At 41.5% G+C, this 50,492-nt stretch overlaps 2 protein-coding genes across 2 annotated transcripts; one reads left to right on the forward strand and one right to left on the reverse strand.

Annotated features, from left to right (window-relative positions):
- The first annotated feature begins 4,144 nt into the window (after positions 1-4,144).
- MIXL1 (Mix paired-like homeobox) lies at positions 4,145-5,020 on the forward strand. Its single transcript, XM_066314376.1, has 2 exons — positions 4,145-4,476; positions 4,551-5,020. Exons 1-2 carry the CDS (start codon positions 4,189-4,191, stop codon positions 4,959-4,961), a joined length of 699 nt encoding a protein of 232 aa, XP_066170473.1. The 5' UTR covers positions 4,145-4,188; the 3' UTR covers positions 4,962-5,020.
- Positions 5,021-7,477: 2,457 nt separating this feature from the next.
- Positions 7,478-45,044, reverse strand: LIN9 (lin-9 DREAM MuvB core complex component). Its single transcript, XM_066316297.1, has 15 exons — positions 44,966-45,044; positions 35,207-35,239; positions 34,107-34,201; positions 31,508-31,612; positions 29,514-29,647; positions 25,403-25,528; positions 21,603-21,760; positions 20,357-20,490; positions 19,299-19,418; positions 19,031-19,132; positions 14,245-14,325; positions 10,843-10,968; positions 10,335-10,517; positions 10,130-10,227; positions 7,478-8,842 (listed from the first exon to the last, which is right to left on the reverse strand). The coding sequence occupies exons 1-15, from the start codon at positions 45,042-45,044 to the stop codon at positions 8,737-8,739; spliced, it is 1,680 nt and encodes a 559-aa protein (XP_066172394.1). The 3' UTR covers positions 7,478-8,736.
- Between the last annotated feature and the right edge of the window lie 5,448 nt (positions 45,045-50,492).

Raw genomic sequence — 50,492 nt, forward strand, 5'->3', positions numbered from 1 at the left:
TTTAGTCAGGTTGACAAGAGACTGCTAAATCTCCACTACTAAAATACTCAGTCTTGGGTTTAGTGACAAGAGAATTCATGTTGAAGACAGCCACAAAAAAGAAAAGAACAATAAACCTTGCTGGAATGACAAAAGACTGTGCACAAACTGTCCCTGTAGAGTCCTAGAAGAATCAGGGTGATGTGACACCCGACAAGCCAGAGGAGTTTGAACACAGCCAAGGCTGGACAGCTGGTTACAAATCACTGCATGGCAAAACCCCTGGTGTCCCATTCCCTCCAGGAGTGAGCAGCAGAACTGCTCACGTTAGTTACTTAAAGGGGTGTGTTTGTCTTGTCAGCAAAGCCATGACTGTGTGTCACACTGCTGCCTACTCTTGCCATGCGTTCTGAAGTGCTTCCCAAGCTCCAGCTCCTCAAGTCACATAAGGCAGGATCTTAAAAGATGACTCTGTATCACCAAGAGCCTAAGAGAAACTCCCCAGCTGGGCATGCAAAAGGCTGAAGAGCCAGCTAGCTGAAGTCACCACAGGGCCTATCTCCCCCTGCTTCTCCTCTTGATGTTTCACAGCCTGCCTTACCCTTGCTGGATGCCCAGAGCTGGCAGCAGTGATGTGAGAGCATGTTCTCCAGCTGAAGCTTAAAACCATTTTATTGCAGATACAGGCACATTTTGTATTGTGAGCCCTCTTGGCACAGATTCCTCAGTGCTGAGGCACTCCCAGCACAGACAAAAGCACAAGAAGTTTCTCTCCTGACAAACAGAGTGAAGATCAATGTAAACAGCTTCTGAAGCAGCATGTAACTTTTGGTATCAACACAAGGCAGTCTGCTTTTCCCGTAGAAATAGCTCTCTTAGTTTTAGCCATCTTACTTTTGAAAAGCAAGCCACTTCTGGACTTCTGTCACAGCTTCTGCTTCTTGAGGGAAGATATAAAATCCCCCTTTGTGCCTTGGTGGGACAAAAATAAAAGCAAGTCTGCAAAACAAGAAGGGACAAACTTGAATGTCTTCTGAATGCTTCCAGCCCTTACCTGGGTATGACTCCATGCAGATGCTGGCACTTACAAGGCATCAGAAACTTCCTTCTTGGACTACAAGGGGCACAGCAGGATGGAAAACTACTTATCAGGGAAAGCAGTCACTGAATCCAGACACAGCACTGTTTTCCTGCTGCAGGAGGCACACTGCACTACCCCACAGGCACAGCTTTTAGGACATCAGTGGGATGATACTCTGTGGAGAAGTATGCCAGCATTGGGAGGGGAGAGAACTGCCAGAAGGAAGCAAAGAGCTGTCTTTCATGCCATCCTGCTTGCCTGGGAGGAGGCAGAAGCCTCCTACTCTGATGTCCACCTAACAGCACACTCCTTTACAATCAGTACTGTTGCCCTTGCTTTTATTCAACCTTAGATCTGTTTCATACCAAGCCAGTACAGAAGAGCAGCCATGAGGATCCCACAGACAAAATTATTGTGTGATGCCCTGAGCAATAGGAAAGGGAAAATATGATTCCTGGGCTCTTGTCTCGCTCCAGAATTGCTTTGCTTTTGCAAAAGCACATACCACTGGTAAGCAGAAAAGAACTCATCACCAAGATATATGAACATGCTGGTAATAGCCCAGACAGGTAAACTGAGGCAGACTAGAAGTAAACAGAAGTCAGCACCTGCAGACAGGCAGCACAGCCTGACCTGCTCACAGCGGTCTCATCCACTCACAGGGACGTCTGCTAGAGAATACAATTGTCTGCAGCCAGGTAATGAAGAGACTGAGTGTGAACCCCACACCCTGGGGCCTGTGTGTGTAATCCTGGGCTGCACCAAGGGCACTGACTGTTTTGCCCACAGTTCAGTGACACAGGGTTTCCTATTCCACATGGCAGAGCCACCAGTCACACTACATCCATGGACAACACCGAATGCCACAAAATGTAGTGTGTGGGAGTTATTTTACTTCCATTGTAACAATGTAGACTTTTAAATAGTCTATAAATGTTACATCTGTGTCTCCCAATGAAAGTTTTCAGGCCTGGAAAGCCTCAGGGTTCTTTTCCTCACCACGGGAAGCGTGTCAGCTGCTATCACAAGACAGATATTGGAACACCTCTGGAACCATAAAGGGCAAGGGAACTGAGGAGGCTTTTGACCTGAAGGATGTCACAGCAGTCAGAGATCAAAGAGTCAGCCCATTTCCAGATTTATGAGTTGGGAACAGGTCTATTAGCTCCCAGTACTCACTCTTTCCTAAGCATCTGTTCAATATACATTGATAGTTGTCTTAATAGGAAGTCTGACACTGAAACCACCGTGCTCCTGGGCACTCTGTCTCAGTTTTGTTCTCTGCTAGCTCAGAATCAGATCCAGGTCGGGCAGTCCTATAAGCACCCCAGATGTGATCCCCTCATTTCCCTTCTGCTCCATCTGGCAGTGTCCTCTCCCTTGTACAGCCACCCTGGGGGGATTGGTAACCCACAGGTAGGAATCCCAGATCTGGATTGAAAAAACCCAAACAACAAACCCCAGCTGTTGTTACTGTACAGTTAATTTAACCTGGGTTAATTCCCTGATTGTGCTGTGTGGACTGACACATGCTCAGCTAAAGGGAAGGCATCAGGACAGGGGTGAACAGTGGGGGGCCTGTGATGCCAGCAGCTCCTTAAGCCTGGGCTGCTGCTGCTGAAAGAAAAACACATGTATGTGTGTGAAAAAACACACTTCCTCAAAAACCTGCTCTCTCTGTCGGGCAGACTTAATCAAATTTAACCATATCCTAGAAACTATATTCTTATTATGGCACAATTCCGTTATTCCAATTATTCCAGAATTCCAAGCAGGATTGAATCCTTCAGAAAAGAAGCCTCTGCTACGTTTTTCAGGACTATTATTTGATGTAAAATACAATAAAACATTCATCATGTAAATATAATCTGGAATAATTCTCTTTTGCTGCCACCTGTGGCATCTTTTAAATCTGCACGGAATCTGCAGAGTGATTCAACCCTCCATGAGTTTTTCACTAAAAACCTTAAATAATGCTGTCTGTGCTTTCTGGATCCCCACTCACCTGTGTCCTTTCTCACCACCGTGCCCTCTCATTACACTGCTAATTGAGAACATTGTACAAGTCCCATGTCTCTGACTGCTGTCTGCAGGCTGCAGCCCATGATTTTGGCAACAACCTGAAAACTTCAGCCATGAAAGCACCTAGACTGCTGCATATGTAAAAGCACAAAGGTACAAATGTTTTAGGAACAAAACTTCCAAAAACAGCTTTTAACATTTTTCACATCATTTTCCATACAAAGTAACTTTCCTTGGGAGACAATTGTAAAAAGTGAAATGAGGACAAATCATTTTAAGAGCTTTGATGTTGCTGGGGTGCGCAGGCAGTGTTCCAGCACGAGACCTCTCCGTCTGGGAATCAGTTATGGCAGAAGCACACGGGATGTGCGAGTGTGATATGTAAAGGTATTAGCAAGTGGTGGAAAAGGTGATGACAACAATGTCTGCCTCTGCCCTGTCTGAGCCGCTGTGGCTCTCCAGGTGCATTTAACTTGCATCTTAACATGAAAGAGATGTTTTTGCAGCAGCAGGCACAGCAGGAATCTGTACACCACCCGCTCAGCCGGCAGCGAAGCACTGCAAGTGGAGCAGTTGCAGCCACGGGAAGAGATAACTTCTGTTTGCTTTATGTCTCACACCATGCACGATTCATTACTTGCCAAAGCAGTCAGGTGCTTGAGAGCATATACCTCCACGCCAACAGCTGGAGGGAGTGACCTCCATAACCCTATCAGCCCAGATGTTGTATCAAATAACCCAGCCGCTACTCTGAGTCCTCTCCGGGGTGCCAAGCTCCCAACACTCAGTTGTTTTGCGGGCGGATGCAAAGCCCGCTCCCTCTCCCTCCTGCTGTCCATGTTTCGGGCGGGGAGTCGAGGGCTGCTAGCCATCACCCACCCCTGTCAGTCACGCTTGGGGCATCACCGAGTGCTCCGGGCTGTGCAAGGCAGGGCCCGGCGCAGTCGGGCACCCCACCGGCAGCCTGGGGCGCGGGGCCCGGCGGGGTGCCCGGAGCTCACCTTCCCCGCGGGGCCGTGCCGCCCCCTCGAACCCCCGCCCCTGCCGAGCTCCCTGCCCGGCTATAAAGCGCGGCGGGCCGCCCGGGCCCCCTCCTCGCCGCTGCCATGGCCACGCTGCGATTCGGGGAGCCCCCGGCGGAGCCGCCCGCCTTCCCCGCGGGCAGGTGGGCGGGGGGCAGCGGGCCCGGCCCGGCCTCGGCCGCCCTCGGGCCGCTTCCCCCGGCGGAGCCGTCGGAGGGGGCGCCGGCGGCCTCGCAGCGTCGGAAGCGGACCAGCTTCACGGCGGCGCAGCTGGAGACGCTGGAGCTGGTTTTCCAGGACACCATGTACCCCGACATCTACCTGCGGGAGAAACTGGCCGACGCCACGCAAATCCCCGAGTCCCGCATCCAGGTGAGGGGCGCCGGCCGTGCCGCGCCCGCCGCGCTCACCGCCCCGCCGCGCTCACCGCCGCCCTCTCTCCCCAGGTCTGGTTCCAGAACCGCCGCGCCAAGTCCCGCCGCCAGCGGGGCCCGCTCCGCCCCGGCCCCGCCGCGCCGCCGCCGGGCTGTCCGCGCCCGCCCCGCTTCGCCGGGCTGCGCGCCCCGGAGCGGCCCCGCTGCGCCCTCTCCGCGCCGGCCCGGACCGAGGATGCCTCGGCCCGCTACGCGTGGCCGCCGGCCGCCGGTTTCCCCCCCGGCTTCGAGGGCTTCCCGCCCGGCCGGCCCGGCGGCGCCGAGCCCGCCCCGTTCGCGGGGAGCGCCGCCGGCCCCTTCCCGCCGGCCCGCGCCTTCTGCGGTCAGTACTCGCCCGTGTCGGACGCCGAAGACACCAGCGGCTACTCGGAGTCGGGCTCCGAGTGGGAGGAGAACGCGCTCGGCGCCTTCCGCGCCCTCTGAGCGCCGCCGCGGCGGGACGCGGCCCGGGCGGGGACAGGTTACGAGCGCAGCCCCGGCCGCGCTGCGGAGCCCTGCCGCCGGAGCCCGTCCCGCGGTGCGCTGCTCGGGCCGGGAGCAGTCACACACCGCGCTACCTCACCACTGCTGCTCTGCCACTGTTGCACTTTATCCCGTAGTAAATGATTGTACCTATTTATTTAAGAAAGATACGGGTTGGCTCCATCAGCTGAGGGCGTATTTTTACACTGTATTTAAAGCTTTCTTTTATCATGTTTAGTATATCTATTTAACCTTCTTTAGCCAAAAAGCTAAGCCAAATCCACTGTGTTTTGGGGCTGGGGGTTGGTCTTAGAAAAGAGTGATGGTCTGTCGGGGTTTTTTGACCGAGGAAAATAAAATAAAGGTTTACATTTTTGATCTGCTTGTGTGTGTACCTGGTGCAGGGACAAGGTTTCTTACCTTGGCTGACGGTGGGGTAGAGAAGTGGTTCCCAGCTGCAGGTTGTCTTCCCAGGTCCTGGAGAGGTGTGGCTGCAGTTTAGATGTCGATAAGAGACCAAGGGGCCTGAGGAACAGGTTACAGAAACTGCCTTAAACCTTCTCAGTCAGTATTTGTCTTAAATCTGCCCTAAACAAACACCCCTATCCCTAAATGAAAATGGAAATGTCTGGCCTAAGTAATACAAACCCTCACATCTCAAGTGCTCAGACAAAAGCCTCCAGCCTGCCACTTAAGCCAAGGTTAATGTTAAACTAAGAGAAATGGGAGTATTTTGTGGACACTGCAAGGGTGCTTTAGCTGTAGGCAGCGATTACACAGAAGCTGTTCACATGATCTGTAGTGGGCTGAATGGCTCTGCACAGAGAACGGCAAAATCAGTAACAGAAGTCTCTCCTCTAATTCAATTTATTGAAGAAGGATACATTACTCTGTACATATTTTGAGGATAAGGCAAATTTTTCCTGCTTACAAAACAGTACCTCAAAGCCTAGCAAAGCAAGTTGCACCTGAATGCAAGAAGCACAGGAAAAATCCCTGTTCTGGTGGCAGAAATACCTTGTATCAGGAATCATGCCCCATAGAATAAGGTCAGCAATGCATAAAATCTCTCAGTGCCACCCCATAACATACCTGTGCTTGTGAGATCTGGCACAGCTGAACGCTGGTTGGACTGCAGGCTTGCAAGGTGAAGTGGCATGGCAGGGCTGCTGATTAGTATTCTCCATCAAAAAAAACCCCCCTGGGCTTATCCTTGAAAAAAACATGAACCAAAAACCAACCAAGCTACCTCAGACACCATCTGTCCCAAGTGGACTTGGGTGCTATGCTGGGGATCAGGAAAACCGCAGAAGAGAAGCACTTGCAGGAAGAGACAGAAAATGAGACCATGGTTTCTTGGGAGCTCAGGGTAAATTCAAGTTTACTGATTATAATAAATCAAAGTAACTTGTTCTGCTTCTGCAAACTTCAGATACAGTAGCTGCAGTGAGCTCTTGAGACTCTTGCTGTGCTTGGGGCACACTCAGCAAAAGCAGTTGTATTTGTTACTGTCACCGAAATCCAACCTTACCTCTGATCCAACACATCAGTACCCAAGGAGAAATGCAGCTTTCAAAACAAAGAAAAGATGTGTATATTCACATTGCTACGTGAGTGGGACAAATGACACATGAAAGTACATGGCATATCACAAATGACAGATCACTCTATTAGCCTGCAATGATCAAAAAACCTACATTGACAGAAAACATGCTGGAGAGCAAATTTAGGTATCTACATGTAAACACCATCGTACCTAAGGAATCACTGAGATTGGAGTGTGGTGGTTATTGCAGTGTATTCTGAGTCCAACAGGGATAAAAAGTTGTCATGAAAAGCAGGTTCCCAGATCCTCTGGTATCTACTAGTGTCTACTCAGTTTGGGATGTTTGCTATCAACAGGGCCAAATTACTCTCCCGGTGTTTTGTACTGGGAAGTCCTGCTCCTCAAAAGCATTCAGTGCACACGCTGAGCTTGAGTCCCAACAGAGCAGGACAGGATCAGCGCAGAGGTGTGCAGAGAGAGCAGCAGCCATGTGAGTACAGGGGTGCAAGGGGATGGTTCCTGAGTTAGCTGTGGAGCAGATTACTTCCTGTCTCACTAAACTTTTGTACCTGAAATTAGGCTTTGGCACCTTTCTCTGTTTACATGAAAAGGGTGGTGGCAGAGGACTCCTTTCTGTCTTCTTTATCAGACAGAAGGTAAAACCACAAAATAATGAGTGACATAATTACAAAAGCAATTGCAGGAACCATTATGATGTTCTATTGCATGATAAGAGGTAAGTTTTCCTGGGTAACTCAGCTAAATTACTGAGTTTATCATTATTTTATAGTACCCCTTGTAAAAATTTTAAATATCTTTTAAAACAGCTACTTACCTCGTCCTCATAACATTTCATTTTCAGTAATTAGCTTCTCTTAAAAAAAATGACCTGAGACCATCTGCAAAAAATTTTGCATTTTTGTGAAATATATCAACTCTCATAGGTCAATTTATTCAGTTACAAATTTCATTGAGAATAAAAGATTTATGCATTTCTCTTAATTAACAGAACAAATTTAGCTAAATATAAACTCTGCACTAAAGTTTTGCAGTGGCACAATACCAACACAGAATACAGAAGCATCTTTAAACTATACAAAATTTTAAAATTGAAAATAATCCTGTTTACATATTCTTTATACATTAACATATAAAAGACCTTATTTAATGAGGCATCTAAAAGAATCAAAAACATCTCTACAGCTATCTCTGAAAATCCATATCTGGAAACAATTAATTACACAGAAGCTTTACAAGACTATTTAAACAAACCAATACACACTTTTTACAAGATTAACATTCCAAAAGGTATAGGCAGGTTATCACTTCTTATTTTTGCAGTTTACCTCACTGGTTATCTTTAATTATAAAAATCTTCATATTTATATATGGTGGGTATTGTTGAATAACCAGTAATCTAATTTAAAACTTGTGCAAAACAAACAAGAATTTGGAAAAACAATACATTTAACCAGTCACTTATATAAAATACCACCTAAAGCACTTCTTTTGCCCTGTGTGAAGGGAAAAAGCCATAACCAATCTCTTTCTGGAAAGTTAACAGTTACATTTTTATATTCCTTCATAAGACTCCTTCTATAAGTTATGATAAATTAAGAGTTCCAACAAGACATTGACTGATGGACAGACCTGCCCAACATCCTCCAGTTTACAGCTTATGTTTGCTGGCTGTGTCCTGCTGCTGCCTCCTTAGATCAGGAACACTTGGGCTTCCCAAGGGCTGACCTGGCAGCTCTGAAGAGCTACACAGAGGTGTAGCTTTACACAACAAAGACCTGCCATGTGGCTTCTAACTTGAGCCATTTCCTCTTCGGCACTTCTAACATACCAGGAGATCCAACAGCAAGAGGTGTGCAGAATTAATCTGAACTTTTAAAAACTAAGTTCAAATTATATGAAAGTATGCTTTCAAGTTTACTATAATCAATGCAATTACTAAGAGATTACCAGTTAGCAAAACTACTGCATGTGAATAACAAATGGAGAAGTCTAACATAATGCTGGCCAGTAATGCTGGTTTCCTTAAGAAGCGGGTATAATATATTTAAAAGGGTCCTTTCTGAGAGATTTTCTCTTCCCTTATCTTCTGGCAGTTAGGGTATTTGGTGAAGCCTATAGAAAGGAAGAATATTTTCCAGAACTACTTGCTGTACACTTGAAAGGAAGTTTTCAGTCTCTGTTGGTGTTATTAGCTGCAAAAGCATGTAAGTTTCCCATCTGGCTCAGACCACTCTGAATATGTGCAACATGGATCTCAACGTTATTCTGAAAACAACTGTGGGAAGAAAAAAAAGAAGGAAAGAAAGAAATGTTAAACCCCATATGTAAGAGTTATGTCTGAATATCTCTACAGTGAAAAATCAAATGTGACCCTAGCCAGTACGAAAGCTCAAATGAATTGGAGAGCAGTACATACAAATGCAACTTGACAGAGAAATATGGGAAAACACAACTTGCACAAATAGCTGCAAGAAATCAAGAGTCACTGACTTGGGCACTTAAAGTAAGGTTTTAACATGACCAGAGTTACTGAAATTAAAATACTATGAAGAGATGCTAAAATGGCCATAATAAGTACATGACATAGAAACATCATTACTTTCTTTGCTGGGTTCATCAACCTCTACTTGAATCCATTCCAATATGCAATTTGCAGGGTCCATTATAAAGAAGTTTCACTAATGTTTGAGGTTTGGTTTTGTTTTTCCTAATGAAAAATGCTATAAAACAGCATTTCTCAATAATTATATTGATATCAAAAGGCCATCCTACTATCTTTGGAAAAAAAAAATTAAAATTTAAAAATTCATGTGAACAGACTTCCATTATTTTGTATGTAGCAATACAAATAATAAGGATATTAAAGAATACTTAGCATTTAGGTTTATTTTCTAAATGACCTAATTTAGCAGCATAAAATGCTGGTCACAAATTGCTGGAGGCTGCAGGGTACTCCAGACCAGTATCACTATGCTCTTGCTACCACATTCTTGCTATTTTTATGATGCTTCCTCAGGTAGCTACTTGAGACAGCTGTTGAAAAATGGCCCATCTAGACTAGACTGGCCTTTGATCTGGCACAATATGGCTGCTTCTCTGTTTCTTGGCTTAAAATCTTGCCAATGGAAGCTGCTCAGAACTTCTAATTGTCTCATGCCACCTTTTGATATTTACAGACAAGAGGCTGAGTATGCTAAAAGAATACTGAAATTGTATTGTTCTCTGGTTTAAAAAACCTGTATTACTAGTGGGATTTCAAAATCTGACAATGTTCTAAAATAAGTTTTTAGTTGTGATAAATGACTAAAGAATAAGAAAGTCTAGCGGTTGCTCCATCAATTTAGCACTTTTAACATTTTTTTCTTTTAAATGTTACTTCACTGATAGGTTCAAACAGAAAACTGCTCATTTCACATTCCCTTTGAGAAGCCCCTCTTTAGATGGGACCCTTCCCATAAGTACAAGTTACCAGATTAAACCCCTTAATTATAATCAATGTTCACCTCTAAAATACAGTACGAACTATCACCATGTGTGTAATTAAGAATTCAAAAAGTAATACCTGATATTTGAGGAGTCTATTGAATTTTTAATGTCATTTAATGAATCTGTTAGTGATTTAAATTCAAAGGAATTCAGATCACCTCCTTCAGCTAGACACTGTAAAAGAAGAAAACAAAAAATGTTCTCACAGTTCAGCACAAAAACTGACAGAGCTTTAATACTACACATTGTATGGGAGAAGCTATTTGGTGCAAACTTTTTACCTTAATTTGCAATAATATTGCTGTAAGTCTAGAGATAAGATCAGTTAAATTTTCACTCTCCACACAGAGCTGTCCTGTTGACAAGGTATTTGCTTGTCTGACCACCTCCTGAGCCTCCTCTTCACATCTGCGCCTCAGATCCGTGGGTTGGTCAGCAGGCTGGAGGCCCTGGTCAGGAGCAAGCTGCAGAGAAATGAAGGGGAGAAATTAAGAACAAAGATGTGCTTTGCATGTGGTGGATGTGTGAAATGAGATGATTTCAAAGACAGTTCATATGTGTATAGTACACAGTGTTTTTTCTTTATGTATGTCTGCTTAAGAACAGGCCACTAGTATCAGGAGAAATGTTGCTCCAAGGCAGCTCAAATTCCAGAGAAGGAATCCAACACAGCTACCAACAGTTTCATTTCTGAGTGACCTCCACTTATGCCCCATTCCCAGGAAATTCTGTTTCGTTCTTAGGCTGAGCAAAACCACCAAGGACACAGAGATTCCAGCAAAATCTTACCTCATAGCAATACTGTTGAACTTTATGCAAAACTTTATTTAAGTCTTTGTTCAGTTGTTCTAGATCTAGAACAATAGTTGCGTATCTCCTCTGAAACTCAATGCCGATTGGCATGGAATAGGATTTCTGTGGAAAACACAAAGCATATTAAAGTTAATGCAATACTGTACAGCTACAGATTTTGAACTCATCAAAAGGAGTTTTTACTTGAAAATAATACTGAGGTATTTGAAATCCTGGTATCAAATAGAAAAAACGTTAACATACAAAATATTAAAATGCAGTGTTACTATTTATAACTCCAAGTGGAACTGTGTAGGTAACAACTATGCTTTTATTCCCTTCTTGAAGAGCTACAAAAATCCATGGTGGTAAACACTACAGAAGATGACTGTGGTCTGACCTGCTTATTCCTCCAGTAGCTGGGCATGGCTTCTCACTACTGGTTGAGCAGAAAACTATCCTGCCAGCAGAGGAACAGTACAGGACAATATGGCATCGACCACCTCTGCTGCAGGATGGGAGGCACATTTGGCTAGTAAGTTATTGGTCCCTTGAAGGTGACTCAGTGCTACACACCTTCTGTTACAGCTAACAGTTCTGGCAAAAAAGAAAGTTACTAGAGCTTATATTTGGTAACAGTATTTTGTAAGCATGATTTTCCAGGAAAAGAATAAATACCAAAATACAGCACCTTTTTTCTTATACTTCTTTCAGAACACAGCTTGACATTGTTTGGGTGATATTTATGAAATTGAAATGAAACATACAACACATTATAAAATTTCCTCTCCAAATTGCGTCTTGAAAGAGAAGCTAGAGATAGTTCCAGCCAAAGGACTGAAGATACAGGAACCTCCTACAATCAAAACTTGTAGCTATAGATTTCACACACAAGATACAGCAAATTGCAAAGTCAAGAGCCTCCATCAGGATAACCCTGGTCAAAAACTCAAAAGGTGTAAGTTACGAGTTCAGTTCAAAGTTCCCCATTAAACCTAATCGCTGAGATGATCTCCAGGGATTTACAAATATTAATACCAACTTAACAGAGCTTTAAACTAACACCATAATTTCAGGATTCACTGGAAAGCAGCATAAATTTGGCATACTTTCTGCAGCTCTGGAACATAAAAAAAATCAAATCTTTCAGACCTCCTCCAGTGACCAGTTCCCTTAGAGCAAACTGAACGGCTCCAGCTTAGCTGTGAAAGCTGCAGACAATTATGAATTCTATGCTAGCGATGGCAAAAGAAATATTTCTCAGCACCAGCACTATTTCTGACCTGGGCACAACCCAAGACCTGGGAACACTGATGAACAGCTAAACTGACAAAAGATGGATGGCTTTCAGTAGATGAAAGCAGGTAACATCTCTGTCACCAGGGATCTAGATGCTTCCCTGAGACAACCAGCATCACCTCTACCTTATTTTTATTGCAGGTCCTTTCAATTTATACTTGTTTATCCAAACGTTTACTGCTTTATGTACACAGTAATTTGTTTATAGCCTGCAACCCAGACTACTACAATGATGTCAAGAAAAATGAGACAAAAAAATGTACAGTTGTATACAAGAACAGCTCATTTGAAGGCTGATTCATGTAAATTTATTATTGTCAGATAATAATGGCCTACATTCAGTACCATTCCCGATTTTGGTCAGTTCCATTTATTTCTATATTGAATCAGTCATTAAACAGAAGTCTTCATAAAAGGATTACTTTAAACCAAACAGCAGTGGTACTCTAACAATTATCAAATGACAAATGTATGAATTATGACCAAAGTCTGACAATTAAAGTACACCTGAATGAACTCAAAGGATTCAGTTTTATTCATGTTCAGGTATGTTATTGATGTTGAAGTGAACTGGTGTCAGAAAAAAATTCTTGTTCAAAGAATACATATTTTAAAGGAGAAGCAACACATACTCAGTGGCACAAACATAGATGGGATTTCCAAGGGACAAAGAGGATTAGAAGATGAGCTAAGAATATGGCCCAATAGGAAGGTATCACAGCCTCTATTTTTATCAGGACAGCCTTCAGTAGTAATGGGGGTTGCTTTATCATTGCTGGTTTTCAAAGGAAATAGAGGAGGGAAGAATTTCCAAGTATCTCAAAGTCCTTAGCCAGATTACAATTGAGCGAAAATGTATCAAACTTAGCATCTATTTCTAGATTTCATTCCCAGCTGCTTTTTCACTCTTTCAATTTCCTGGAATAAGGAGACCAAGAAGAGTAACAGCACAGGTAATTTATGACTTAATGGCTGAGCTAACATTCATGTTCTCGCTGGAGGAAGATACTGGCATTCCTATGGATCTCCTTATCTATGCAAATGTATGAATATCTCAGAAAAAAAAAGTTAATTTAAGAAGAGTTGGTAATTTTTCATTATCAGAGCTGCAGGTTGCAATGACATGTCTTAATCTTACTTCTCTTTGCATCTAGTTTAGTTACTAACACACAAAATTAAAAGACAAAGCATTTGATGTACAGGAAAAATAATGCAGTAACTGAAATGATAACAGGGTTTTGAAGAACAACACCATGACACAGAAGAAGAAAATTATAGAGACACAGGGATGGGGCAGTAGGAAGCAGAGAAACAAAATGCACACATGCACATGATCACTGAAGGCACAAAGAGAAATCTCACTACAATAAATCACATCTTTCAACATTCAAATATTTTACCTGGAAAAAAAAATCAACTGTTTTGTTTCAAGAAATAAAAGGGACCCTTCTTCTTCTCCACAAACCTTTAGCCTTCTGTACACTGCAGGGACAACAGCCTGGATGGATGCTGGCAGAAGGCTGAGACTGAGAGCTTTCTCAAGTTAATTTATAGCCATGGGTGATAGAAGAGCCACTCTTTTAATTTTGATTTACTGACTGTTGATTAGATAAAGCTAGCAAGAAAAACTATTCTGCTGCGGCTAATTATGCTGTAGCTGCTGTGGTACTGTAACTTTAAATGCCAGTCAAGGGCACTCATAGCTTTACACAAAAATCTCTGAAATGAGTAAATGCTTTAACCAGAAAGCTGAGATAATAAGTATTTACCATCTGCAAAACAGTTTTAGGATAAATGTCTAACCATATAAATCTGTACGCCGAATTCTCAAGGTACATAGTATTTCCTTACTTTATGTGTTAACTGATGTGCTATGCTGATGTTAACATTAATCAGTTTCCAAAGCACAGTGCTTTCAAAGGAGAATCATATTCAAAAAAACTGACCTCTCAGACTTGTATTTAAAAATAATAAAAACATTTCATGTAATAGAAAGCAATAAAAGACAGGTTTTATTTAGACTATACTCCTAATTAAATTTATTTGCATTAGCTGCTAAAGCATATCCTGTTTTAATAACTGAAAAGAAAACATTCTCACCAGCTTTTCTGCTTCCGTATTCATCTCTCTCAATTGTTTGATGTGTTCCTTCTTGATCATAAGGATTTTCGATAACCTGGTCTGAAACAAAGGAACTATTTTTAGAAAGAATAGGTCCTGAAGCAGTTTTGAAACACCATAGAAATTAAAGATAAAAAACCATACCTGTTTCTTTCATAATTTAAAATGCATTTCTTAGTTGCTGATCGAGTTCAGAAGCAGAAATAAAATTTAATTAAAATTAAATGATGGATTTTCCACAGATTTTAAAAGTGATTCCAAGTGCTTTAAATTGATGAGTGCTAAAATCCATCAGCTGAAATTCCCTATAGGAAGACTAACATGATTTATGGCCACCTACAGGCTGAAGAACCTTTTTTTTTTTTTTTTTTTTAATAGGCTGAAGGAGAGGGAAGGGTGTTTTGCCCATGATACTACAATTAGTATCGCTCACCTTACTACACCTTTTTTCCCCCACAGTTCTTAGCACTAGCCTTTTGTGTAAACTCCTGCAGTAATCTCTGATATTGAGATTGGATCTATTTTATACAGAACAACTCTGGACTTTCCATTTCCCTCTTTTGTAACAGGAATATCCTGTGTCTCCTGCCCTGGGGATCTAGCAGGCTGAAGTGGAAATCACTGGGAGCACTTTCAACACACTCATCACTCCTAAAACTATTCCATACTCTAGGGCCCTGAGAGAAATCCTAGCTTCACTACAGCCAGCAACACTTTTATTACTGGAATAAGCAGGGTAAAAAAAATCAGGTTTTATAAATTCCAGAGGAGTTAACTGCATTGTAGCAGTGAAACACTTGACTGGGAGAAATAGAAACTGCTAGTTCAACACACATCTGATTTATATATAATCCCTTCTGTGATTTTAAAGTTCAGCCTTAATGCAGCCAGGCTGCTTGCCCTCAAAAATTGTAATTAGAAAATTGTTCCAGGATCTCTTTCAGCTAATGAGGAATATTCTGGGAATTTCCATGTTAAATGCATTCTTTTTCACTTGATAGCAAGTTTTTTGAAATTGCCAAACAGACAAAGCTGGTTTTCAGCTAAATGTAGTGTTCCCTCCTTGCTTTATCCCTGTTTATTTAGAGACAATAAAGGCATCTCTTCTCCACTGTTCTTCCACCAGACTAATCACAACCCAAGCCTTTTCAGACTCCACTCCCTCAAAGGGCTCTTCATCTTTTAAACTTCTGTGGCCCTTTCTGTATCTTTTTCCATTCACTGCTATTTTTCCTGTGTGTGAGCATAAGAAGCCTGTAACAGTATTCTGAACGACACACCTGGAAACTAAACCTGTAAAATGGAATCAATACTTCATTCCTCCTACTCCAAATATTTTGCCAGATGCATCTTACAAATGGATGGTGAGCCATGGTCAGAGGCAGCACTGCATGGGTTATCAGCCTCCCAATTCCAGCTGCTCATTTCTGTCCTTGTGCTTTCCCCCAGTGCCAGCACTTGCATTTTTGCTCTTTGCATTTTGCATGAAGATCCCAATCAGAGAAGAGATAATGACAAAAAAACACATTCAGAAGGGGCAAGAAAGAAAAGTAAAATTGTTACTTGTGAGCTGGATTGTCTCTCTGATCTAGTTTCTAACACACCACACAAGTGTTTGTGTTGCCAGTAAAACACCTGGGAGGAAGAAAAATCACTGTACACCATCTGCCGCTGCTGCCAAAAAGTTACTTGTCAAGTTCTGCTGTCATCACCATCCAGCAACTGCCTGACACATTCTTCTCCTTCATGAAGTTGGTGAGTCCTCAAATTAATACAGAATATATAATTTGTTCCCTGAATCTGCAAGGCATTTGATTCTTCACTTCTGCTTTGACGTGCAGATATATGTGAGGATGCACAGTGCTAGTTCTCCATTTGATGAGCTTGGATTTTCTATTATATTCATGCTATTCCAAGATATATTCCAGTGATCAGGATAATCTAAGGATTTTCACTGTATCTATCATGTCCACCAACTTTCTTTCAGGGGTACATTTTATTACATAGACCTCCATTTTTATTTGCCAGTGAATGCTATAATTCAGTCTAGCCCTCCTTTGTTTTGAGAAATTTTCACCCTTACTCATCCTGTTTACCGTATAATTTATAGTTCTCAATAAACTGGAAACAAGTTTTTAGTACAGTGCTTTTCCACATTAAAAGAAATGAAGGAACAACCCAAGCAGAATGTTTAGATTTTCACTTCTGATTTCATTTGTAAGTCATAGAACATAAGCTTTTCAAAATGCAGTTTGTGCTAACTTACTACGCAGTATTTTCAAAATTTTTCATCAGAAGAAACCAGCCAAAAACGGAATACCCGTTTTCAGATTGTTCCTCCTGCATCTGAGTCGGGAAGATCCCTCCTTTCCCCAGAGGCAGACGCCAGGTGACCGCTGTGCCCGTGCCGCATCACCGCGCTCCCTCTACCGGGCATGCAGCGACCCTGCCAACATCTGCTTTGTCCTACAGCGCGGCCTCCCACTCCAGGGTTTCACCCCAAAACAGAAAAGGAAGCAGGCAGGAAGGAAAATAAAAAAAAGCTGTAGCTGAATACTTGGAGAAACGTTCTCCAAATTTAAATACTGTCTGGAATGCAATCTATCGATTTTGACCTGCCATATAGCATATGAAATATTTAAGGATACATTACATAATGTAGTAAGCTTGAAAGACCTTAAAAAAATTATTACTCATTTATTGGTGACTTTATTCTTAATATCATGCTAATTTTTGAGCCAGTTTTCTGATACATTAGTCGACAGTCTCAGATGTCAAAATGTAACATGTAGTAATAAATATAAAGATTTAGAAAAACTAAGACAGTGTAGAACAATGATTAAAATAGTTGTTACAAGTTCCCATGCTTGCTTACAACTTCAAGTTATAGGTAAAGAGAATATCACTAACATTTACTTGTAATTGTATGCATGTAATTTTGGATTCACTTCCTCTTCTTCCTAATTAATTTCAGGTAAGGGAAATAAAGGGCTGGATTGAAATCTCATTTGAGGTGTACTCTGTATTTTTTGTTTTGTCCAAAATTCTTCCTATAAAATTGTTTCTTTGTGGTCTTATAAATAACTGCCTGGCAATAGTTTTCCAGAAAGTTATCTCAGAATCAAATGGGTTTTGACCATTTACTTCCTGAATCAACATTAAATCAGAAAAAGGGATTTAACTTTTCTAAGTATCAGTCTATCAGAAAGGCTAAAATACCCTGAGCAGCAACCCTTAACATAAAAATACATCTGGACTGATGAATACAGCACAATTAATAAGCAGCATTCACCAGTCTCATGTATTTCACAACACCAAATTTTAGTACCTCCTCAAACTTCTAATTAAAAATATTGATTCTTAAAAATAATGCTGCAAGTCCTTCCATAAAGGTTTAAGCCCTGTGATTCTTTGCTGTTGCTCAAATATACAAATGCCAAAAATCTGTGGATTGATTTTGTTTGAAGTGTTTTGAAAATCTTCAAGCAAAAATACATATTAATGTGATATCTTTGCAAAATTCCACCATTTGCAATACAAGCAAGAGGCCTATACTTGTAGAACTCAGATTTCCTTATACTGAGTAGCAATACACAGCCAGACGTGACTGTCAAATCCCACATTTTCATATTTAAAATGCAGAAACAATATCATAAACAGATGCAATTAATGCACTAAGCAGATGTAAAGCTCAATACACCTTAGTTACCTAGTCTCACTGATCATACTCCATGACTCAAACAGGACACCTGCAGATACAGTTTAGGTGCATAAAGACTGTATCTTTTGTGTATGTCAATTTTACCATAATTAATCTTATAGCAACCACATCTATTTTAAATTTTCTTAGCTAAGCTAGATGTCATGCCACCTTTTTCAAAATCAGCTTCATAAAAGTTTCCTCTAAAAAAGCTGAATAGATGATTCTGTCAAATAAAATTCATTAGGTTGAATGGCCCAAATGTTACTGTGTCATGTGAGCTACTGACACAAATTTATTCTTTTGACCAATTACACAGACTTTAAAACCTGAGAGGCATTTTATTTCTCAGTTCTTAATATTTTAAACATGAGTCATTTCAATCTCCTTTGTTCAAAACTGCTTTCCTTGTTAAAGACTTCAATCACTGATTTTAAGTGAAGCCAACATGAGCAATTACATTCTTCCATCATCCTGGAAAATGCTTCAGTGTGTTTTAATATTCAGTGAACCTCACCTTCCTAACATTACTCGTCTGTGCTCTTCTGAACTGGTGCACAAAAACCACTCTGAAGAATTATTTCGTAAAGGTGAAGACAAGAAAGTATTTTCTGTGTAGTGTTACCTATAAAATGAATGTTTGCTTGCATGGGAATGAGTGCTGCTTTTCTTCTCCAAGAGGGTAAAACATTATAAAACAAAACATATATGGTACTCCACACAGGCAAATGCTCTTTGCACAATCCAAGTATATTTTAAATAGTCTTAAAGAGTACACATAGAAATAATGTTTTTTAAAAGATAAAATGGTAGAGCTGGGAAAATAAAACACTTTTGAAGACCTGTGTGAAGGCCTGAAAAGCAACATATTTCAAAGGTTATAAACAAGTGAGAAAATTAAGAAGGGGAGAATAAAACCAAATAGGAACATCTCTTCAAAAGTTAATTTGGCTATTACCATATCTGTCATAAATTAACAGAAGGTCATTGAACTGCAGAAGAATTGGCAGAATAAACACAAAATTACAATAAACAACAAAATTAAGAACTGCAGTTAATACTTACCACTTGAATGAGGAATTCTACTGGAAAGCCTCCTAGTGTTTCACTATCTGTGCCCGAAATTTTGTTTTTCCATGAAGATTGTCCTAATAAAGGATCACTGTCCTATAAAGGATAAAACATCTAAATGAATAGCTTCTTTTTAGAGGGTGCTGCTAAAATTTCGCTCTTGCTAAATAACGTCAGAAAATTAAAAACTCTTTAAGATAACAGCTTCAACATGTACCAAAACTCCTTCAGTGATTACCAGCCCTTGAAAAAAGTAGCTTACAGTGATTGGAGACTGGAGTGAGGGTGTGTATGGCAGTCGGGGAGGAGTCATGAAGAAGCGCGACGGCCGTTGTTTCTGTCCAAAGGCCGCGATCGGCATGGTCTCATGAGGCTCATTGCTCTGCCACACAGGGAAAGGGAAAGGGATACACTTCAGTGTCTGATTATTCTTTGCCCTTTTGGAACACATCATTTATTTCTGGGATCTGGACTAGCTGTGCCTATCCACACCCCAACCCAATAGCATGAAAATATTGAAGTTTTGCTTTTGGTCTAGGCAGGAGCTTCAAAATCCTAATGTATTGCAGCAGTTTCCAAAGTGTTCTGGCATCACATCTAATAAAACCTGCACAAATGTTTCCAAAAATGCTATTGGCAGAAAAATCACAACAGGAGTCAGCAGAGGCTCCAAACACGGACTAGGATAGAGACTAGAAGAATTATGTAGATCCAACACTACACAAGATACAAAAGAAAGTGAGGCCCCTCCAGAAATCTCGCAGTCTAGGCTGGAACAAAGCCTAGGAGCTGGGAGATAATCTCCAATTGTTTGACCCAAACAACATCCTCCCACGTAGCTTCATTAGTACAAGAAATTTCAAAATCATGTTTGGTCAGTTCATAATACCTGTTTGCAACTTCCACAGGCCTTCCCTGACTTTGGCAAATCACAAAGGGCCAGATTTTCTTGACCATTTTCTGCAAATCCTGGCAGGATCCCATTGCAGAATACTCTCTGTGATCTTATACTACTCATTGGATTTCTTCATATTGAACTCAGGCTACTGGTACAGCCTACAATCATTGGTCTAGTAAATTATTCCACCCTGAGCCATTATGCTTTAATCATCGAGGGTTATCCTGTTCTGTAAAACCATAAACAGTAAAAGTTCATCATCCTGGAATTCCCCACGTGTCTGCTACATTTGTTTCTACTTTATGACAATACCGCCTGAGTGTAATATTTTTTATTTTCTTATTTTTTAAGTACATCACTGTGATTTTTTAAATTTCATTTTCTTGTTACAGCTACTTTTAGAATGTGTCACTAATACTTACAAGAACTTCATAATCTGGGACTGTGTGTGTTCCAAGACCTGCCCTGTCAAAAGTCACTCTGTAGGTAGCATTAAGAGTGTCTACAGCATCTATTTGTCCAGTGAACAGACCATCATGGACACCTCGCAAACGGGCTGAAAAAAACAGCAGGAGAACCAAGAAAACAAACATCTCAATGCTATGATACAAATAACAAAACCAGATTCATCACATCTTTTGCAAGTAATTCCTTATATGTATACTTAAAGTCCAAAGATTAAATGGGAAAAAAGGGTAAACCTGAAAAAAAAAGTGTGTAATATAAATAGTACCAAATTTTTACAGATTTTAAGTTTGAAGGTCAAGTATTTCCTGAATTTAATCCTTAGCACTACACTTGCATCTAAGAAACTCCCACTATTTCATACCCAATACCTTCTGACAGACAGATCTTGCAGGCAAAAGTCAATTTCCAGATGATTTTGCACAGTATTTCCCTCTGAACACCTCCTCTGATGATGGCACATTTAGCAAAAAACAGTGTGGAAGGCAGCTCAAGGATACAGTCTAGGAGAGTGAGGAGAGGCAGTTTGGTGCATGCCTGCTCTTCAGCAAGAACTAAGGGCAGTGGTATTCAACACAAAAAATGCAATGAACAGTAGAGGCATGAATAGGAGATGCTGAAGTGAAAATGAACAGCGCCTGGACCAAAATCAGACAGGAGGGAGGAATTCAAATTTTCATAAAATTAGGCAAAACCTGTGGAATGTTCTAAACAATATGCCTTCCTCAGTCATGTGCCAGGTTTTTTAGTAAGGCAATGTCATGTTTAGCATCCATGTCCAACTACACTGCAGTATAATTATGTGTCTCAAAACAGGCAGTTTTTTTATATTTATGAAAATATAAAGTTCAAGTTTTGTATTAGGTCAGATTTTAAAACCAGACAACACTCAATATTTTGAAATTAAACATCTCCCTCTCACCAAACTTTGTGAGATATGCAAAAGAACTAGACATGTAAAAAACCCTACAATTTGAACAGCAGAAATAATAAGCCATACTAAGTTTGCACCTCAAAACCTTATCACTGTTTTAAAAATACTACCTAATCTTCACAAGTACCTTCTCAACGAACTAACAAAAACCAGTAAAATTTTTGATGTTTTACATTTATTATAATTATGTGCACTAAATGTATTACGACTTACTAGGATACTTGTAAAATACACTTGACTGCTTATTTTGTTTGTTTTTAAGAAATTACCTGTAACTTTTGTTCCTATTACAAGCGGTAATGGAATTTCTTCTGGAAGATCTTTGAACTGTGAAAGATCTGCAACTTTCCGCTGCTGCAAAAGTCTGATTTTCTGTCGTTTCTGTTTTAATGCTGACCTCTCTTCCTCAAAAAATGCAGAGGAACACCTGTAGTATCATTAGATAAAATTATACTTAAATTCATCACTGAAAACATATGTATGTGAAGGCACATCAAATAAATATGCAGTTAAAAAAAAATCAGTGAGAGAAAATGAACAAGCTTAGGGTGATGTGTTCAAGAGAAAAAAATCTCATTTAATGCATTTAGACAATCTTACTCCTCAGAATTCTCACCCTTAAAATAAGAGTCTATTTTAAAATAACACTCAGGGATACTAGCTGTTGCACTATCATATCTAAAGAGTAAAACTTTTTAGGATTTTTCCTGCTTATAAGGATCCATCTAGGGTCACAACAAAGCTAAATCTGGCCCCATTCCACTCTGGATGCCAGTTCAATGCATGTGAGGAGGATGTCCTGTGAGTGCCCCAGCTGCCAGCACTGACTGATACACAGGAGATCCCTTTCACTTGTGCTTATTAGCTCAATTAAACTAACTGAGTATGAAAGGGCACCAGACTCAGCACATAAAAGGCCACCTCTCGGTCTATCTCCTTGCACCTGTGAAGAGCATAGCTCAGCCCCAAAAACTGTTATGTGGATGAATTGTTCTGAGATTGATCATAGCAAAAATTTATTTGATCTGGGGCTACTGTGTCAAATCAGATCATCTATAGTAGTCTCCCATTTTAGAAGGTAGGGTTCTTCTTAAAATGCAATCTGAAACATGGAAAGCTTACTCCCAAAGTGCTTACTTTTTATTAATTTTCATTTCTAACCTACTGAATAGGCAAGATCCACGAGGGAGATAAGTACAAAGCACAAAGACATTAAGGACTCAATCCTATCTTTCATTGCGTACTAAAAAAAGTTTCTTTATTCTTGTGTCAATGAAAGAAGTAATTTTAAAAAGGTGCAAAATGCTATTTTAAGTCTTCCTGATTGCAGAAAGTTATTTATCAAATAATTCACCACCTTTGTTAATTGCTTTACTGCAGTCAAATGCAGATTAAGCATTTTCTGTGGAACTCATACAGTGATATATTGATTACTGATTAATAAGAAGTTCTATTTTATGAAGTTATTTTAGAAGACATTGTAAACTCTGCTGCTGGTTCCCTCTACTACACTAAATTATTTTCCGATTTAAATCCCTTCAAGATGTTCCTCAGTCATCTCCAACCGAGTACTAAGAAGTCAGCTCCTTTTTCCAAATCTGCTTCTACTACTCTCGTATTACATGCTGAAACAAACATTCTTAGGTTTTCTTCTGTGTACTCCTCACTGGGAGAGTTCCACAAAGCCCTTTCACTTTTCTCTACAATTTCTCTTCCTGTCATTGTGTACAAGACTGTAAGCACTAAGCTGCCAGGATGCTGAGACCATTTTGTTTCACACTGACCAGCAGTTTCACACTCTATATGCACACATCAGTTGCCTTTTATCTTATACATGTTTTCTAGGTTATATGGGGCATAGGCCACCTGTTTTCTCCCAGTGTTAACACTGATGAGATCCTAGTCCTAAGCAAGACATGGGAAAAAAAAACATAAGCAAGAATGAAATGAAGCTGTGAGGTACTTTTGCCAGGTAATGCAGAGATGCACTGCACTGAAGGCTCCCATATGAGGCTTTCCAACCACTATCAGCACAAAAATCACCACTAGTCTTTGTACAGCCTAGAAATTCTGTTGCAGATTGAGGCTGTAGGTGTGTGTCTCACTCACCAGTTTACCACCAAAGAGCAGAATGTGTTTACTTGGAATTATGGACTATTCCAGTAGTCCTATTAGGAATTTAAAATATCTGGAAAGGGATGTGGCAGACGTAGAGAGGGATGGTGGTTGGGAAACTTCTGAAGAGCTTACTGCTTACTTGGATGTTCTCATTTATTGATGCTACTGACTTCATATTTACTACTGGGGAGGTGTGAAATAATGCTTGCAGTGGGCTGTGAATATCAAGTTCCAAAATGCAGGTTGGATCTTTTCAACACCACTGAGGAGAAGAATGGCTAACCACAGCAAGACAATAAAATAGGCAAATTTAAAAAAAAAAAAAAAAAAAAAAAAAAAAAAAAAAAAAAAAAAAAAAAAAGAAGAAGAAGAAGAAGAAAAGCAATATAGACTTCATATTAATCCTTCTAATCGTGTCCAGGGTCTTGCATCAGGAACAGCAAATATCACCTCATATTTTTTGACTTGTGCTCTTAGAAATACAAATTCAAATGCTAATATACTAATCACTGGCCTTGGAAAGTCCCTACAACAGCAACTAGTGTTTTACTGATAGCTCAGATGGTCTTAAAAAATCCCTGTCCCAAGTGCTGTTAACTATGGATGTAAAAAGCACTTGCAATATATTTCTGGCTTCTGTTAAAGGAAATCTCCACCCTAACATTCCCCAAATGGATTTAATAAAGGTTATCCCATCTTCATGCCAACCTATGAAATAATGAGAATTAAAACTATGGTACAGATCCAAACTGCAAACTCATTAGTTTTCTGCAGAGACTTCTTAAGAAGTTGAACATTCTTCTCAGTTTTTACCTCGCTTGTGAGATTTTGAATTAACAGAGGAATCACCACCATCACGTAGTGGCAGGACAAGCAGATCTAAGCTTAATTCATATCCACTGCCATTTCACAAGTCAAATTAAGTTTACACAGAGTACACAAAACTAACTATTACCTCTTCCTTTTCCTGGAGCATATCTTTCCCCACAGTCTACAGGAATCTTACATGCTTTGCAGGCTCTCATGAAGAATACTGCTGTGCCAATCAAACATACTGTTGATGTGTGATAGGACATTTAAGGTATCAGCAGACTTAGAAAAATACTACAATATATTTAAACAAACAAACAAAAAAAACCCCAACCATGTGCATAACTATCACAGAGACACTATTATGCTCTGCCATCAACACTGTGGGTGCAAAATGTCCTAATTGTTTATTTTTAATCCCTCATGGGGAGATATCTCCAGATAATGCTGGAAAAAAAAATGGGCTCTATCCTCTTTGTACCTTCCCTTCAAATATTTATACACAAAAATGGGATCCTCCCTTAGTCTTCTCTAGGTTAAATTGTGTAGGTTTTGTGAAAAGGCTGAGCTGAATCAGAGGGTTTGAGAATTAAAAATTCTAAATTAGAAAAATACACTATGTCTTCATTAAATTCTGGCTTCTTCTCTACAATGGACAATACTTCATGGGTGACTTTATCTTTCTTATATCTTGATAGCCATTCTAGGAAAGCTGAGGATATATAAAATGGTTTAAAAACAATAATAAAATAAAAGAAGTGAGAATGTACACTTGTTTTCCCCATGAAGAGATGGTTATAGACAAAAATTGGCCAGTTCTTCCAGGCCAGGAAGCAAGGCAGTATAGAAGATACAGTAACAACTTTAACACATCTTAGCTTGGACACTCAGTTATCTGGAGTGGGAAGAGAACTTTGCAAGCACAGGCTCATGAAAACTACATGGACACATGCATTTAAGGAAGAGGGTGTGTGGGGGAGAGAGGTGCTCAGAGAACACCTCAATAAAATGAGTTTTACTACTCTTAAGATATTGTTTTGTTCTACTATTTGAATTTTTTAAAAATTTTTAAAAGGAACAATTCCAGTAACATCAAAACTACATGTAAGTAATAGCTGAAAGAAAAGAAAGAAAAAATTACCTCCGTGGTTTTCCCATTAATCGCCTGATTTTCCCCCATTCTACTCTTGTCAGTTTTCTCGTTTTCAAAGTTGGAAAAGATTCTTTCAAGCATATACAGAAATCATTATCTCCTTCAAATAGTGGCCTGTTGAAACATAATTAGTCCTATGTTAACCAAACTAAGTAAACTTTTGTCACAAGATTCCAAAAACCATCCACCATCAGAAGCACATTAAAAAAATTAATATAAATTAGTCACATGAACAAGACACCCCTATTCAAAGAACAATTTTAATTCAGCCAAAAACAAAATCAGGAAGTTTCCAGGACTACTGTTCTTTTGACTCTTACTACCACTGATATTTAAAAATGTCCCTTTCTCTAGTTACTACAGAGAAATACATGTCATTCATCCTGCTCTGTGAGGTATATAAAGGCACCAAATGAAACTTCAGCAGAGTCAGCTCAGTGTCATGAGGATACTGCAACACACTGAAGGAAACCGGAGAGTGAAATATTGAAAATAAAGGGAAGGACAATGTGGTGCTGAGAAACAGACAGACAGTATCTTTTTTTCATCAATTCATTCAACTGTAACTCAGATTCCTGACAGAGGTTTCCAAAATACAGGAAATTGAACCAACTCATCATTCTCTACAGCTGTACAGGTGAGACTCCTATTGTATCATCCCATGACTCCATGGTGAAGCACAGGATCAGTAGGAGAGAAGTGACAGTTCAGAGAACAGACTTGCACAACTCAGGAATTTCTCTCTGATGCTATGACCCATCTCTATCTCTGTTTTATGACTGCCTTTTTCTTTGTAGTACCACATTCTTCTTAGGTTGAGGGGATGAGGGAGCAGCAACAGATATGCCCATCTAATAGAAGGTTAATCATAAAAGACTACGTGCAACTGAAATAGATCCCTCCTGGCGAGAACAAAAGGATAACTGCATCTTAGACAAAGCTGCTTTTCTTCACTCTTTGCAGGGCACCAGGATTTGGAGAGGAATGTACCCAAGCACAGAACAAAGAGGACCTTGGAAGAAACACTGCCTTCAAGTGAGTGTCTGGGGTGGCAGGAGAGAGGAAAGGTGCACAGATATAAGGAGACAGGCAAGAATGGAAGTGAACAGCTTTGCAGTGAGGATCTGCAGCTGTGGCATGAAGTGAATAGGAAAACAAAAAGAACAAGCAATGAGGCTCAGGAAACAGACACAGAAGAGTATGGAACAGTATAATTTCATCCATATTTATTTATTATTGCTAACACAAGATATCTATATAAAGAATAACTATTCAGCTTGGGTGGTTTTTTTGGTTTTCTTTTTTGAGAAAGATAATCTGTATTTGATTGTTCTTACTAACACTTGTCCTTAAGCAGGCAAACTCTAAACCCACAGCATCCATAAGATTGGAAGCTCTGGAAAATGGTGAGTTACAGATGCATCTGCTTCTGAGGGCCTGTGATCACTGTAGTAGTAAGTAGCACTTCAGAGGTCTCTGCATGCCCAAAATCAATGGGAATTTACAGAAAACAGTCTACTGCAGTAGTATATAGAGAATCAGACTGAAATAACTTCGATAATCTAATAACCACAGGTGACAGTTGTAGAAATAAAAAACATTTCAAAAACTTACAGCAGACATGGCATTTTATTTGATTATTTCAATTTTGGATAGAATAATTTGATTAAAATATTTGGAGGCTTTCACAGTGAGCCATATTTTGTCAGTTGATAGCTCTATGATTAAACTTTTTTAAGCTTCTCATTAAGCCTGGATCATACCACTCCAAACAAGATATATCAAAGTTTTCCTTCCAAAGATATGCAGTCTCTTAGTAAACCATTTTATATCTTAACCTGGTCATATCTCACGAGCATGACAAGCTGTATTTGATTTGCAAGGCAAGGTTTTGGCAGAGGGGGCCTGCAGGGGTGGCTTCTTTGAGAAGGTGCTGGAAGCTTCTCCCATATCCCACAGAACCAACAGCAGTTGGTTCCAAGGTGGACCCACCCTTGGCCAAGGCTGAACCAGTCGGCGATGGCAGTCGTGCCTCTGAAATAACAAAGTGAGGAAGGGGGAAAAAAAAGCCTGTGCAATTGCAGCAGGACAAAGATGTAAGAGTATCTGAGAGAAACAGCTCTGCAGACACCAAGCCAAACTCAGGGAAGGAGGTGCTCCAGGCACTAGAGCAGAGAATCCTGTGCAGACCAAGGTGAAGCAGCTGTGTCCCTGCAGCCCCTGTTGGAGCAGGTGGATACCCAAAGGAGGCTGTGAACCCATGGGAAGCCCCTGCTGGGGCAGGCTCCTGGTAGGACTGTGGAGCCATGGAGAAGAGCCCATGGGGAGCAGGTTTCTGCCAGGACTTGTGACCCCATGGGGGACCCACACTGGAGCAGCCTGTTCCTGAAGGAGCACATCTCATGGAAGGGGCCCACAGTGGAGCAGTCTGTGAAGCCTGTGGGAAGGACTCAGGTTAGAGAACTTTGCAAAGGATTGGTTCCCATGGAAGTGGGAGGATTCCTCCCCTGGAGGAAGGAGCAGCAGAGACAGACAACAGGTGATGAACTGACCACCACCCCCATTCCCTGTCCCCCTGTGCTCACGGGGAGTTGGACACAGAGAAGAGAGAACTGAGAATAAAGCTCAAGAAGGGAGGTGTTTTCAAGATTTGATTTTATTTCTTATTATCCTACTTTGATTTGACTGGCAATAAATTAAACTAATTTCCCCAAGCCGAGTGTGCTTTGCCCATGCCAGTGTGTGGTGTGGTCTCTCCCTGTGCTTATCTCAGCCTTTGACCCTCTGGTTATATTTTCTCTCCTGTGTCCAGCTGAGGAGTAATAGAGCAGCTTTGATGAGCACCTGGTCTAGCCAAGGAGAACTCATCACACCTGCATACATGGATAATTATCAAAGAGGATTTCAGAATTACCTGCTAAACTCAAATTCTAGTCTACTGATAGACCTGAAGTTTCATAGACAATTTTTAAAGAATAAACTAAAGGTTCTTGGTCTGCTGTAAAAATCATTATTAAAAATGTCACATATTAAAATTACTTCTAGAAATAAGTAGGATTGCGTTTTTTTGTTTTGTTCATTTTTTTTTCAAGTAAGGGGGAGAAAAGCATAAAAAGACTACTTCTTTCAAAGTAATTAAATCCTAGAGATGATGAATTTAAAACTAACTAAAATGGACATGAAATTTTTTCACTTCTGATGAATATATGCCAAAATGTTTTTCTGTTGCTATGACTGCCTTTTCAGTTAAGGAAAAAAAGCTACAGCAATTGTGATTAAAATAGGAAGGAAAAACAGTAATTATTTTGTTTGTACATTCTGAAAAATAATGCTTGTTAGCTCTGAAGCCACTCTTTAGAATATTAAACACTTGTGTTGCATCTATTAGTCAAACAGTGTAGATTTTAAAAGTCCATAAATCAATAATGTTTTTTACATTTTAGAAATTAAATAGTTTCTTTAAAACAACTCATACCACCCTGCTAGTGGCATTAAGAGAACAAGTGCCAAAAACTGTGAGGCACAAACTGCAGAAATGGTCCAGGAAATACACCAGGAGATCCAAGAAGTATGCTGATATCTGGACAAGAGCTGAAGAGTCACAGCCCGAAGCTCTGTTAGTGATCACAACACAAACAAGATGATGGGGAAAAATATTTAATACCAACATTTACATCTTTCAAGAAAGCAGCACTTTATGAAGAAGCAGTGGCCTTCCTGTCTCCTCTATATAGCACTGATGCAAGGGTTCAGGAAAGTCTAAGTTTTCTCATATATTCATGTTTCAGATGCTAAGAGCATTATGAATAAAATATGATATCTGGTAGAGGCAGAGGTGATAAAAAGAAAATTATATCCATGAAGGAAGGCTTTCCATAGAAGATTTTCTAAAGTTGGTAGTTGCAAAGAACAAAGAGCACATACACTGCTCATTAGAAAAAAGAAAAACACCCACCACCACCAAACAAAATAGTTCTCAGTAGCTAGTAATTTAAGAATAAATTGGAGAATCTAACCAATATATGGAACTGTGCAGCTCAATTTCAGACAATTACTTGTTTCTATACTAACAAGAGGTAATTATACAAACCAAACATACTTATCTATATTTGAATAGAACCATTCATATATGCACCACTTGTGAGCTTTGGGCAGTTTGAGCAGGTTCCGAAGCCGTAACCCAATCTTCTGTGATACTTTCTTTTCTGGCGTGGACATTGTCGTACTAAACTTCTGTGTTGTAAAAAAAAGAAACAGTTAAACAAAATCTAATATTTTTCAGCATTCAAATAAACCAGATTTTCCTGATTAAAGTCTGCACATATTGTTTCATGGCAATATTTTTCCTGCAGATCTATAACAACCTTTACTGCATTATATCAGCAATGCAATCAAAGAGAACAGACAGCAAATTTTAACAGGATCAATACCATTATCTCCATACAAAGCTCTTTTAACGGAAACATTTTCCAGCACTGAAAACTACATTATTTGTAACAACAGCATTGCACTAAAACACATACAGACTTCAAAACTCTGAGGCCCCACCGACTGTCTCAGGTGAGCACCACTGGTGTTGCAGCTCAGATGCCAGCAACCTGCCTGATTTGCACTAGAGCTTCTACTCTTGCTCACTCTTCTTAAGCTGGGGATGAAGCTAGGACAGGAAAGTAACACACTCAAAGCCTTGAGCAGAGTGTCTGCTTAGAAAACTGCAAGAGAAATGAGCAATTGAGTTTTAACTACATTTGAAAGCTATTTGATAAATCACAGGAAAGATACTGTCTTAGATTGCTTGCATAATAGATAGACCTGTGTTTAAACAAGACCATAAAAAATAATTCTGTGATTTTGTTCCAAGGATGGCTGTCTTAGCTGACAGAAAGAAAATATTTTCTGCAAAAAATAACAGCTTTTTGAGACGATAGATTTAACTGGGTCTCCATGCCATCATCAGTTGTTATAAATCCCCAAAGATTCTAAGTACTTTGGACTTTAGTATGAACAATAATAGGATAAAGCATAAGGTAGGCACTTTGTTGGCTGCTGCTGCACTAGCTACAGGTCCCCTTTCTCCCACTGAAACAAATCCTGGCGGGACAGCAAGATCTCTGAACTGCAACAGCTGCAGTCCCTCACAAATATTTATCTGGCAATCACTGGACCTCCAGAATCAGACATTTAAGCACAAAACAACTGGGTTTAGGACATTACCAAGTCTTTCTATTCTTAAGGAATTATGACAATGAACAGAAATGTCATGGTTCTCAACTCTGGCAGAACAGACCCAGCTAAATGGCGAGTGCCAAGCTTTTCACATCAGACACCATACAGCACAGCTCAGAAAGCAAATCAGAGCAGTATCCAAACAGCACTTTTTCAGTGAGGTAAATTCAGCCTCATTAGGTGATGGCACAGAGAAGTGATGTGGATGACAAAGGTACTACAGAATGAATTCACTGAGACTAAGAGATGTTTCCCTTTCTATCATAGCAAATAAAGGCTGACAAATTACAGCTGCTTTTTCGTGCTATGTCAAGGAGTGGACAATCAAGTGGAGAAAGGAAAAACAGGCTCTTTGAACTGAGGACTTTAGCATTACAGGATGTCCTGGTTTAGGGGATCAAGAAGGTAAAGCTGGCCATGAACACAGTTAGGCTACAAATCCAGAGCAAGTCCCTAACTTGCTGAGATACATTAAATTCTATAGCAGCCTTCTCAATTACATCATCAGTGCAAGAAACTTAGGCAGTTTTAAACTGAAGCTGAATAAATTTACACGACTACAGAAGATGATTGTTTGCAGGAGCATGATGGGCAGTTAGCCTGGAATCCTTTCTAGCTCTGTGTGTTCATGTCCAAGACCACAAAGAACAGGCACTCCCATAAACAAACTGAGGAAACCAGTTGTAAGAAAGAAAAACATTAATCTGTTTTGAATTGTGGCTTACTTCTAGCAACAGTTTTCCCCACGAGAAGATTCATAAACCAAAAAATGCAACTTGAAAAGCAAATATATTCTAATTTTCAACTAAAACAGAGAGGCTTGTTCCCCTCTTTGGTAAAATTATCTCCATACATGTATGTAGGTACCTGAGGAACCATGGCAACCTTCTGATTTCTTTTGGGTGACCTTGTGTTTATTTGTCTGTCGTCTTCTTCACTGAAGAGTCGACTCCGTTTTGAATTTCTGAAGGGCTGTACGGAACAGAATTTAGAATTACAAGCAAGAAACCTGATTGCTCTGTTATTGCACAGAATTCACAGTGAGAGAAATGAAATGCCTCTTCTCTTATCACCTGCTGGTTTTCAGGCACACAGTACACAATAAATAGTGCCTCCTAGCACTTAGAGATCTTAGAGAGAAGGAGTCCAAGATTCCAGGCTTTTCCAGTGCTAACTATAATCATTACTACATTGCTGGCCCAGTTTCATAGAAGTATTCAGAGCCTAACTCCCACTTGTTTCCATTAGAGTTAGGTGTCTAAACACTTGTGTATCTTAGCTTGCCTTGGTTATAAGTAGTACATCTGTTAAACAATTTGTTTTGAATTTTGAATCAAAAACAAGTTTTTTTCAAACACTATATTTGTTCTGTATGTTCTCAGCTGCACAGAATTTTAGCAAGAATTTTCTAATAAAGTGATGTGTGTTTGTTGGTTTTTTAACTCATTGAAAGTATCTACATAGCAAAATGTTAAGATTGAGTCTGAAGAAACTAAATCTTGAATAAGTTATGTGACAATCTCAGAAAAAAGAACTCAGAATTTATGCTAAGTAAAATCTACTTGTATACTGCTATAGCGCAGAAAGAATTACAAGGCTGACTAAAACCAAGAAATGATATTGCAAATGTGTCATGAAAAAAAAATCATTTAGTTATTCCTCAACATCTGACCCTATGACAAAAGACTGCCTTAACTGAGGACAAAAGAGCAACCTGTGACTGGCTGTCAGCACTGAGGGGAAGCAGCTTTTCCTTTCCTTCCATGAAGGTTCTGTGGCCCAACAAAAGAGCCAGAGATAAAACAAATTAACACAGTTAAATAAAACTTCGTTAACAAGCATTCACACTTTAGAAAGACATTTCATACATTTGTGACTGGTTAACTGCTTCAAAAGAGATATTTTCTATTAAATTAATCAATGATTGCTAGAAGTCTGTCTATCCCATGCCATCTGAACATAGGGCTTTCCCAAGAAATGTGCCTCTCTTACTCCAAATTATATATATTTTATTAAAAGAACCACACAAGTGTATTTAAGTAACAGAAGTGCTCTGTATCTGATAGGCACATAAGCACATGAAGCACACAGAAGAAAACATTAATTCCTGGTAAATATTACAAACCAGGAAAGACACACTGGACAGGGAAACTATATATTGACAAGGTAACCAAATCATGATCCAGACCAAGCAAACTGTTTTACAACCCTCAACAGAAACTGTCAAACTCTGTTGCAAAGAACTATCCAAAATGAGAAGCATGTTTCATCACTCTGGACTGTCTGTGCCTCACACCAGAGCAATATAACAAGTGGTGCAAAAAGGTATCATCCACAGTAGCTAAATAGGTCAGACATTTCTGGAAAGAGTTTACAGCCAACAGTAAAACATGTCTTCAAAACTTTCAGCATTCAGTAAACTCAAACTACTCCATCACATCTTTGCAACAGGGTCACTACACCAACATCTAAGACTATGCTCTGATCCTTCCCCCAGCTTTCTACAGAACACTGAACCATGTTCAAAGTTTGACTCCGTGTTTCTACCACCTACAGCCACTACATCTAAAGACTGACAAAGCTTTTATACAGACGTTACAGCCAGTCCCTTTAGCACATATGATCTTCTAAGTTAGCAGTAAGGCTTGTTTCTGTGAGATGATGAGCATTCCTGGGAAGCAGCTGAAAACTATGACATGAACTGCAGAAACTAAGGGTCCTCACAAAGATCTCTGTCTGGAACTGCATTTTGTAGACTTTATGTTCTGTAGCATAAACACATAGCAATATGTGTATATATGCATCTGCATGCATCCTACCAAAATAAATACCAGGGAGAAGATCACAGGACAAGAAACGAACAGTTAAGCAAAACCAAACCATAGGACTGAAATGGTCAACCCAAATACCACTGGAAGCTGCAGACACCTTTCATATCCCCACCTCTAGATTGTTCTTTAAGTAAGGCCTCCTATGAAAGTTCCCAGAACACACAAATTTCACTGACAGCCCTTTACTTTTATTAAGATCTGCCCCCCAGTAAGGCACAATGATGGAAGCGCATTATGACATTTTCTCTTCTTTTCCTTTATGCTTCAGTTCTCAGCCATAATTAGAAGTGAGATATTTCATGAGATACAAAAATAGATGATCAGAATTGGTGACTCCTAAGTTCAAGGCGGTAGGTACAGTACAAACACTTCACACAGCACCTGCTTTGCATAGAAAAAACAGAGAGGAAATTATTTCGACCTATCCCGAATGAGGTCAGCAATTTAATGTATTTGATTATTCATTTAAAAAATATGGTTTCATCTCTTATGCAAACTGTGCAAAGTGCTTGTGAAGGATGTAGTTTCACATTTGGACATAACAAAACCATAAATCTCAGCCTTTTTTTGTGAACCCTACATTTGATTCACTGTATGGTATTTTACTAACCCTGGAGCTTTTTATTGCTTCTTACCATTTCCACGGGAGAACCAGCATTCTTGCTTTTCCAAATGTGTGTTTTCTGCAGAGAATTATATTTTTCATTCCACGAACTGGACAAACTTCCCTCTGTTGTGAAGAAAGTACATCATTAATATACATATATGTATGTGTATGTTTTAGTATAACTACTGTCCAAACCAGGTATAATGTCATCAATTACTAAAATATTTACCTGCAACATCTTTGAATTCAGTAACAAACAGATCTTAGATTTCAGTATTTTTATTAAAAAGTTCCTCACATTAATTTTAAAAAAACTGAAGGAGATTTTCACTACAAGGAGAAACATAAACAAGTATTTTTTTACTTATGACAACATTTAGATTTCTTGAAACCTGTGCTGAATCAATTACTTCCACTGTCAGGCTGACACAAATCAAGAGTTGAACAATGGCTGTAACTGAAACCTGGACAAAGCAAAGCTCTGCAAGACACAGACACCTTCCAGTTCTAGAGAATTATTAAATGGGTGTACACCAACAAGTAAATAAAATTTTATTGCAACAAATCTGCCTTAGTTACAACATACTCAAGAGACTGCTGACAACAAAAGCCTTGTAACACATGAAGAAGCTTTAATTATTGGGCAAATTGGAAGTATTCAAAATTTGTATGAATGTTCATGAAGACAATTTCAAAGAAAAAAATATAATCAGCAGGTTTTTGATTTAGCCTACAAGTTGCTAACAGAGAACACCATAAAATTGTGAAATGCCTTCCTAATGTAAATTTTGCCACATGTACAGGTCTCAGTAAGAATCTTTCCTGTATCTCATCCTCAAGAGATGAAAGATTACCCCAATCTTCTCATCAAACATGATGCCTAGGCAGTACTTTTGAAGAAAAAACACATTTCAGGAATTTCACCCAAAAGAACAGTGTCTAAATACACCAAAATATATGTAGTTTCAACTGCCAAGGATTATTATTCTATAGAACTACAAATACCTACAATAAACCCAATCATATTTCAACAAAAAAGCCTGTGATTTCCTGAACTTTCTGAAGCCAGAAACTAAATACACCTGAAAGTCAGATTGGGTACAAGTAAATAACATATTGATTTCTTACCTTTCAAACTCACAAGTGCTTTTGCTGAAGAACCTGCAATATAGCAAAAAGTCCACATAAATCACAAGCTACTTCAAACCATACAACCTATGCAGAGTCTACTCATTCTTAATTAATTCTCAGGCAGAAAGTGGAATTTAATATTAAAATCATTCACAGCTGAATGAGCGAACCCAGCACACCCTCCATGGCACTAAGTATAGAATTATACATTTATTACCACTGTATCTTGAAAGCATATTCATATTTTTTTTCCTTTGCCTACAAAACTCTAGATGTTAAACACTTGGGTTTAACACAGCAAATTCTCGACAGGCTTTATGTCCAAACTACATTCTCCCATGTGTCTGCTTGTTTGATGCAGTTGCAAATGTATTTTACAGCTGACAAGAAAACTAATAAACACTTCTTTCTCTCTCTTTTTTTTTTTTCCTACCAGTTCAAAAGTCTTCAGTGCCCAAGATTTCCAGGAAAGGAGTAGTTTATGCTCAAAATGAAGAAGATGGATAGCTAGTTGCCCCCTGATGGCATCTCTTTATTCAAAAAGGCAACGGATTCAGATCTCAAATGCAGACAGGATTGTTACTTTGTTCCAACTGTTCACACAGTGTAATAAACACATAAAAATTTGACTGCTCCCCTTCCACTAAATCTGTAGAACCACCGCAATGTTCCTGGGCCAGGAAAAACAAAACTGGGCTTGACTACAGTGGGCCTTCATGCTCGGGATTTTTCACACGTGTCTCTAAGAATGAGCTGTTTGAAGCAACTGCATTAGCATAGGGCAAGATATTTCTTCATGACAATGAAACTCCCCAGACTCATGCTCTTCTCTCAAATCAACTTTATCTTTCCAGTTACCTTCCTGTGTGACAATCACTTTTACTACTCTTCCCTCTCACTTCCTGCGCTGTCTCCTTCATCTTCTCTTTGAAACTGCTGCTCCAAGAACCTTGTGACTCCAAAGGTCCAGAAATTCCTTGCAGCTGCCATTTATCTAGCTCCTTACCTCACTAACCTCACAGTGCCAGAGTTACTTGCCAAGAGAATACATTCCAGGGAGTATCACAGAGCCAAGAGAATTATTGTGCCTTTCCAGGGAACTCAGCATTTTGGACTGGGATGGGCCATTGAAAAGAATACAGGTACAACAACAGCAAACAAATCCCTAATGTTTTCATCACAGTATTTATTTTTTCCTGCTATCTTATTATGACATCTGTTAAAAAACAAAATTTCAATAAAATTAAGAAAGGAAAAGGAAACAAAGTTCTGATTTCTTTTTCCCCAGAAGCTTAAAAAAAAGTTTAGGATATGAAACAGAACCAGCTTTGACTCACTGGAGGTTTAGAGAGTTTCCACTCCAGTATCTCCCAAGCTGTTCACATTTACAACAGCAACCACACCTGGGATTACATGTCCAAACCACGGTGACACACCTGTGCTATATTGTCACACCTCTTGCACATTTCTTTTCTGAAATATCACCTTTGTTGGGTTGGAGACCTATCAGTGACTGGTACAGGAGCACGATTTTGTGATGATCTGAGTCACAGGGAATTCAGCTCTTGAAACGAAGCTGCTTGTTCAGGGTATCACAATCTTTTTGTTACGTTTTATGCTAAAAATCCAATACCACACACTGTGCTTGCACAAATACACGGGTAGTCTGCTATCAGCCAAGAGTGAGCAGCTCTGAAAGGTAACATTAAGAACAGTGAAGAACTACCATGTCCCAGATTTACACAAGGGATGGTGGGAAATGCGTGTAGGGCTAAGTACACACAGTTTGAGAACAGGTCATTGGAGATGGAGACAAGAGCAGGGTGATCAGGACTGTCGAACAGAGGAGATGCTGCCTTTGCAGAATGGATCACTGCTCTAAGAGATCTCAGGCACTTCATCTGAACATACAAGCATCCTCCTCTTTTTCTCACTGTCTTGTTGATATGAACCACATTCAGCCAATGCAGTCCAGGGTGAGTATGAACACAGTTAACAATGGGAAAGAAACACTCAGCAAGAGGCAGCAAAGTTTATCTGGGGCAGTGTCAACCTCACGGCTCAAGTGCCTGAGATGCTTTGCCAACCATGGGATGTTTCACCTGTGAGGGTGATGATGGGACAGCAGAAGGTTACTGTGCTACTTCCTAGCTTTACAAGATTAGCACTCCACAACAGCATTAGTTGCCAAGGAGTTTTCCACATGGGATAGTTAATCTTCCATAAACGCTCACTTGTTTTCACATGACCTGTAATTAATGTATCCAGGGCATCCTGATTTAGGAATACAAGTTTCCAAATAAAATATTCCTGATTTATGGAAGTCCAAAAGTTAAACTAAACTATTTTACTGTATCAAATTAACATCAACACTTCCATAGCTTAAAGCTCTAGAATACATATAAGATACCAAAATGACAATGGAGATGTCCATAAGCTTCATTTTACCTCAAAAGTAAACAGTATGACACAACATGGCTTTTCTTGTCAAGTTCTTCCATATTGATTTTAGGGGTACCTGCAACAACACTGAACTCCAAGGAATATGATACGTCTCCCCACTTTTTCCATTTAGTTGGGCAGTACTGTCAATGCTACCAGGGCCACAAAACCAGAAATTAGGATAATGATCCAAGCAATATTGTGTTACAATAAAAACCAACCAACATTTAATACAGATAGAAGCCTTTCAAGAACTACAAAAACTATAAAGTGATGCAGGATAGACTAAAATGATACAAAACTTCACTTACTAAAGAGTAGATTTATAATATACTAGTCTCATACTAAATGCCATATAACTATACTAATCTTGTATACTCTTGTTCTGAATAACAAATATATAATCACAGGCAGTCATTTTAACCTGCATTTTAATTATAAACAGAGATTAAAGTAGATTACACACACACACTTGAATGTAAATATCTATTATGACAATGACACAGACTTCATTTCCAGAAACACTTAAAAAACAAATGGGTGGAAAGCAAGAAATAAGGGCTGTGAATCATACAGGTTTATTTATTACAACCAAAATCTACTTCCAGCTCCTCCAGGTTCAGAGGATGTTGAAGGTGACTTTCTTCATACTGAGAGTAAAAAGCCCCTTCACTTAGGGAGGAAGCACAGGCAGCTCAGCACAGCTGCTCAGGAACTGGAAGGCCTGCTCTGGGGAGGCTACACTGGCACACTGCTCCAGTGCAAACTGGAAACTACCTCCGCTTTCTCTTACTATCCTACCGAGTAGTGCTCTGCATATGTTGTTAGCAAATTAATTACCTGAGCACAGTATTCACACTTAACTAAGTCTGTAAAATTAGGAAAAGATTCAGCACAGATCTAGGAGATAAATTATTGTTAGAAAATTAAGATACTCCAGTCTTGTTCTTCCCAAAGAAGGTCAAGATCTGCATTGATCAAAAGTATCTACAAAGGAAGATAATTCAGATGGGTAAGTAGCTCTGCAGCCATTTTTTTTTTTTTTTTTTTTTTTTTTTAAAGGAAAGGCATAACTAGACCTATTTTGTGAAAGACTACATTAGATAATTCAGGTTAGCAATGAATGCAAAGTTTAACAGATTTTATGTAACTATGCCAAGAAAAGGCATGTAAGAGTATCCTGTAACTCAAATCTTAAACCAAGTTCAATACACTGTTAAAGAGAGAACTGTAGCTAAAAAGGAAGCCTGAAACTGATGACAGAAATTCCAAATACAAGTATATCAGCATGTTTAATGAAGAATCTAAGATGATTATAATAGCCTTTCCTGGCTCTGAAAAAAAACCCCAACCCAACAATTCCATAAAATACATGCACCACAGATGTGCAATGAAAAATAAACCATGTTCTAGATTATGAGGTGCTAAATAGTACCACAACAGGAAGCTCATCAGTAACTAGGAGTTAGGAATAAGTGTATTTATCTATTTTGTAACACATGCAAGAAATTATTTTCAGGAAGTCCAGATAAAACCAAACTAATAAAAAGCCACCAAGGTTAAAATCACTCCAGGTCTGCCAAGCCTGGCACGACGAGGGCCCTGATGTTTTCATGTCTGGCTAGCCTAGAAACCCACAGGTTGCAGCAGCAGCCAGCACGGATCCCTGTGCATGGACAGCTCCTCCAGTCCTGAACCACGGCCCCCTCTGAGCACACAGGCCCCAGGAACCCTTCCTCCAGCCCCAGCCTCCTGCTCCCAGTTCAGGGGAGGACACACAGGGCATTGAAAAAACAAGAACTTAAAAAAAACTCCTCTCTCTGCTCTAGAGCCCAAATCAACTCTCTGAAAAGTATTTCTGATGTGGAGATGGCTTTGAGGCATAAGAGAAAAGTGCAAAAGCTTTTACTCTTTTCAAAAATAAATGACAGGTTTAAGCTTAAAGCCAAGCACCTACTACCTCCCCTTATTTGAAAACACTGTAACTGAACAAAAGAGGAGTTTGACCACTGTTCATTCTGGGTAGCTGTGAATGCCCTGATGAACATTCTCAGCGCTAAGATGAAGTAAAGCAGTTTGAATGTGGCTTCTCAAATACTGATATGAAAATCTGAACAGGAACACACACAAGCATATTATGTTTGTGGAAGTGTTTTCAGTTTAATAATGAATTTATAACAGCTGATAATTTTGAAAATAAATGTTACAAGTAACCACAGGGATGTTCTATAGCTACTGATTTCACTAATGTGTGGGCACAAAGGGGCATATCTAAATCAAGATAGAAAATTCTAGGATCCAGATCAGCAATTACATGATGTAAAGCCTTTCCTCTCAGATCGTTACACTGTTTTGTCTAAATTTGCACAGGTGAGCAGTTATTTTAACACTGGTTGCGTGACTACCTCGAAAATCTAATTAATCTGCACTGCCGGCACTAAAAATGGTGTGACAGAAGAAACTCATGGAGAAGAAGGAATAAACATGAGCCTTTATTATAGACTGAGTCATTAATCCTCCAAGAGATCATTCATCGGCACAAGTTGTTTCAGCAGAGGAAGCATCTCAAACAATTGGCCACTGCAAGGAAAGCTTATTCAGGAGAACTCTGAAAGTAAAAAACACACATCAGAGGGAAAAGTTGCTTTGGGGAGTTTTTAAAGCTTCCCCCAAACTTTGGGCTCATTGAAGAGGTAAATAAATAAATAAACACTAACTTTTCACTTCAAGCATGAGTCAGTATTTTCCTCATGTTATGAGCCCACAAATAAACTGACACATTATATTTCCAAATCCTAATTTAAGGACTGGATGGAAGTAGGTTTTCCAGCCATGTGAACCCACCCTTCCACGGGACTTTTGTAGACAATAACCCCAATAACAAAGCCCTCTTTTTGAAACTGTGTTCTCATAATGGACAATACGCTGCTACCACGGTAACATACAATTTTAAAGGTAGGCAGCACAAATAACCCCCAAAATTATTAGTTGTGAGTACTGTATAGCAGCCACAAGTTAACCTTGAGCCTTCTCCCAAATACTGCAATCTCACACAGTCCTGCTGAATTTTGTCTCAAACGTCCAGGCCACAGCAGTGCTGGGCTTACGGCCCTTGGGGCTGGAAATCTGATGGGCCAGAGGTGCGCCACAACCTCCTGCAGCTGTCCAGGAAAGCAGCAGAGCAGAGAACCCATGAACCACAGCAAAAGGTGTGTTGGGGGTAAAGACAACGATTTCTGCTTTAAAGGCTGCCCTTATGGTGCAGCCTCCTGCCATGTGATAAAAACCCATGCAGAAAGATCCTTATCCCGCTTCCCTTCTGCCTGCTCCAAAACACAAACCCCTATGAACAGTACCAACCATGTCTATCCACACATGGCCTTTGGCAAAACACTGACTTCAGCATTTGTACTGTAAAAGCTGAACCCTGACACCCATCACCCCTGGAGTCTGCCTTCCTTGTTAAAGCTGAACCCTGACACCCATCACCCCTGGAGTCTGCCCTTTCTCTGATTCACCTGTGCTTGTTGGAGTTTGCCCACACGCAGCACAGGAACACCACAGTCCGGTGCTTCACTGCTGGCAGCAGCCCCGTGCCCCTGACCCCTGATTATCACCCACCCTCCTGTCAGAAATGGCATCTCCCTCTCCCTTTTACAGAGCAGCCCCAGCACCCTCCTCCCTCAACCAGCTTGTGCCAAAGGATGCACCAAGTGGCTTTGCCTGTGCTGTTCTCGGCAGAGCTCTGCCTCCAGCGGGACCAGGACAATCTTTAGTCACATCTGCACGTGCTGCCTGTTTTAGCACAGCCTCACCTCAGCTGAAAGTTCATTTCACATCAGAGCCTCCCCTCAGCTTCACTGCACAAGCTCCAGAACCACGCAGCCCACAAATCAGATTGCTATTACCAGTAGCAGGAGACAGGGCAGCATTATGTATGCTCCAATACAATCCACAGTTTCCCTCTTCTGAGACACAGAGAAAAAGCCATCTGGTCTGCAGCACCAAGGCTGCCCACCATTTACCTCCACTGCAAAGTTACCAGGAGATAAGAAGAAGGGAAAAAAAGGCATTGACTAAAATTAGTCACTCATTGGGCACCAACCCAACAGCCTGCAGAAAAAAATTTTTGGTCTTCAAAACACAAATCAAATTATTACTATTTGAAATATTTCTGCAATTGGGACCTTTAATATCCTGGACTTTTTCAGCTAGAGGATTTGCCACAGATGTGTTCTTTCTTCACCTGCAGCCCAAATTACTACATGGCTCTCCCCTGGCAGCACAGGAAAGGCCTCAAACTACAAGAAATGCATGTAAACTTACATACCATTTCAGGCTGTCAGCATGAACCCTCTAACTGTTTATATGGGCAGGATAGTAGCTTTAGAGAACAACAGAATAGTAACTTTAGCAGATAAAATAAGCATGTATCATGAGAGACAGCTGTGTGCATGACATCCATCTCACTCCTGGGTTAAGGAGCAGTCACTGCCCAGCTGCATCACAGAACCTGCCAGAGGGCAAGTTCTGTGCTTTAGAACACTCTGGGACAAATTCCACTTCATCAGGCATCCAATCTGAAAGTAAAACTGTGTGGTTCTTACCATACAGCAAAATGTCAGCTTTCTTGACACCAAGTATGCTGTGTTTACCTATAATTCTTTTCAAATGAAAGCTCAGTTATGGTCTGCTACTTTACTATAAACTACGCTGGAGAAAATTCACAGGGGTGATGCATAAATTGTCAAGTCCCTTAGTCATGAACTATTCCAACTTTTTTTAGAACTTATTTTTATACCATAAGAATATTCCAAGCCAATTTTGCAATGCCTACTGTTATTATCCTTTATATATTAAGCTGCAGACTGAGAGCTGCATGAAGTCAGTACTAAATTAGTCAGGACTAAGTTTACATCTTAATTTTACATTAGGACTGGAAATGAAAGAACTATGTGTGGCAGTAATTAGTGTAATTCGAAAACATCCAGATCACGCAAACTGGATAGAATAGGAATGGAAGCACAAGGCAGCCACTCCTTGAATCCTTCACAGTTCTAGCAGTTCAGCAGTGCTAGAGAAAACATGAAGCTCCCTGTCTAAAGGAAAACACCCCAACTTGCACCAAACTCAGGTAAATACAAACCTTAAGGTCAAGGTCAGCACAGCAGAAGCTTACTGCCTCCACAACCAAGCACACAGGGTCTGCTTCACCTGCCAAGCAGAGACTGTAACACCCACACTGCCGGCAAGGGTCACCAGCGCAGCCCAATCCTAAGGGAAACTGAGTCACACACTCTGCTACAGGTGAAGTGACAGACCTGTCAAACCTTCCTGATGTCACTGCGGGCAATATAAAAGTGACAGAGAAGAAAAAGTTATTTTTCATACTTCACATTAACTTACTGAAACACATAGTGCTTTCTCTGGAAAATGGGCAAGGCAAATGGAGGATCAGTACCTTAAACATTGCTCACTCAAGCGAACAGGGGAAGTTCATTAAATAAGCAATAAACTGCTGCTAATTATTAATTACAGTTGTGTCAATTGGTCCATGACTTGTATTAATCAGTCTCTAAATGTGGCACAGCGTCCATGACTGAGCTGCACCAAGTTGAGAGTGTCAGCTCTATCCATAATTTATGACAATCCTCCATAAATCTGTTCAGTTAACACAGTGACACTGGCCATGTGGGCACATTAACCAATTCCTCTCCTGACAGCTGTTGGAGCTGTAACAAAGGCTCACACTGAGCAGCCAGAAGCAAGACTTCCACTCTGAGTCACCTCTCTGAGAATCTTTGGATATGGAGAGAGTTGGTATCTTGATGAACTTGCACTTGAACAAAACAGTGACACCAAAAGATGTCTGCCCCATTCTATGCACACCTATGGAAATCAGTGAATGGCCCAGTTTTAGCTTGGCAGCAGCTCACAGTCTTAAGAGGACATATTAAGATGGCATCTAGACATATTTTACATTCAATAATCTCCTCTTCTGTAACACTCAAGTACTTTATGGAGGAACCCACATATACAGCAACACGTACCTGGTCTTTAGCTACACTAAGTTTTTATTGAATCCCTGTACTCTATGAAGACAACATCCACACAAACCCTATGGAGATCACAGAATCAATGAGGTTAAAAAAAGACCTCTGAGACCATCGAGTCCAGCTTTTAACCAAACACCATCATGGCAACTAGACCACAGCACTAATTGCCACATCCAGTCTTTCCTTAAACACCTCCAGGGACAGTGACTCCACCACCTCCCTGGGCAGTCCGTTCCAATGGCCAATCATCCTTTCAGTGAAGAAACTCCTCCTAACATTCAATCTAAACTTCCCCTGCTGAAGCTTGAGATTATGTCCTCTCGTTTGTTGCCAGGGAGAAGAGGCCAATCCCCACCTGACTACACTCTCCTTTAGGAGCAGTAGAGGTGATAAGGTCAGTCTTGAGCCTCCTCTTCTCTAGGGTAAACACCCGCAGCCCCCTCTGCTCCTCTTCAAAAGACTCATGCTCCAGCCTCTATCCCAGCTCCATTCCCCTTCTCTGGACTCTCTCCAGCCCCTCAATGTCCTAGCAGTGAGGGGCCCAGAACTGGACACTCGAGGCACAGATATACAGAACTGTTTGCATGAGAACACATGTTTACATGCTGTCTGCCTGTACAGCCAGGTTCCTGCTGCTGACACACAACACAGGGTCTCCGAGCTCTTCCCTTCTTCCCTGCGTATTCATCAGTGCCCCCCGGACACAGCGTGTGCACGCCCTGACCCCCAGCCCTGCGGAGCTGCTCGCACCGCGCACGGTACGGGCTACGAAAACACGAGCCCTCCTCGCCCCCATGGGCGACAGCCAGGTCCGGAGCGGCGGGCAGCCCACCGCCCGCCGGGACAGGGCGCTCCTTCCCCCGCACTGCCCCGACCCCCGCGGGCAGGGCGGGCTGTCACTGCGCCCCGCCCGGCTCCCGCTTCCCGCCCCGCCCGCCTGGCAGGTGCCGCCCGGGAGGGGCGGGGGGCCCAGCCCCGGCACCCTCGAGGGCAGCGGGGGTCGCACCCTCGGGACGGAGCTCCCCGCCCGCCGCTCGGGCCGGGGCCTCGCCCGGGAGGGGCGGCGGCGGCGGCGGGGGGGCGGGGGGGGGCCGGGCCGGCCCGGTTGCCAGGGAGGAGGCTCGGGCTCCGGCCCCGCACAGCGCCCGCGGCGGGAGGGAGCCAGCGAAGAAGGGAGGCGGGCGGGCGGCGGGGCGCGGCGCGGGTGTCCCGCCGGGACGAGGGGCCGGCGGGAACGGGGGCACCGGTCCCTACTCACTCTCGTCAGGCAGCTGATCCAGCTCCGCCATCTTGAACGAGCCGCGCCGCTTTTTCAAAGGCTGCCTGGCGCGGGGCATTCTGGGGGAGGAGACGGGGCCGGGCGCGCGGCGGGCGCGCGCACGGGGCGGGGCCTGCGCTGGCGGGCCGTGAGGGGACGGGCGGAGAGCCGCGCGCCGCTGCCGCGGCAGGAATAGCGGGAATAGCGCCGTCCCGGAGCCTGGCGGGACCGCACAGCCACAGCTAAGGAGTCAGAGGGGACTATTGTTGTGCTATTTCCAGTCTAGTTCCAGTTCCGTGCCTCTGGCCGGGGCACCTTCCGCTAGACCAGGTCGCGCTCAGAGCCCCGTCCAAACAGGCTTTGAACACCTCCAGGGCTGGGCTAGCCAGAGCTGATGTGGGCAACCTGTTCCAGCGTCTCACGACCCTCCCAGTAAAGACTTTGTTCCTGATATCTAACCTAATTTCCCCCTCTTTCCCATTACTCCTTGTCCTATCACTACTACGGTTCCTGACAGAGTCTTTCTTCCAGCTTCCTTATAGCTCCCCTTCAGATAGTGGAAGGTTGCCATGAGGCCTTCACACGAACTTCTCCGGGCCTGAAGAGCCCAAACTTTCTGAGCCTGCTGTCACAGGGTAAGGTGCTCCAGTCCTCTTATCACTGCCATGGTCCTCCTCTGGACTTGCTCCAGTTCCCTGTCCTTATGATGCGGGATGAGGGGGAATGAGTGATTGGCAGTTCAGGATGGGGAGGAAGGGGGTCGAGGTGGTGGCTGTCACAAAGGGTCACCCCAAAGTAGCTGTGCTAGCTTTGATTCTTTAAACAATCCCATTACATTATATCCACCTTCCTTCACTAAGTAATAACTTTTTGCTAAACTGTGCCTATTTTCCTTGCCGTCACTTTTCATAAACGACTGCAGAGGTGAGGCTCGAGGAGGAGTAAGAGATCACAACAATCCCAGCACAGCCAGCCCTAGTCCGTGACACTCCTCCCGAGAGGTGGCTGAAATGCTCACCAAGCCCAAGGCCTGAAGGTCAAGGTGTCACCTGTTCTCAGCCCGTGCCAGGAAAAGCCAACAAACCCCTGACAATGGGTGGCTGTTGGCTGACAAGTTCCTTATCTTGGCCTGCCCTCTACCATCTCACTCCCAAAAGCTTTCTTCAAGCAGCAGCAGTGGGTTGGGGTTTTTTTGTGTAGTTTTATTAGATCTCTGCACCAAGAAATAGAAGCGTGGAGATACCATCATGAACCACAAGCACCTTAGTTCTTCGTGGACCAGACTCTACATAGGTTTGGCTTTGATAACAGTATCTACTGCTATTATACCAACCAAAATTCCTTTTTTTAATATATAAATACAAAAATGCAAATTGAACCTCAAAATAAACAAACAGTGTATCTTAATCAAGGTTAAGTCTGTGTCACATGTTAAGCATATTGCCAAGAGCACAGTGGTATAATGCAAAATGGATTCTATGCCTGGTTGCATGCAGCTCTTTGAAAGCAGCTAGGTGAAACCAATGATTCTGCAAAATACAGAAAATGTGTATCTTGGGACATGGAATATAGTTTTGTGTTCTTAATTTGCTAATGAACTAGGCACTCTGGCACGTTGAGAGGGGCAGAACATAGGTCATGTTATTAAACATTTTTAATACATAAATAAATAAAATCAATGCTGTCCTTGTGCTCAAAGGGAAAAAAGCCAGTTTTTAAGCAAAGAAGCAGAGTGAAATGCTTTAGAAATTCCCTCCAGGGCTTTCTGTGTATATTGTAGCAGAGCTAAAAAATGAAAAGAAAAAGAAAAAAAAAAAAGGGGAGGGGAAAAAGAGAGAGAGAGAAGAAAGAAAATACAATTCCTAGCTTGCATTTCCAGCCCCCTTTTCAGGTCATATCAAAAGGTTGTTTAAACAGCCTCCCCTCCCCTTAGCCCCCAAAGGACCTAAGACACTTCAGTCCGAGCTTTCTGTACTGCACAGCTCCAAAGAAAGCTGCTACAGTAGACAGTGGCAAAGCACTGTAGGCACAAAACTAAAGAAAATAGTAACAAAACGCAGCTAAATATTTCCAACACCACCACCACCCCCCCCAGCCCCCCAACCTAAACATTAAACCCTGCACAATTTCCCCCTTTTTTAATAAAACACTTTCACCACCCAAAATGCCTTTCATGAAGCAGACCTTCCAGGCTCAGTTAAACAACGTGTTAATGACACCAATCTTTGTCTGCATCTCAGCTCTGCTCCCCTTCTTCCAAGGGCTGTATGGTAATGCTCAGCTAAGACTGGCGACACTAAGACTTCCAAAGTTGACAGAAGACACTGAACACCAGCAAGGTTTTTACTGCTGTGCTTTGTAAACCTTGTCATCAGGTCTGGGTGCGCTGAGAGCAGCGTTGCCCAGAGCCACCCTGATGCTGCTGCTTTCCCTGAGCAAGGGCTTTGCAAGGGAGGGGTGAAAAGTGTTCTACAACACAGTCACATTTGGCAACAGTCCTCAAGAGTGTGAATTTCTGCAAGGGAAAGAGAAAAAAGGAAGGAAAAAACTTCAATGCCTTTCAGAGAGTCTTTGTAGACTGCAACAAAACTAGATGAAAAAGGTGAGAGAGGTTTTCCCTCTCCCCAAACATCTCCTGCCAATCATCTCACAAATTAACAGGTGTGAAGGTAGAATTCAGCTCCCAACTGCACGATGATGATTATTCCTTCATTTCATTCCAACAGCTGCACTTGGAAAATATTTAACAGAAGCCATTACCATTCACTATGTTGAAAGGGTAACAATCAGCACTATAAGGATTCCTGGATAAAGGACCTTTTACATCTTGGCCTTCAATGAATGCTGCAGTTTTTCCATGTTCTGGTTTCTCGTTTGTCCTGTGCTCGCTGTTTCCAGGCCACACAAACGCGACCCCATTTGACAAAGCCGCAGCCAGGGCCATTTGTCAGCGGGCACACAAACACACAATGCTTCCAGTCCTTCCTTTTACCATCCTGGCAAATTTGCAGGTTGCACTTGGGTGACGTGGAAGTGACACAACTCTTCCAACAGCCAGGCAGGGTGACTGAAAACATCCGCGCCCGCTGCCAACAACCTGCCTTAGGTGCTGCTGACTCACCTGCCAGGCACAGCTGGAGGGAGGTCCCTAAACTGGCTGCACTGCTGCCATTCGCTCTCGCCAGGGTCACGTTAGGCAACTGCTCCTAATGGTGTGTGCTGAAATGCTGCAGAGAGCGCTGCCACGCTCTCATTGCTCCTCAGTTGCAGCAGATGTTATCAAGACATGGTTACACCACCTACTGCCCAATGCATTCAGAGTCCTGTCAGCACAGAGCAGGTAGTGCTGCGTCCAGGGGACAGAAGCCAGCCACGCTGTCATTTCCTCATTTCCCCCTAGGCAGGCCCTGGCAGTAGGAAAAAAAGCACAGACAGCTGGCAGAAGGGAGTGCTCTTTAGTCACTGAAACACCTTCTTGTGAAGTCTGAGTCCTGCTGCACTAATCACAATATAAAATTGGACTTTTTAATGAGGTAGTGGGGGAAGCAGTAATTTCCTCTTTAGGCTGTTGGGAAATCATTCCTTCTCCTCACCTTGCCTGTCCCTGTGTATCTCATTGCTGTGGAAGTGATCTGCAATGCCCACAACAGGCTCACATGCTACCTTCACACCAGAACAAATGAAAATCATCACAGCAACTCATCTTGGCTGGGACCTACATCTGCATTTCTTCTCACAAGGACCATTTCATCTCCAAAATTACAATTTCTGGAGAAGCAGCCTGGCATTAATTTGAAAACGAAAGCACACACAAGCTCTTGTTCAGATGCATGTAGTACACAACAGTGGAAACTATTTTTATGGGCATAACAGGAGCATGAGTATAATGGACTAAGTTAAGGGCCTCAACACATACATAAAAGCAATTCAGGCAAAACACTAAGTGGGATATAAATTGGCTGCAATAACACTTCAGCAGACAATTATGTCATTATGTCCCTAGAATTCACAGTGAGGTCTGTAACAGTCTCCCAGAAAGCAAGTTGAAGCACAGACCTCAGTATTTGCAAACACTGCAGGCTTCATTTAAGAACAGGAATACAATTATTTATGGCATTGACAAAGTTTCATGTGTGCAGAGGTCTTTTTCATATAGAAATTATTTATTTGGGGTTCCCCCCCTCCCCCACTGTCCTCTGACTAGAAACTGAGGGGGGGCAGGGGAAGAATGTCATTGTTTTATAGCTAAAGTACCAGGATGGGCAACTTGTGCTCTAATTATTTTTCTCAGACATTTTTTTCCTGCATGAACTCTGGCAAGTCACAAAGAATTTACACTGACTGCCAATCAGTAAGCCTAGGCTGGCTTCCTTCAATTAACTGCACGGACTATCTTAATGTCTGTGAGCCATTGTACAACAGAGCCTGCAGCCATGCTAAATAAAGATAAAATGGTTAAATATTTATAAATTGCTGCTTTTGGTAGTTTACCATTTAGATCAGAAGCCATTCCTCAACATGCCTCCCCTAAAAAAAAAGCACAGGATGTCATGGGACCTCATGTCTTGACAACTCGTTCCTTTCAAGTGCTTTTGACAGAAATGGGACTTCCTATTCCTGCGCTTTGCTCTGTGCTCGTACTCCCAAAGCAGTGCCCTCAGTGATTGCTGTATCTTCCATGCTGCTCTTCCCAGGCTGGCCCAGGGAGAGGCTGCTTCCAGGAGAGCGGACAGGCCCCTGCTCAGACAAGCTGGCAGCAGAAGCAGTGCCTGGATTGACAGAGATTTCACTGCAGGATGGTCACAGGGCTCTCCTACAGTCCTCAAAGGGCACCTGCTGCCTCTTCAGAAGTCCTGTATCTTTTCCTGCTGTATTTGCAGGGTTAGGCACAGCTTGGGAGGTACTTGCTTGTGCTGTAATTATAGCTGAGCCCAAACCAAACACAAAGCACCCCTTGTGCTGCTCGGGTTGGAGCAACAGGGAACTTTCTGCCACCTCTAGTACAGGTGACAGAGGGAGCATCAAAAGCTGCCTTCAACTCCTGGTCCCAAACTGAACTGTAAAGTGCTTTTTTAGAGGAGGAAAAAAATCATCTATCTCATAACTAACCTGAACAAGTTCTCATGTTCTCTTTCAGAGATTGACAAGATCATACTTAAGTGACTGACCAAAAGGGTTTTTGGTAAGCAAAATAATGATTAACCACTGGTTAAGCAATTTAAGAGGCGGAAGACAGGCTACTCTCCACACTTCCTCTCAAAATCCATTATCACTAACCTCAATCATTTTTTCTGTTGAGCTGTCCACAAGCCATACAACTTACCCAGTCCTTCTACATTTCCTTCTGTCCCTGACAGCAGCTTTGTATTTCATCTATCACTCTTCATCCTCCTCTCCTTCAGGGGTCCTGGAAAGACCTGCACTCACTTTGGCTTTAACTCCATTTACAAAAGGCCCTGGGACACAACAACATTTCAGGAAATAGATCTGCTGTTTCCCCACAGGTTACAAAAGACTGAAGTCACAA

This window comes from Sylvia atricapilla, chromosome 3 (genome assembly GCF_009819655.1).
Source record: "Sylvia atricapilla isolate bSylAtr1 chromosome 3, bSylAtr1.pri, whole genome shotgun sequence".
NCBI classification, from domain to species: domain Eukaryota; kingdom Metazoa; phylum Chordata; class Aves; order Passeriformes; family Sylviidae; genus Sylvia; species Sylvia atricapilla.

What these genes read in the sequence shown, in the direction of transcription:
- MIXL1 (XM_066314376.1), top strand. Translation starts at nt 4,189, where the DNA reads ATGGCCACGCTGCGATTCGGGGAGCCCCCGGCGGAGCCGCCCGCCTTC. An exon ending in TCCCCGAGTCCCGCATCCAG is followed by an intron (nt 4,477 to 4,550) that starts GTGAGGGGCGCC and finishes CTCTCTCCCCAG; the next exon opens with GTCTGGTTCCAGAACCGCCG.
- LIN9 (XM_066316297.1), bottom strand. Translation starts at nt 45,044, where the DNA reads ATGCCCCGCGCCAGGCAGCCTTTGAAAAAGCGGCGCGGCTCGTTCAAG. An exon ending in GGATCAGCTGCCTGACGAGA is followed by an intron (nt 35,240 to 44,965) that starts GTGAGTAGGGAC and finishes GCTATATTGCAG; the next exon opens with GTTCTTCAGCAAAAGCACTT. An exon ending in AGCACTTGTGAGTTTGAAAG is followed by an intron (nt 34,202 to 35,206) that starts GTAAGAAATCAA and finishes TCTTCACAACAG; the next exon opens with AGGGAAGTTTGTCCAGTTCG.